The 72,089-nt window shown below is 40.5% G+C and overlaps 4 protein-coding genes across 4 annotated transcripts in view; 2 read left to right on the forward strand and 2 right to left on the reverse strand.

The window, feature by feature from the left end:
* The first annotated feature begins 7,554 nt into the window (after positions 1–7,554).
* LOC143111902 (olfactory receptor 2AT4-like) lies at positions 7,555–14,181 on the forward strand. The gene is made up of 2 exons (XM_076274152.1): positions 7,555–8,466; positions 14,125–14,181. Exons 1-2 carry the CDS (start codon positions 7,555–7,557, stop codon positions 14,179–14,181), a joined length of 969 nt encoding a protein of 322 aa, XP_076130267.1.
* Positions 14,182–22,316: 8,135 nt separating this feature from the next.
* Positions 22,317–23,297, forward strand: LOC143111905 (olfactory receptor 2AT4-like). The gene has a single exon (XM_076274155.1). It carries the CDS (start codon positions 22,317–22,319, stop codon positions 23,295–23,297), a length of 981 nt encoding a protein of 326 aa, XP_076130270.1.
* Positions 23,298–33,152: 9,855 nt separating this feature from the next.
* ubl3a (ubiquitin-like 3a) lies at positions 33,153–56,654 on the reverse strand. The gene is made up of 5 exons (XM_076275276.1): positions 56,009–56,654; positions 39,651–39,759; positions 37,250–37,336; positions 35,323–35,400; positions 33,153–34,981 (listed from the first exon to the last, which is right to left on the reverse strand). Exons 1-5 carry the CDS (start codon positions 56,033–56,035, stop codon positions 34,929–34,931), a joined length of 354 nt encoding a protein of 117 aa, XP_076131391.1. The 5' UTR covers positions 56,036–56,654; the 3' UTR covers positions 33,153–34,928.
* Positions 56,655–70,097: 13,443 nt separating this feature from the next.
* Positions 70,098–72,089, reverse strand: part of katnal1 (katanin p60 subunit A-like 1) — a 9,585-nt gene continuing 7,593 nt past the window's right edge. The window contains exon 11 of the mRNA XM_076274254.1: positions 70,098–70,741. Within this exon, the coding sequence (XP_076130369.1) occupies positions 70,543–70,741 (199 nt within the window). The 3' untranslated portion in view covers positions 70,098–70,542. The remainder of the gene's footprint in view (positions 70,742–72,089) is intronic.

A 72,089-nucleotide genomic window follows, 5' to 3' on the forward strand; every position in this document is an offset into this window, starting at 1 on the left:
CACAAGTTAACTTTATTTGAGTTTCAATTCATCTGTTCTTTTGTTCTTTACTTGTATGTGTGCTGCATCAAAGAGGAAACAAACAGAAAATGGAGTAATCAGTGAAATGGGGTAAATCAGTACAGATCCCAACTCACAAACAAACCAATTGACATTTGAACAATAAACTGAAATCATAAGGCTATATAAGGTACAACTAAACAATACTTGACATCCCAAGTCAACCAACATCACCTAATCATCTCTCACATGGGACTCCAACACACCAAACCAACAAACAAAGACCTTAACTTTACACATGATGGCAGAGCTACTCTACAAACTGATAAACATCACAAAAGTCATAGTGAGGGTGATTAAAGTGATGACTTACGTTAACGCAAAGACGCACACAGAGCAGGACACACTGGAGTGCTGGGTTGAGATGAACAAAAGAGCGAACTGAGGGCGAGCAAACAATTTATCCTGGTCTGAGCCCCTGCTCCGGAGCTACAGGGTTTCCCAGCGGGTAAACTTTGGAAAGATTTGCAAAGATTTGGAAAAGATTTTTGAAAGACTACAGTCTCAGACCCTCTCACATCTAAAGACAAGTAGTAGAGTTTTAAGTCACAGACTATGATTTTGCAATGACTAGGGATCTTGCAGGGTCACTATTTACAAGACTGCAACATGATTCCTTTAAATTATTACCCATTGTGCAATAGATAAACAGGAACTGAAAATTATAGCCTACTAAACTCAAAGTCGTATTTTCATGTTTCTGCAGCATTGTTTCATGCGTGACATCCTTAAACGATATAGAGTTGTTCTGTCAAGTGGAAGAGCCGACTAAATATGTATAAGAAATGACAAATATTATAAGAATAACAAATAATTATAGGCTACAGCTTATAATTATACAGTAATACTTGCCTTGCACTACAAGTCCATATTGACAAGTAGCTGTAATGTTATAGTGTGTTATCCTCCACAACCCAACAGCATTCTATTGTAGTATGCTAACATCCACAACCCACTAATGCTTCAAGTGGGATTTGAACTCTCAACCTAAGGATCACCAGTACAAGGCATTATCCCACTGAGCCACTGTCAATCCTACATGTTGGCCAGTCACATTCACATGGTGAAAATGTGTATTGGTAAACACACAAGAAAAACTCCAATCATGGAGGGGCGATTAGACATTTGTAGAGATGAACACTAATAGATTAAATATAAATATGATAGACTTAATGATGAAGGAAAAATAGTAAACAAAGAAGTTCCCCTGAATGTCATAGAGTGTCTCGGCATTCTGATTCTTGGCAACTGATGAGTGTGAATGTTGATTGCCTGATGTCATTCAGGTGCTGTTCAATGGTGTGAATCTTCAATAACCAATAGTATTCGAGCTAGAGCCTAAAGCACTACCGGGGATTCGAACCCTCAACCTAACAAACACCAGCACTAGGCATTATCCCACTGAGCCACTGACAATCTTACATATTGGGTAGTCACATTCACATGGTGAAAATGTGTGTTGGTAAACACACAAGAAAAACTCCAAGTATATATTTGACAATAAAATGAAGGGCTTTCCTGAAAAAATACACCTGAAAACTTTTGGATATTCTGGGGCAATTAGACATTTATAGAGAAGAACAGTAATGGATGAAATATAAATATGATAGACTTAATGATGAAGGAAAAATAGTAAACAAAGAAGTTCCCCTATATGTCATAGAGTGTGTCGGCATTCTGATTCTTGGCAACTAATGAGTGTGAATGTTAATTGTCTGATGTCATTCAGGTGCTGTTCAATAGTGTGAATCTTCAATAACCAATAGCATGTGCATCTTGAGCCTAAAGCTCTAGCAGGATTCGAACTCTCAACCTAACCTAACAAACACCAGCACTAGGCATTATCCCACTCTGCCACTGACAATCATACACATTCAGCAGTCACATTCAAATGGTGAAAATGTGTGTTGGCAAACACACAACATCAAGAAAATTCCTAGCATACATTTGACAATAGAATTAAGGGCTTTATAAAAAAGAGTACATATCTGAAAATGTGCACTGTTAATGGTATCCACCTAATGATGGTTGTATGGTTGTTATCCAAGAAAAAAAAATTACTCATATAGGAATATAGGTGATATAGGAGAAATGGGCTGAGTGGTCGAACTTTATTGGCCTATATCTCTGAAATGGAACAACGTATCCAAATTCTTTTGATAACTTTTGTGAGGCTTTGTCTAAACATTGTCTGTGAGAATTTTGGTGAAGATTTGATAATTTTTGAAGCCTGTGAAACTTTTTATGATGTTTGGCTTTTCTCTGAAATTGTGGCAAAAGTAAACATTTTTAGAGCATAAGACCAGGGTGAAAAAGATGCATCTGAATGTAGAGATTAATATGATGAAAGAATTTTGAGTCTAGGTGAATCTGGTAAGGAGAAATAAGCGTTTTTGACAAGAGCGCCACCTTTGGGTGCAGTACCCCAAATTTGGGTTATGGGTAGTGGGGGGTACTGGTAACAATACTTGAAAATGTCAAGTTTCTAGGACTTACGGTTTATAGGAATATAGGTGATCTAGGAAAAAAGGCCTAAGTGGTCTAACTTTATTGGCCTATATCTCTGAAATGGAACAAAATATCAAAATTCTGAGCGATAACTTTTGTGAGGCTTGGTCTAAACATTGTCTGTGAGAATTTTGGTGAAGATTCGATTATTTTTGAAGAGTGTGAAACTTTTTATAATGTTTGGCTTTTCCATGAAATTGTGGAAAAAGTAAACATTTGTAGACCATAAGACCAGGGCCAAAAAGATGCATCTGAATTTAGAGATTAATATTCTGAAAGAATTTTGAGTCTAGGTGAATCTGGTAAGGAGAAATAAGCATAATTAACTTTTTTTATCAATAGCGCCACCTTTGGGTGCAGTACCCCAAATTTTGGGTTATGGGTAGAGGGGGGTACTGGTAACCATACCTGAAAATTTCAAGAGTTTTGGAGTTACGGTTTAGGCTGCAGTATGATTTTTACAGAATTTTGGCCAAAAAATGAACGGTACAGAAACAATAGGGTTCCTGCAGCTATGCTGCTCGGACCCCTAATAATAAGAAAACTTAAGAAGAACAATAAGTGTGCTGCTTTGCAAGCACACTTAATAATAAGAAGAAAACTTAAGAAGAACAATAAGTGTGCTGCTTTGCAAGCACACTTAATAATAAGAAAACTTAAGAAGAACAATAAGTGTGCTGCTTTGCAAGCACACTTAATAAGTGTGCTTGCAAGCACACTTAATGAATGTTCGAAGTTTAAAAGTTAAATGTAGATAGTTTAAAAGTTGTTGATAGACAAATAGTTTAAAGGCTCTATATAGGCTCCATAACAGAAGTTAACTCCGTATCCGTTAAGAAATGTTGGGTCGGAGCGGCATAACAACTCCCTTCCCTGTTTGAGGGCAAACATGGGTATGCATGTTTCCCGCAAACAAATATAGTCCCATTCATGCCCGTCTTGACATCCAACATCTGGTTGTGGTCCGGCAGTGGGAGGACGTCTGATATGAAAACCATCATTGTCAGGATCACGGTGGTCATCCACTCGGTGCATCTTGGGGTCACTCTCATGTCGCTATGGTGTCGTCGTCAAACGGCCGTTTGGGTGTTGTGGTCATGAACAATAGTTTCTGAAACAAAAAACAAAAAACAGCGGCAGTATACTAATACTCACAGAAAATTGGAAAAAAGCATGCAAATTAAGTTGAAAACAAGAATCTATCAAATTATAAAAGGGTCATATCATTTGATCAAATAGCCTAAGGTTCAACATCATGTAATTTCTAGGACAGGACTCAAGGTTTAGCCATGGTCGTCTGAGACTGCATCAGTTGCTAACAACGTGTGGAATGGCCCTTCCCAATTAGCTTCAAAGACTACTCTGAGTGGGTCGTTAATCATCGCCCAATGGCCAGGTAGGGAGTGTCCCCCGTCAAGATGCTTGTGACACTCCATTGTCAACTGATGGCCTGCTGTTTTGAATGTTTCAGCCAATTCAGAACAATATGCACTCAAAGCATCTGATCCCAAATGTACAATCGCAGTACACAAAACAACTGCAGACATAGGCTTTCCAGTCACGACTTCAAGCGGGCCAAGCCCTGTCTCTTTGTTGTTGGTAGGACTCACACTGCACACGACCGGTGGCAATGGCACAAACCAAGGAAAACCTTCCTGGTGGCCTTTATCATAACTTTCCTTCAAAAAATGATTCATTCTCTCAACTCCTGTAAAGGATTGTGGGTGATGAAAACCATGGGACGGCCATTGGGTGCCCAGCACCCTGCCAACCTCTGCACAAACAGCTGCAGTAAAACCCAGGCTATCCATTTTAGGCAGCGTCTGACATGCTTGCCCAATCCACATTTTAGCAGGCTCAACAGAAGTGGTCACATGTTGTATCTTGTTAAAGATCATTTCCTCGCCTTCAACATCACAAACAGATTGGATGTGGTTTGTAACCGGCAGAATTTGTTCATTTAAACAAGTTGGCATCGGCTCAGATCTCGCACATTGGGCACTCCTTATTTCATCCTGAGCCTTCTCCACCTTCAGCGACTTCTCCTTCTCTGCTAAAGCAGATATTTCAGCCTTAAGCTCAGACAATTCTCTCTTGAGCGCATCAACCCTTTCTGCCGCCTCCTTCTCGGCAGCCTCACGCCTAAGCATGGCTTGATTCAAGATGACTAAAGACAATGGCAGCTTATTTCTATCGGATAGACGTTGCATTTTCCCCCATGCTCGCTGCAAATCGGCCATAGGCCACAAATTATCATCATCATTCACAATGCCATATTTCATTTCAATCCTTTTCTTGGTCTCCTCCATCCTGAGATGACCGTTCAAAAAATCTCTCACCGTTGTAACTATTTCATCTTCACTAACTTGGGGCGGTGCCATCCCACCTTTCTCAGTTGTAGGGACGCGACAGCCACAGGCCCTGTTCCACTTACTGAACATTGTGTTCCGTTATGTTAGATTTTAATATGAAACTAAATATCTAAACAAGATGTTAGGCCTACTGGTAGGTCCTTAACAAATCACTACTCACACTTTAACAATTGACTCCAAACTATGTTTCCCAACTTGTGACGCGTATTTAAAATGAAGTTCCGCACTTCAAATTGAGCCGCACTTTCGGCCAGTCTAAAAACTGCACTTGATTCCCTCAGACAATTCAAAACGCCGCGCCCAGATCAATAATCTCCTGTCAGATTACTGTTATAGCGAATTCAGTCAATTCCAGTAATGGCCTCACACCCCACAACATAGAATAAACAAGGAAAAACGCAAGCAGGTCACAGCCCAGAGAGAAATATTATCCGGCGCATAAGACTTTGCCAAAACACTCAGTGGATAAAAACAGTAGCTACAAGAACTCTATCATAGAATGAACATTCCTAATGATAGCCTCTAACTTAGCATCAGCTATAGTTAGCCCGTGCACTATTAAATTTCCCCTGTCTTGCTGCGTACAATATGCCCGTCCAGCCTCGGCTGACGCCACACCAAATCCGTTCAGGATAAGACTTGTATTCAGTCTTACAGCCCAGCGCAAAATATTATCAAGCACATAAAAACCGTGCACTATCACATTTCTCCTGCCTCGCAGCGAAACAATATGCCTGCCTAGCCTCAACTATGCACCACACCAAACCCAGTCATTCTTTGTTGCAGCCTCACACCCTGCACCATAGAACTACAGAATAAGACTTGAAACGCTGTCTTACAGCGCAGCGGGAAATACTAACAAGCACATAAAACAGTAGCTACAAACTCTAATTTAGCCTTAAGCTACAGTTAGCCTCTAATTTAGTCAGTCACCACTACTAAATTAGCCAAGAGATAAAAATCTATCTCAAAACATCCACAAAATGAAAAATACAGAATGCAAAGCTCAAAATGCTTAAATAGGCCTACGACGTCAAAATAGTTGTATGTACACACAAAACATGCAACTGTTGGCTTCTAGACAGCTGCAGGCAAAACTTTTCTTGCTCAACACACTGGTACTCTAGTCAAACTGTAACCCAAAAACAGCAAATTTCTGTTCTTTTTTGTAGAATGAATAATTGAAAACGACTCACCGTTGAAACAGGCTGTTGTCCTCTTCAGGATGAATCTTGTTTTTTCCTTATTTCACGTACAACTGGGTGGACCACACCAACTGAAGAATGTTATTAAAAAATCGTCTCCTTAATTCCAAATGGAGACACGGTTGACCGAGTAGTTTCCAGTGTAGTTAAGAGCAGGTAAAACTTGAGGCTGGCTTGCGAAAGAATAGTTCTTTATTCTGGATGTAACAACAGAGTTCTGGTAACCCTGTTGTACGCACAGCACAGCACAGTGTTGCAAGATGAAGCCAAGGTAATGAACTGAAGCTAAGATCTGGGATACTCCTGGCTAATTATAATACCAGAATATACATTCACGTCTGGGGTCAAATTGGAGGGGGGGGGGGGGGGGACAGGCAGTGATATAGCCTTATTCAATTAAGATGTCTTGTGGGGGAGGTACACCATTTGCTATTGTAAGGTGACAACATTCTGTCTGCTTACAATATACATCCTGTCCCCGCAGTTTCTGCAGTATTAAACAAAGAACCAAAAGAATGACATACAGAAAACCACTAAAATCTAACAATCAATGTCCACATGTTAACTTTAAAGTCGACATGTCAAGTTTAATCTCGTCATAGCAAAAACAAATTTATTTCTTCATGTGTGGCCCTAATACTCTGCCGTACTTTCAATTAAGCTGGGAACAAACCTCCCGATTTTTTAGCACTTTTTGAAAGGATTTTTACGTCTGTGACAATCATGACAGATTGAATCCTTAGTGATTCTTTCCATTTTTGACGCAATCCAGACTCCATCAAAAATGCTTGATTTTATCTTGACCGGTCCATTCCATGGTCGTTGTGGCTGCAATTATGACATTAAACACCCAACAGCTTGATTGTTCGATTGTGCTCATGACTAACTCCCAATCGTACCAGACTCCATCTGTAGGTTTGGTCTACTCAATTGTGTTCTTATTGGGTGCAACTGAAAAAAATCGGGAAGTCTGTTCCCAGCTTTAGATAGGAGCCTGACCTTTACATGCCCAAAAAATAGCTGGATGGAGCTGCTGCCATGGTGACTGATTAGAGGCATGTGTTACTGTACCTTAGAAACATGGAAAGGCAAGACACAATAACTGCTCCACCTTCATGACACATCCACATTATATAAATTACACGAATCAACTTCTTGGAGTCATTCTCTGGTAGGCTACCACCTTGGCAGATTCCAAGGTATCAAATGTAAGGTAAGAAGGGGGTTCAAATGACTTAGGGTCACTGCAGGGAGATTATCACTGCATAATGTCTTTGAAAAGTTGTATTCCAAATGTATTAGCAAATATGCATTTTAGGTGCATTTATTCATTATAACATCATAACTTCAGACTAAGTTCTGTCTATAGAGCTTCACAATTAAATCCCAGTTGATTTCTTTTTTACAGAATGCTACATGAAAACCGAACAACAATCAAAGAGTTTATCCTTGTGGGCTTTCCAACGCTCCACCCTGACTATTATGGCCTGGTTGCATTTATATTTTGTATTGTGTATTTTATCACAGTTGTAGGGAACTCTTTTCTAGTTGTAACATTTGTGCTTGAGCCAAGCCTCCATAAACCGATGTACATTATCATGTTGAGTTTGGCTCTGTCTGATATAGGATTTGCCACTGTAGCTCTGCCTAAAATCATTTCAAGGTACTGGTTTGATGACAAATTTGTTTCCTTCAATGTGTGCTTCTTGCAAATGGGACTGATTCACAGCTTTGGGACTCTGAACTCTTACATTATGGGGATTATGGCTTTGGATCGTTACATGGCCATATGTCGTCCTCTCAGATATCATATGCTGATGAAAAATCGCACTATGACCATCCTAAACGGTTTTGCCTGGATTCTATCCATGGCTCCTGTAAGTATCTCATTAACCTACATCTACATGCTTCCATATTGTGGGCCCAATCGAATCTATCAATGTTATTGTGATGAACATTCCATAAGGACCCAGGCATGTGCTGACTACAGTTATGAGACAATGATTTCTTTCACATTAGCTATGCTGGTACTTCTGATACCCCTGGCTTTCATTGTCTACACTTATATCCAAATAATTTTTAGTGTATTGAAAATATCCAGTTCACAGAGCCGATGGAAAACTTTCTCCACCTGCAGCACACAAATATGCATTATTAGTCTTTACTATCTACCACGCTGCACTGTCTATATTTTCAGCATGGCAGGTATCTCCATGAACCAAGATACCCGCATTACACTTATCCTCTTCTACAGTCTGTTTCCTCCTCTTGTAAACCCCTTCATTTACTGCCTGAGAACAAAAGAGATCAAAGTGGCACTGGCTCGCTGGTTTAGAATGAGGAATATTATCAAGAAGTTCTCCATTGCTGCTATGCCTTCAATGATGTGAAATGGGTCGAAGTCATATTGAAAATATATTTGAAAAGATTAAATGTTTTTTTTCTTTTTAACATAAGAACTGATAGTTACATGAATAACTATGGAAGTGATTGTTACAAGAATCACCATAGTGATTTGATGAAATGTTATCCTATTTGTTATAGTCTGATTGTATGCATCTGTAAAATTCAATGTCTTAACCCTAGCCCTAGCTCCTACACGTGAAACTTTCAGGAAGCGCCTATCCTCGCCTCTTACCAAAAATGGGCTTCAGCACCATAGCCTCTTCGGCCTCTCTCCACGTAGGGGCCCTTGTTCATTGGTCTATCTCTGACTGGAAGAATGTCTGCTGGTAAAACCAGATCCGCATCTCTGTGTTGTCATTGCCATTCAAATATTCCTTTAAGACATCATTGGTGCAAATCCATTCCTTGATTTGAGTCCTCTAGCCATGAACTATTTAATGTGATTTGATGTAATGTCACTTTACAGTAATGATACATTTGGGGAGGAGTCATCTTTTAAAATATGAATAAATATACAAAAATCTAATATGTTCACAGTCAGTTTAGACCTTAAACTTTAATCAAAAGGAAATGTGTCTTTAAATGACTTTTGAAAAATGTCATGTTGAATATCCTTTAAATCAGGATCGTACAAAGTCTTCGCTCCTGGACATAATGTACACATTACATGCACGTTCTTGCCTTTAAATCAGGATCCTACAAAGTCTTCGCTCCTGGACATAATGTACACATTACATGCACGTTCTTGCCTGGCTCTGATTGGCTATCATGAAACATGACTCTGCCTTAGCCAATCATAATTGCTTACGTCGTTATTAACCCACCTCCTCACTAGCTGTGAGCCAGGGGTGCGTTTGGATTACACAGTTTATTCAATCAATGCATAGTAACGCACTGCATTTAACGTCCAGTAACGTAAACGGCGTTGTAACGATGGGAAAAGTAATTAATTAGATTATCCCGTTACTGAAAAAATAATGTTGTTACCTAACGCCGTACTTTTAAACGGCGTTATTCCAAACACTGGAAACTGATCACCACGTCACTGAACATCACTCAGAGCCATTCCCAGAAAATGTTGGTTATTTAATACAGACTACAGACAAAATGTTGTCACTATTTAATTTATGTAAAATCATGGGTATCCAACAGCACTGCCACCTGCATAGTTCTAGATGTACATAAGATTAGAAACTGACTGAGCCAGTGTCGGAGTCAGCTTTTGTAAAATTCAGCGAATTGCTATTCAAACTGGTGTTGCAGGGGTTAGGGGTCATAGACACCACAAGACCTCAAACAATAAAAGAGCAATGATCACCAGCCACTTATTGCTGGGGGTGGATGTCAAATGCAGCGAGACAATCAGTGTCAATGTTTATTAAAAGACAAGTGAAAAGTCATTTAACTAGCTTAACTTTAGATTGTTACGATTATTTAAGATATTAGGTATATATTTTTTGTTTATAGTTTTATAGACACACAGGGCCAGATGTACTAACGCTTTTGCGCCCATTTCAGGCGTATTTGTTTCGCAATGTGCGTGTAAAATCATTGCGAGGTATGTACAAACAGGCCGCAATGATGTAAAAGCGCAAACTGCCTGTCGCGGGAGCTGAAAGTGGCAGATTGCGATTGTCATGTCATGCATATGCATTCATGGGAGGATCCAGGGGAAAGTGGGAGTTTAGCGTAAAAAGATGGGAGGGGAAGAGTAAAGAGCGCCTAGTTATGTATTCCGCGGTATGTACAAAGACTGCTCCTAAAAGCGCAATTCTGCGCCTAAATACTTCCGCCTTGTAAAAGCAGGTGTTAATCCAAATTGCATTTCAATGCGTCAATAAGAGAACCTTTCAAAGACAACAGAATCGCTATTTAGAGCACCAGTTTTTGTGGTGAAAGTATTTGTACTACCAAAACTAAGCAACCCTAACTTTCGTTGGCTTTTCAAATGTCTTACTTTCACTTTCACGTCATTCACTTAAACTTTCCTACTTGCTAGATTTGACCAATCGTCCATAGCCTACGTGCACAAGTAGTTTGAGTAGAACTACTGATCTTCATTATCTCCCTGCTTGTTTACATCTTATCATGTATGGCAGGGATTCCCAAACTGTGGTACGCGTACCCCCGGTGGTACGCGAGCTGCTTCTAGGGGGTACGCGAGATGAAAAGGGCTATGGCGGAATTTTAAATGTTTTGTCCATTTTAAATCTTTTGTAATTCATGAATAAATACATAATTTCGAATCAGGTCATAATGATATGGAAACATGAAATTAAAGGATATCATTTATAAACTCTGTATGTGTTCATCAAAAAAAGGGCAGCTTATTACACATGACGCCTGGAATAGCTAATAGAATGCGTTACTTTTGAATGCGTTGGATGGTCCGTGGGGGGAAAGTTTCGCGGATATAACAGGTTTTTGAAAACAACAAAAACAGAAAGGAGGGAAGGAGCAAAGCTAGGAGTTATTTCAGATGGGCAAGAAAGGTAACATAAAGCTAGGCTTTACATTTAACAAACTAAAGGTAGCCTAAGTTTAGCCTTTCTAGGCTGTATAGCCTAATGTTGTCCAAACGAATACATCCTTGTCATGCGTTGTTGTAGGCCTATTATAAGATATTGTATGTGGATGTAGTTAGGCTACTATGCAGGCTAATTTTCATAACTTTTTAACTGACCAAATGCACGCACCTAAAACCGCAAAACGGAAAAATATTGTCAACACGTTACGTTTTTATGTGTTTATGTGTTGGATGGTGGGGGTACGCGAGCCGAGTCGGAATGTAGGCGGTGGTACGCGGGGGGGAAAGTTTGGGAACCGCTGATGTATGGTATTATTTCATGATCGCTAAACGTTTGATTCTTTTTAATGTTGTCATCAGTTAACTTCATTCAACTGCGCTTGTATGTAGGCGCTGCCATTCAGTTGTGGACGTTCGTAAATTGCGTTTATGGGCGGAGAAAGGCAGAGAAAGGCACAGTTTACACTAAGGATTGAACAATTGATAAATACGACGGAAACTTGGGTCTGACAGCGTTCGCAATCTGCGGTGTGTCCATGGCGCTGATAACGCTACGTTCGCAAATGTACATACATCTGGCCCACAGTCTTTAGTCTTTCTCCTATGTAGTGAACAGCTGCTAATGTACTATGGGTACCACTGCTTCATGTTCATAGTTCACTATTCACATTGAACTGTAGTGTTAGACTAATGTAAGCAGGTTGAGGATTTTGGCCCCTTACCATCATCATATAGCCTGGGTGCCAGTCCGAACTTAGTCCCGCCCACAACATTTGAGGTCGGGAAGTTCGGTCTGGCATTGCTCCATTGTGGAGCAAGTATGCTCACCCTAGATCGGGCGGACTAATCAAATCAGGCTTTACGATGATGGACAAGTGAGCAACAGCGCCTGGTTACTCAGACAGCCTATTTCCACTTGAGAAACACTGCCAAAGTGCGGCCCTTTTTAACTCAACAAGATGCAGAAATTCGAATTCACGCCTTTATCACTAGCAGGTTAGACTACGGCAATGCACTTTTCACTGGTCTTCCCAAAAAACATCTAAAGAAATTGGCACTCATACAGAACTCTGCGGCTAGACTTTTAACTAAGACTAAGAAGAGAGAACACAACACCCCTGTGTTGGCTGAACTGCACTGGCTCCCTATTTCCTATAGAATTGATTTTAAGGTTATGTTAATTACTTACAAAGCTCTGAATGGCATAGCACCTTCATATATCTCTGAGCTTTTAATATCTTATCAACCACAAAGGAAACTTAGATCATCCAATTCTAATCTGTTAATCGTACCCAAAGTGCTCCACAAACAAAGTGGAGAAGCTGCTTTTATCCATTATGCCCCCAAACTATGAAACACCCTGCCTCTGTACATCAAGCAGGCGAGTTCAGTAAATATTTTGAAAAAAGATCTGAAAACATACCTGTACAGGAAAGCTTTTAGTTAACTCATCTTATCCTGTAGACTACCTTTTCAGATTATTCTACATCTGCTGCTATTGGAGGGCGCAGCCAGCCAGAAGCAGATGGGCTCCCCCTATTAAGTCAGGTTCTGCTCAAGGTTTCTTCCTGGAATATGGGAGTTTTTCCTTGCCACAGTTGCCATATGGCGTGCTTGTGGGGGGTAAGAGGGTTAAGGCTGCCAGTCTTATGACATGTCATTTTCTATATTTTTGATATGTTGCTGAGTGGATCATAAACAGCCCCAGCAATGAAGAAAAGTGATTGATAATGACTGACTGACTATTATTGTGTTACATGCTTCAAATGTAAAGCACTTTGAGCTGCATTCTTTGTATGAAAGGTGCTATACAAATAAAGCTTATTATTATTATTATTATTATTATGGTCTATCACGTCATCTGAGCACGCTTAGACTAGGCTTATGTTTAAAACAAAAACGCTGTGGCTAGAAGGAGACATGGCTTTTAAGACCCCATATAAAAAAAAATGCATATTATTATGACTGCCTCCATATTATTATGACTGCCGCACAGCAAAGCGGCGGTCATATAGGTTTAGTCCAGGGTTCGGCAACCTTTTTTGCCTGGAGAGCCACTTTTACCAAATGTATTATTTTTTTAATCTCAGAAGAGCCACATAAAGACGGTTACAAGAAAAAGTTTGGATATTTAACGTACAGTTATTTTCATTCAACAGAGGATTTTAAATAGCCTACATTTTCTACTACTAGTTTTAATGTGCAAGTAACTTGAAATGTAAAGTGGAATGAAAGAAGTATAATAGGCCTTAGGCTTCCCATGTAGGCTAAACACCACCCCCTATTTTTCCAGTGTCCTTTGGTATGCAAAGTAACATCATAGTTAACAACACAACACTCAATTTTCGACATGACATGTCATTGGCGAAATTGAACATTAGGCCTACCAGAGATTAGATTTGGTGATGGCCTTGGAGTCTGGCTGGCTCATATTCAGTGAGGTGAAGGTTCATGCAAGAATTAAGGCTGTCACCATTTAAGGGCAACTCCACGCAAAACATCAGTCATATCCATGGCATTGTGTTGGCGTTATGGATGTGACAGTTTGCGCGGAATTGCCCTTAAAGGGACACCAGGCAACGTTTTCGTGTTAATTACTCATCTTCGTAAGTTCGGTATATGGTTAAATGACCCATTACAGGGCGAATGAAGACTCTCTCGCCCGCCCCTACTGCCTGTAGGAAGAATATCCCGCTTGCAAGTTCAGTGTATCGTACCCGCCGACCGAAGCAGGATCAGTTTACATCCTGCATCTACAGCACAGAGGCAGGCTAACGAAACGCTAGCGATTGTTGCAAATGTGTGTATAATGGCAGAGCCGGTGAAGAAGCAGCGAAAACATAGTTCGAATTACAGGGGGTACTGGGGGGTACCCAAAGAGACAGAAATATCAGTTTTGGGGGGGTCAGATAATTTTTCTGATATTGTGAAAAAATATCATTACAGTTAAGTCAACTCCTATTTTCACCATAGGAACATTTTAATGTAAAACGATTTCTGACACCCCTATTGTGGCCCGTACCATTTTTAACCACCGTGGCGCTAGAAGCAACTGAGACAGAGAACGACTTCAACTTCACAAGCAAATGTCAACATTGAATGACAAAACGCTGGGTAAATTCCTCCAGTAGGCTAAATTCGGTTTGCTGCTGACGTGCATGGGTAAATGTAAGTTGCTAGCTGACGTCTAGCTTGTTGAAAATGTGTTATTTTACAACCTTAATTTATAAACGTGTTTTGTTCTTTCATAGCTCATGTCACGTCTTGATACATTGAATTACTGACTACTTACCCACTGAGGCTAGTAAAGTGGACCTTGGTTAGTTACCAAGGTTAGTTAGGAAGATAGACTAGTTCTCTATTTAAATCAAGCTTTACATTGTAAAATCGATTGTCATTTCCAAGGAGATGAACTCCATAGCCTATGATTATTCTCATTTTATCTTGAATAAATTATTGTGCCCTTTTAAAATTAGTTTGGCACAGATCCTGTGTTTTTATATTACCGGTAGGCCTATGCATAAGAGGGTCTGGTGTAGCTAAGCCTAGGCTACATAACATCAGTGAAACAGGTGGAAACATAAAAAGACCCAAGTAGCCTAGGCGAAATAGTATGTGCTAGTATTTGAGTTTGTTTTTAATTGGTTGGTATTGTTTTTACATTCTATTATTTCATATTTTTAGCTCAATAAATGTAGTTTAATCTGAGAACCCTGATACTATCTTGATGAAATTTTATTCAAAGAGACACTATGAGGAGAAGGAAAGGGCACACAGACATCTGGCACTTGTTGGTTCTAAAAGAGTAAGCAGGAAATATTTACACTAACATCTACAAACAATTACATTACAAGTGTAGGTGCAGTTAGGTTTTATACACTGTTCATATGTTAAGGAAAGGGGTGCTCAGCAGACAGGAGAGGCACAGGATGAAAGCCATGAGCAGGCCGCAGGGAGACGACAGGATATATAAGAACGATGAGATATTCTGTAGCCTAGTACTGATTATAGGTTTCTCGCATGTTTAGACCTTGTGTGTGTTGCATAACACATGTTGCACTTGGTGATCACGGTGGGGATTGATATGGTAGTGGACCATGATGGTCATAGAAGAAGTGAAGGAGCAGTACCCCCCAATTATGGTGGGGTAATTCGCACTCTGTTTTAAACGACAGTTTGATTCAGGTAGCTACTAGTGCTACATTCACAAAAACACCCTAGGATGCATTTTGGCTAGAGTTACACCTGAAGTTCTGCTTTAGTTTAAATTGAACGCAAATGCCAAATATGTAACCTCTGGTCCATCAGATTCAAAACAACGGCCAAACTTCACCTCTGCTATGACTCTCCCTGCAATGGCCAGCGAAGTGGCAAGCTAGCAGCTAATTATGCTAACGTTAACGTTAGCTACCTACCTAACGTTTGCTGAAAACACATCCTGTTAAAGGACTTTCTAACCACAACAGACGTCATAGAATACAATATCTGATTAAAAACACTTCTACAATGAGTTTACTTATGTGGTATCCTCTAAGTTAGCCATAGATATATACACTATGTAAGTTAGCAGCTAACGTAGTGCTAACCAGATAGCTTGAGAAACATCTTGTGTAACGTTAGCTAACCGTTAATGTTAACCTTAACATTACTATCTCCAAAAAGTTAGCCTACACCGGATTAGTCTATGCATTCTACCACATATATCATATATCATATCATATATCATCTTATCAATTGTGGCATACGGATTTTACACAAGCTCAACATACCTTCGCGCTTACCCCGCCGGCTTGTCGCTTGATGTGGACCAACGGTTGCGTATCTAGGCAGCCAGCAGCACTTTTGGGAAAAAAAAAAAAAAAGCGGGATCGGCAAATTGGTTCCTCACCGCTCCTCCGCCGATCTACGGAGTGCGCATGCATGTTGGAGCGCTGTAGACTCATCCCGCTGATGGTTTACCCACCTAAACTGACAAGTTCTATTTGGCGTGCAGGGGGAAAAAACCCTTCCGACACTTTGCCGCTGGTGCCCTCCAATTGCCGACGTCGGTAAGACCGAACGTGCTGTCTGGGTAATTACTAGGTATAGGTTTGCTGCATGCATGTTACAAGGACACTGGGCCATGTCATGTAAGGGACATGGTACTGCAAAAAACGGAAACATAGTCTACATTGCAGAACCACTCAACTTTATTAATTTATGGTGAATAAATGTTACACTACTGTGCACAGCCTGACGTGACGATGCTAGCTCGTTAGCAGCGGTTAGCTAACTATGCTAACGTTAGTTATCTACAAGTCTCCTCCAAGTGACAATCATATTATACACAATGCTGGCAATGCTGAGAACAATTAGAAATGTTATTTGGATATTATTCATCAAATAATGATTCATTATATTTGAATAACCAACAGTGTTAACTTATTCACATTGCCAACATGTTTTTACAGCATGTGTCATAACAATGCAATGACAGTCCTTCAAACGAATTTGGGTCTCCCTTTTATTTCTCTGCATTGTGTAGGCTACACTCAGAAATACATAACATAAACAGAATAGAAACGAAATAGAAAAATGTCCAGATCCAATGTTTATTGTGACTTCCAAGATTCTAACTTAAGGTAGGCTAATTAACATTCAGTGACTTGGTAATAGCATCTATCAGTGTTGTAGTCAAGTCACTATGCCTCGAGTCCGAGTCCAGGTTCGAGACCTCAGTGTTCAAGTCCGAGTCAAGTCCAAGTCATTAAAAAAAAATTCCAAGTCCGAGTCGAGTCAACTACTCATCCGAGTCAAGTCCGAGTCGAGTCACTATTGATCCATGTCGAGTCCGAGTCGAGTCCCTATTGATTGAGTCGAGTCCAAGTCCAGCACTAAAGTAAGCATAGCCTACATGTCGTTCCATTTTTTTCCATTGCAGATGAAATCCTTAAAAGCAAAACGGACAATCTTCTGTCTCCAAGGGGTGCCATCACTTGTGTGAAAGTAGTATTGCCAAATTTTTTGCCAAACCCAATGTGTTGTATTTATTATATCGGAGAGAATACCATACCATAGCTATACCATAGCCTATATATAGGCCTACTCATAATAAATGAGCAATCCACATCCCAATCACACAGGCCATTAAGTCACATTATGCTGTTACTGACTGCTGACAATTGTATCAGGCAGTGTTGTAGAAGTTCATACTTCACAAGAGCTAGATGAACGTTGGAGTAGCCTAGGCCTATTTTGTAAGAGGTAGAGTGGATCATAAAAGGGCATTTTTTAAAATTCTGTCTGTTAAAAGACAACAATTTTAGCGCAGTTTGGGAGGGACAGGAGCAGGGCCCGTCTTGGTAGCTTCTTTCTGACTCCCGTGACGTGAACACCGGCAACTGCATAATTATGTTATCACTTCACTGACACTATGGAGACATATTTCACGTCAACAATAGAGATGAAAACTAGCTTTAGGTTAACGAAGATGTAGATCATCTGCCTAATTTATTTATTTGTGCAACAGCCACGTTCATTTCAGCGAGATGAGAGAAATAAATGTTTTTTTAAGCTGCCATCGCCATACTATTTGCTACAATATTCACCTGTTAGAAATAGAACACGTTGCTATTTCCTTTTTTTGTGCAGTGGATAAGGCTATCAAATCGCTCGTTTGAACAGTAACAGTAATCCAGTTCATTCGTGGTTTTAAATATAGTTGTTTCTGGCCTACCCACGAGAGGTTCTGTTTGTCAGTTTCACTTGCGCAGACACGTACTGTAGGCCTACATTGACACTACATGGACACTCTATAGGCAATTTAATGTTATGCTTCTATATTTTATGACACCAAAATTAAGAAGTATGCTATATCTTGATCGGGAAAACGTTTAGTTTATTTTTCTTTCATCCGATAATAGCCTGCTGCAAATTAACAGACAGAAGCACGGCAGGGCACGCCCCGAATGAAAATGAATGAATGGAACCTCGCGCTTCTCGCGTCAGTCAGGGAAAACACTGTTCACCAAGTCACGATGATCAGCTATCCAGCAGCAGTGTGCAGCTATCCAGCAGTGTAATCTTAGGTAATGTTATGTCATGTATGAGAACTAATATTGCCTGGCAATAGCCTACTACATTGAAATAGCAGCGACCATATATCCAGGCATTTTGTTAAAGTTAACGTTAGTTTGCTTTGCATGTGAACATGATGTGACTTGCGATGTAGCCTACGACACGAAGCAGTAGCCTAACATTCCCTTGAACTAAAATTAGTATTACGAATAATTTAGATATTAAAATCATATAGCAAATTATAGCCTAATGACATACTACAATTATAGCCTTATGATATATTACAAAAAAAAGTCGAGTCCTCGGACTCGAGTACTACAACACTGGCATCTATTATGATAGCGCGCCATATGCGACCGTGCTGCACAGGGGCGCCTGCAGGAATTAATGCTATGGTACGAACACCCATCACCCACATATAGATTTGAAACATTTAACATTAAAATTTTTATAAAATCAAAGAGTAGGTTTTAGGGAAAAAGGTGCTTTGTGTACTAGAAAGGGCAGTAAGCCGAGTTCAGGAGATGTGTTTTAGTATGTGTAAGTCAAAAGGTGAAGCCACATAATAGATTGAAATCTTTTATCAGCATAAAAAATTCATAAAATCAAAACATGGGTTTTTGGACAAAAGAAGCTTTGTGTAATATATGCAGGCCTTGTTCAAACACATCAAAGTTGGTTTGACACAAACTCGACCCTCATAGTCAGTGCTAAATAGATTTTTCGAATGTGTCGAATATCCAACGTCCAATATAAAACCAACTTTACCACGGTCACCAATTGCTTAGCCAACCTTGTTCTTGCCCATCTTGAATAGCTCCTCTAGCTTTGCTGCCTCCATCCTTTCTGTTTTCGTTGTTTAAACTTGTGATATCCATGATGAGTATTGAGTTAGTGAATTAGCTCAACATTGTGTGCTGATAACCATATAGAAAACAAGTAGCCTATGCGTGCCTGCGTGCGTAGGCCTATTCTCTCCTGCTCAAACATGTGTGCGCGTTAATTTTGATAAGTGTTCACTAACTTTACTTAATAGAAAATTGTAAATAGCCTGATGGCATGCAACTAATGGGATACTGTGCATAGTTGGAAAGGTATGGTAGGCCAATATGGTGTGAATATATACATACACAAGGTAAATTTTCTCTCGTTGTTGAGTGATGGTACGCACAGTGCGTACGGACGTACACCTGCAGGCGCGCCTGGTGCTCACACCCCTAATCAATACTCCTGACCTTGGTTGAAAGATTACAGAAGCTAGGTTTATCTTTAACAATATCCTGGGTAACATATGCCACCAGTTAATACTATTTTTCCACATAATATCCTAGAATCTGCATAATTTGAAAGCCTGGTGGTCACTACCACTGTGTGGCTAGTTATTTTGCTTACTTACACTCTGCTTTATGAAAAAGCTTCGTATGTCCCCTTTCTTCTTCTTGGGTGGCATAGCTGATCTACAAACCACAAAAAGGGGTTTGTATGTATGCTGAAGGGAAAAGGGAATATCAAAATGTTTAACTCTGGCCTTTTATGGGGTAGGCCTATGTATTGACAGACAGCCCTGGTAACTTACCGTTGTCGTTGACACACCCGCTCGCTTGACTACCAGTGCAAGAATAAAGCAAAGTGTGTGCAGCATGCGTGTCAGATAACCCTTCCCCCTCCCCCTCGATTTTTCAGCCAATCAAATGACGACGTTTCTTGTACTGTCGTGCTGGCTGTCGGAATGATCAGCAGCACAAATGAGTTCGCTAAAATATTGGTGGGGACATTCTATGCCCATGTCAACAGAACAGCTATAGTGTCATAAAAGTGGTGTGGCTCCTTTAAGACCCAATCCACTGGTGTGAGTTCTGGAGCCATCCAACTTTATCTAACTCTATACTATCCTACATCATCTGATTTTAATATTATGTCTAGGCTATATTTAACATTTATTTTCTATTTGGCCTGTTATGAAATTATGCATTGACCAATATAAGCACACTTTTTTAAGACACTTAAATACATGCATGCTTAGCATTTTGTGAAAACAAATCATTATGGCTACATCGACAAACTCTTAGCCATGAGCTGTATATCCTCTGATTTTAATATTTACACATATGTAGGTATTTAAGCACAGCTCAGTTAACTTAAAGCCCAAATTTGGAGACCATATAGAAATTTGCTACCATTTCAAAAGTGGATTACTCACGGCTTATTGTACAGGGGATTGCATTATACCTTTGTGTTCGGTAAGGTCTCCTGTTATTCTGGTTTACGGTTTGTCTGGAACGAAAAGTTTGTGAGATATTCCTCCTATATGAATTGAAATGAGCGCAGGGCCCACTTCCCCGAAAGCATCTTAAGCCTAAGAGCGTCGTAAAGTCCCTCTTACGAACGTCTTAAGATTTGCCGACTGTTCCCCGAAACCATCGTAGCTTAAGAGCATCGTGAAAACACTCGTAGATCTACGAGTGCTCCAGAGTACTCGTTACCGGCTAAGAGCGTCTTAACAGTACTTCTCACTGAGGTCACCAACAGGACATACAGAGGAATTACAACTTAGAATACATAATCCAATTTACGTTCCCATTCTTTATTGTGTTTACCTGTGATGAATCAGATTTTAGCGTGCAAAATAGCCTACATTTAATGGTCATAATAATGTGATGAAAAACGGACAAAAATGCAATCAAGTTATGAAACGAGACGTTGCCAGAATAGTTTAACATTATCTTTTCTTAAGTGAATATTTTATTAGGCCTATAAGGTAAAAAGCAGAGAAAGCAACATGTGGTTTAGTCTGTAGCCTACTGCATCAAAATCTAAGCCTACACATTTCCTCTCTTTCTTACTCGACTTCTTTCTTATCTTCAAACGTGTTCTTAAGTGGCACCGCGAAAAATTATTGCATGGTGCAACAATCTAATCTTAAAATAATTACAATTATTTATGTCTCTGTGTGGTATATAACCTACTTGGGATGCTTACATGCAGATGTCAAAGTGTTTCTATTTTCGTATTGATGTGAATTTATGTGTAGAGTTTAAATGGTAGGCCTATAGCTGTGACGTGCAGTCACCTGACATCACCGTCAAATCAGAGGATATTTCAGAACTATTAACGTGGACAGCTCCCCTTAAGAGCATCTTAAGAGAAGTGCACGCGCGTTCACGCTACGAGCATGTTCGGGAAACAGTCGGAAAAAACAAACGAACGATCGTAAGATGAATCGTAGAAAACCCTCTTAAGAGCGTGTCTCTGTCGTTATCGGGGAAGTGGGCCCAGAGCTATAGTAGCCTAATATGATTATTTCTTGAAAGTTAATTTTCTTGCGGACCTTTTATCGCAGCAAATAGCGGCTATAGCACCTTATAAAAGATGAGAAAAAGTTATTTCATGTGATGTCTGTGAGTAATGTTGTGTACTTCATTACAATCAGTTCATCAATTGTACTGCGAGACAATGGTAGTTGAGGTGTTCAATAGCACCTGGAATCGTAATGTGCGTTTGGGTGACAGATTGAATCCTTGGTGATTCTTTTGTTGACGCAATCCGGACTCCATCAAACATGTTAGATTTTATCTTGACCGGTCCATTCCATGGTCGTTGTGGGTGCAATTCTGACATTAAACACCCAACAGCTTGATTGTTTTGTTTGTTCTCATGACTAACTCCCAATCGTACCAGACTCCATCTGTAGGTTTGGTCTACTCAATCGTGTTTTTATTGGGTGCAACTGAAAAAGATCGGGAGTTCTGTTCCCAGCTTTAGATAGGAGCCTGACCTTTACATGCCCAAAAAATAGCTGGATGGAGCTGCTGCCATGGTGACTGATTAGAGGCATGTGTTACCTTAGAAACATGGAAAGGCAAGACACAATAACTGCTCCTCCTTCATGACACATCCACGTTATATAAATTACACAAATCAACTTCTTGGGAGTCATTCTCTGGTAGGCCACCACCTTGGCAGATTCCAAGGTATCATATGTAAGGTAAGAACGGGGTTCAAATGACTTAGGGTCACTACAGGGAGATGATCACTGCATAGTGTCTTTGAAAAGTTGTATTCCAATGTATTAGCAAATATGCATTTTAGGTGCATTTATTCATTATAACATCGTAACTTCAGACTAAGTTCTAAGTCTATAGAGCTTCACAATTAATTCCCAGTTGATTTCTTTTTTACAGAATGCTACATGAAAACCGAACAACAATCAAAGAGTTTATCCTTGTGGGCTTTCCAACACTCCACCCTGACTATTATGGCCTGGTCGCATTTATATTTTGTATTGTGTATTTTATCACAGTTGTAGGGAACTCTTTTCTAGTTGTAACATTTGTGCTTGAGCCAAGCCTCCATAAACCGATGTACATTATCATGTTGAGTTTGGCTCTGTCTGATATAGGATTTGCCACTGTAGCTCTGCCTAAAATCATTTCAAGGTACTGGTTTGATGACAAATTTGTTTCCTTCAATGTGTGCTTCTTGCAAATGGGACTGATTCACAGCTTTGGGACTCTGAACTCTTACATTATGGGGATTATGGCTTTGGATCGTTACATGGCCATATGTCTTCCTCTCAGATATCCTATGCTGATGAAAAATCACACTATGACCATCCTAAACGGTTTTGCCTGGATTCTATCCATGGCTCCTGTAAGTATCTCATCAGCCTACATCTACATGCTTCCATATTGTGGGCCCAATCGAATCTATCAATGTTATTGTGATCAACATTCCATAATGACCCAAGCATGTGCTGACTACAGTTATGAGATAATGATTTCTTTCACATTAGCTATGCTGGTGCTTTTGATACCCCTGGCTTTCATTGTCTACACTTATGTCCATATAATTATCACTGTATCGAAAATATCCAGTTCACAGAGTCGATGGAAAACTTTCTCCACCTGCAGCACACAAATATGCATTATCAGTCTTTACTATCTACCACGCTGCACTGTCTATATTTTCAACATGGCAGGTATCTCCATGAACCAAGATACCCGCATTACACTTATCCTTTTCTACAGTCTGTTTCCTCCTCTTATAAACCCCTTCATTTACTGCCTGAGAACAAAAGAGATCAAACTGGCACTGGCTCGCTGGTTTAGAATGAGGAATATTAGCAAGAAGTTCTCCATTGCTGCTATGCCTTCAATGATGTGAAATGGGTCAAAGCCATATTGAAAATATATTTGAAAAGATTAAATGTTTAAAATGTACGTAAGAACTGATAGTTACATGAATAACTATGGAAGTGATTGTTACAAGAATCACCATAGTGATTTGATGAAATGTTATCCTATTTGTTATAGTCTGATTGTATGCATCTGTAAAATTCAATGTCTTAACCCTAGCCCTAGCTCCTACACGTGAAACTTTCAGGAAGCGCCAATCCTCACCAAAAATGGGCTTCAGCACCATGGCCTCTTCGGCCTCTCTCCACGCAGGGGCCCTTGTCCATTGGTCCATCTCTGACTGGAGGAATGTCTGCTGGTAAAACCAGATCCGCATCTCTGTGTTGTCATTGCCATTCAAATATTCCTTTAAGACATCATTGGTGCAAATCCATTCCTTGATTTGAGTCCTCTAGCCATGAAGTATTTAATGTGATTTGATGTAATGTCACTTTACAGTAATGATACATTTGGGGAGGATTCATCTTTTAAAATATGAATAAATATAATAAATAAATGTTCTAATAAATGTTCTGAAAGTAATGTTCACAGTCAGTTTAGACCTTAAATTTTAATCAAAAGGAAATGTGTCTTTAAATGACTTTTGAAAAATGGTATGTTGAATATCCATCAGGATTTCATGAGAATTACCCAAATAACAAGACAACCACTTCTAGATTGAGAACAGTCTGAAACTGATCACCACGTCACTGAACATCACTCAGAGCCATTCCCAGAAAATGTTGGTTATTTAATACAGACTACAGACAAAATGTTGTCACTATTTAATTTATGTAAAATCATGGGTATCCAACAGCACTGCCACCTGCATAGTTATAGATGTACATAAGATTAGAAACTGACTGAGCCAGTGTCGGAGTCAGCTTTTGTAAAATTCAGCGAATTGCTCTTCAAACTGGTGTTGCAGGGGTTAGGGGTCATAGATACCACAAGACCTCAAACAATAAAAGAGCAATGATCACCAGCCACTTATTGCTGGGGGTGGATGTCAAATGCAGCGAGACAATCAGTGTCATTGCAAGTGAAAAGTCATTTAACTACTATTGATAATAGATTGTTACGACTTTTTAATATATTAGTTATATATTTTTTGTTTATAGTTGTATAGACACACGGTCTTTAGTCTTTCTCCTATGTAGTGAGCAGCTGCTAATGTACTATGGGTACCACTGCTTCATGTTCATAATTCACTATTCACATCGAACTGTAGTGTTAAACTAATGTAAGCAGGTTGAGGATTTTGGCCCCTTACCATCATCATAGGGAGGAAAAGTGAAAACCAGCGCCCCAAGTGGTTGCTATTGAAGAGCAGCTCCAATGTTAAGTCCTATAAACCTATTCTTAAAAAAATTTGTGAAGTCAAATCACCGAAGTTATCCACCAAAAATATTTTTCAGTTTGTATACAGTAATAATCTACTAAAAAAAAAAAATCTAAACTCTGAAATTGTCAGGCCCTATTTTGTCTAATTAAAAAAAAACTAAATTGCTTCTTTCGTTTCATAAACGGACAACAAAAGATGTCACGTGACTTTAGCCTTCGTTACTCCCTGTGGTTTGTTTATAAGCCTGGTTAGCATTGACACAACACTTACTGCCAGCTCTTCATGTAAATAGGAGCACAACACAAGTTACCCTAACATAAGGTAATCACCATGCGGTTTACATCACGCTCCGTCATTACAAAAATATGTTAAGCCAGTCAAGCAAATTGCCGTTTTGATCCGTTAGAGATGAAGCGCCTAAACTGGTGACGTCACATACAACTGTACTTTGTTATCACCAAAGATTCTAGAGCGGAACTCTGTTCTAGAATCTGTGGTTATCACCATGTTACAAAAAAAACAATTTAACTGATCCTAAAAATTAAAAGTATGACCACTAGAAGCAATAGAGGTGACCCCAATGCATAGCATATGGAAGGCATTCAACTAATTTCCCAATGTGGACCCAGATATATTTTATCTAAAAAAAAATCCCATCCACTCCGCTAAACTCAAGGAACGCAACCAGTAGGTGGCGATGAAGTTACTTTCCCTTCCTAAAGACTGATCGATTGATTGATTGATTGATTAATTTAATGACCACACAGCCAGGTTGGTAGAATTTGTTCTTAGTACAGCTCTTTGGTACAGGTTCCAACATTACATTAGACATTAAACATATAGTATACATACATACAGACACATTGAACATGATACATAAGGGTCATACTTAATCCACAGACCTCAGCGTTCAGAGTATAGACCATTTTACAGTTTATAAACAGTGATGGATTGTGATGTGTGCAACATGGATCCAAACATTAGTTAGTTTGTCAAGCTACGCAAAGGGATTAACCACCAAAGATCGCAAAAACAACCTGAACACGCAACAATCATCGTTTAAAACAGTGAGGTTTTCCTCGTCTGAATCGATCTGAGCAGAGCCTGTTTACGGAGAGCCTGTTCAATAAAGCTTGACAATCCCGCCCCTCCTCTGACTGCCATCACCGCTAGGGTTGCCACGCGTTCCGGTTTTACCGGGATTGTCCTTCTTTTTAATAGCCTGTCCCGGGAAATGTACCAACTGTCCCGGGACACTGGTTTTCAAAAGGCTACGTGAATACGTATGTTCTTTAGTATATATTCAATGGATAGCCCTGTGTCTCTTCTTTCATCTGATATGCTTGCAATATATATCGCGAGAACCACACGCAGTCAGCAAATTATGTTTTCATAAAGTAGCCTAGGCTAGGCCCTATTAGCCTACTTTTATTGGAGCCGTCCGGAGATATGTGCATAATATGCTTACATTTCACCCGAATATTATCGAAATATTTTTGTAACCCAGTTACTGCGGGCATCCGCTTATTTTTGATCAGCCCCACGCATCAATGAGACTAGCCTATTTATCCTACCCAACAAGGACAGCCCAACGCAGCTCACTTTGCTATGATTTGTGACACATTCTAACATCCTGTTATAGTGGATGGAATCCACTATCTTGAAATCTCCTGCCTTCTTCTTCTTATTATAGTGGATGGAATCCATTATCTTGAAATCTCCTGGCTTCTTCTTATTACAGTGCATGACAATGCACTGTACTGTTCTTCCTAGGCTTCTTATTCTTATTCTTCCGCTAACGCGTTTAATGCAGCTTCAACCGTTTAACGTAGAAACTTCATTCAAACTTTGTTACGTAGGTCTTACTTGGGATAAGAGTGCTATGTATTTTTCATCTTTGTAACTTTTATACTTTTTAAACTATTAATTAAAAACTAACAAAATTTCCCCATTGACTTAACATTGCCCTTTATGACATCACAGCAATTAGAATCCTATGGCAGGTGTTCGGGCCACCTGGATCAACTGCCACTTTCAGGCTTTAAGCATACAAACTGGCCCTATTAAGACTACACATCCTGTTCAACTGCTTCCTCTGCCAAAAACTGTTTCAAAATAAAAGTCCTCACTACAATATTTCACTGTTAAACAATTTAACCCTTTAAACTACTGAACTTTTTAACTGTTCAGCCATTGTAACTGTTACTTGTCATCAACTATGACTCCTACCCACTGTAGCTAGTTAGCATGGTTAGCATGCTAGCATGTTAGCATGCTAACATGTTAGCATGCTAGCATGTTAACATACTAGTTAGCATTTTTAGCAAAACTGTTAAAAATGATTAGCTAAGTTAGCTAAGTAACATGGTTAGCATAGTTAGCATGTTAGCATGCTAGTTAGCATTTTTAGCAAAACTGCTAAAAATGATTAGCTAAGTTAGCTAAGTAACGTGGTTAAGTAACTTGGTTAACATTATTATCTTTGATAACATAGTTAGCATAACTGCTAGCAAACATTAGAGCCATTCCAACTGTCAGTTATCGTCAATTATCTACCTAAATAATTTAACTATTTAAATTATCCACCTATTTAACCGTTCAATCATTCCAACTATATTAAACCTTATCTACCAAGCAAATCATTTAACTATATAAACTATCCACCTATTTAACTGTTCAGTCATTCCAACTATATTAAACCTCATCTACCTAGTTCAGTCATTCCAACTATATTAAACCTCATCTACCTAGCAAATCATTTAACTATATAAACTATCCACCTATTTAACTGTTCAGTCATTCCAACTATATTAAACCTCATCTACCTAGTTCAGTCATTTGAACTATATTAAACCTCATCATGTTGGTTGCCAATTAGCACATCATCTGTTTTAACAATATATTTCACACCATATGTTTTGCATTTTTATGCACTGGTAATTCCCTGGAATTGCGTTTTCTAGTTATTATTATAGACTTTCCTTTTTACCTTTTCAAGAATGAATGCGACTCTAACCGCTTAACGTACAGACATGTTGAAATAACCGTTGTGTAGGTCTGGAGTTGGATAAGAGAGTTATTATTTCAGATTGTTTTAAAAGTTTATACTGTACTGTACGCTGGCGACCCGGGTTCGATTCCCGCCCCGTGGTCCTTTCGGGATCCCACCCCGACTCTCTCTCCCACTCACTTCCTGTCAATCTCCACTATCCTATCTAATTAAAGGCATAAAAAGGCAAAAAAATATACTTTAACTCATTGAGTGCCCTTCCCATGCGTTGAGTGCCAAAAACGTAATATTACGTTTTTAGCTTTTTTTTAAATTACGAAACTAGACACTCTTAACACACCTTATATGTGATTTTGGGAACTCTGTGATTAATGGAAATGAAATATATGACGATCGAAAACTCATGAAAACGCACAATCTGGACATTTTATCTGGGCATTTTATCATAACTCGGTTGCCGCTTTGGGTCGAATCAGTGACGCATGCACGTCAGGTCAAAACCAGGCCATTTTCGTGGGTCTATCACTAGGTGGCAGTCTCGCCAGGTCTCGCTGATCACTTCCCGGAAAGTTTACACAAGTAAGTAACAGGCAACACTTATACGTTATATCTCCATTTCTAGAAAAAAACAGCAATTTTGATGAAAACTAGCCACTGTTTAGCTTGGGATTTCTCAGGAACAGAGGCGTGTAGAAATACACGGTTTGCACCCACCGAGAGCTTAAAGTCTCACCTTTTCAACGAGCCATTGTATGTGTTCATAGCTATAACATAGAATATGCTGTGGCTGTACAAAAATCATCAACAATGGTCTAGATTGCTGGCACTCTAGGACAAAGCTCCCGAAAACAGCTTGGCATTCAATGAGTTAAAAAAAAAAAAGTTTATACTTTTTGAGAAATAGGGGATTAAAAATGTTAAAAAGCTAATTTCCCCCCCATAGACTTGAATGAGGCTGTGATGTCATAATGGCCTAAAGCCACCTACGCTCATTAAGCTCCCAGAGTAGTTCCCGGGATAATCAGAACACTGGCACAGGTGTCACCTGTGAATCCAACTGTCTCAGCTTCTTAGCATACAATCTGGCTCTCCAGTGATAAAAGTCACAGCCATATCTCATGCTTTGCGCATTATATCTCCAGAACGGCTTGACGCATACAGTATGCTTCAAATTTGGTACAAGTGTTTGTATGACTCAAAGATGAAGTGAGTTGATGTTGGAGGTCAAAGGTCAAGTCCATGAATACGCGCGATATCTCAAGAATGCCTTGACATACATGGTTTTTTGGTACGAGGGTTTGTATGAACCCAAAGATTAAGTGATTGAATGATTTCTTTTCAGGAATCTCCCACCAACATTAAGCCAGCAGCTTTTCATCCACTACTGTAATTCCTCTGGAATTACATTTCTAGTTAACATTAATGTTCCAACTCATCATCAACTCACCTGTTGTTACTGAGGTTAACTCATTGAGTGCCAAAAACGTAATATTAAGTTTTTCCTTCCCATGCGTTGAGTGCCAAAAACTTAATATTACGTTTTTAGCTTTTTTTTATTAATTACGAAACTAGACACTCTAACACACCTTATATGTGATTTTGGGAACTCTGTGATGAATGGAAATGAAATATAAGACGATCGAAAACTCATGAAAACGCAAGATCCGCCCCTGGCCTGGTGTAGCTACAGCGCTGAAAATCTTGTGGCATGTATGCCATGAAATAGGGCTGCATTACCCAGAGAAAGACAAAACCTTTTTGAGATTTCAGATGTGTAATAGGCTAACTGTAAAAGGCGTCATCATAAGTTAGGGTGGTACTGGTTGAATTGCTGTCGAAATGTTAAAACTGTCCCCTGAAATCAGCACTTAAACAGCCTCTGAATTCTTAACGGTGGGTAATGCTAAAAATGTACCTAAATTATTAACTGCACAAAAAGATTGCATTTTTTTGTTGCATTTTGTGTTTAAAAATATATATTAGATTCCCCAATCAAACTTTGAAATGAACAAACTGAACAAAAATGTTGGTAGTGTTGCATATTGATATTGAAGTATTGAAGAATCAGATGAAAATACAGTTGCTTAAAGGCTTATATGCCTACATAATAGGCTATTGATCATTTAAATGTAAAATTCACATATTATGCAGGAGGATTACCCACGCAAAGAGGGGCGAGGGTCTGTTTGTTTCAAATGAGTAGCCCTATTATTTCGGGTCCTTCACGTAGCCCTCATTCCGAAAAAGGTTGGAGACTCCTGTGTTAAAGCGGGCTGTGAATCTTGTACAGGATTTTCAAAGACTGAACTGTTGCACCCTGGTGGTTCAAGAAGGTATGGCAGGTGGCCCCTTTAACATCATTCAATAATGACGTTTCATTAGCTGCTTTCAGACATGTCCTCTGCAGTATTCTATGCGGAGCTTTGACAAACGAAGCGACCCTTCGGTATGATGCTAACATGTTGACATTATTCAGCTTTTTGGCCGTTTTATTTTTATGTGAGTCCTGCATATTTGGCACTATTGATTTAGGTAAACCATTTTTTTAAAAGAGTCCTAAGAAAATAGGAGTAGCCACCTACTGAGTGAATAGGCAAAAAAGAGTCCTAAGGTACCTTGTAATGCCACAAAGAAAGGCCTTTTTGGCTGAAAAAACATGTCTGTTACAGTTTCACTCTATTTTGTACTTGGAACACATCATTATGTTTTTATTATTGAAATTACCATATAATTCAATACCCATGGAGAAGGGAGGACCAACTGTTTTTGCCGACAGAATGGTTTGCAGGAATTGTACCTTAAGGGTTCACATTACACTTACAATGTAATTTTTGCATCAAATAACATACATAAACCCAAGTCCCTAAAACACAGTGCTCAGTCTTCTGTCTCTGAAAGAAGCAACTTGTGGAGTTCAAAACTAAGAGAAACTAATCCAAGAATACCTTTTAGAAAATCTGATTTCAGCGCAGTAAGCAAGTGGAGGAGGTCCCAACATCTTCGTACACTGAAAAAGGGAGAAAGAAAACATGTCACATTGTGAGGTGCTTGGTGACTGCTTGTGGGCACTAATCTCTTCCTAGTGTCAAGAAGATAAAAGTTAGCTCTGCAGTGAGAATGAGACAAATTCATCCCTATCCTAGATATGTCAATCGTATAAACCAGGGGTGCACAAATTCTTCCACGTCAAGGGCCAAAAATGAATCGGGGTGGAGGGTCGCGGGCCAAAACTAAATGTTCAAGTCGTGGACCATTAAATTGAAATGTATTGCATATTTGTGCAAAATTAACATTCTATAAAAAGTAGATTAATTTTAGGAAATAAAAACACTACTCTTTACTGTGCTTAAATTTGCACTGTGTTTACAGTACTTGCATTAATATCATGAAATGCATCCATATGGCTGTTTTAAGGGGTATAAATATACAGTGTATCTGAAGCAATCAAAATCTTTTTGCCATATGGAGCTTTTATGTATTTAGATTCTATGTCTTGGAAGAAAGTTATTTGCATCAGTATGAATTAATAATTTATAATATAAATACTATGAACAATATAAAGGTTTCAGGGACAACACTGGAATTTGGTATGATCTATTTTGTAATGTTATTTTTCTGTCAGCATTTGTTAAAATTAGCATTCAACCACAATTAATATTATTTTACAAGTTTCACAAAAGGTTCTCTGGCAGGGTCTTTAGCCAGGGTCATGAGGTGTGTTGTAGGGATCATGCAGGAGTCTAATGCACAGGCAGGAATCACACTGTTCCTTTCAAATGAAACCCTGTACAGCTGTTTCATTGTAAGTTGGTATTGACACAAGATGTGAGTGTATAACGTTGATTTTATGGAATGTGAAATCTGCAACATTTTGCACCTGTAGTTGATCACGAGCACTATGGTGGCTAGTTCATGTTCCTGAGTTAACAGATGTCATTCGTTACAAGGTTCTTTATACAATACTTGTCCTCGTCTTTTTTTCTTTCTTTTGTCTTCTGTGATCTGAGATTGTGCTTATTTTTGCTTTTCTGATGATAATCAAGTAAAAAATCATAGGCCTAGGATACTACAAAATTTCTATCAAAACTTGTGTGAACAATATGTGACCACAAGATGGAACCAAACACTCAAATAGAATCAGACCTTCAATGTCATTCAGAGTAAGAGGTCATGGTCAGATTTACACAGAAGCACCTCTCTTTCCATAGATTTTCCCCACAACCTAGCATCTCATATAGCTTAAACCGATCAGTTTGTCATTCTGTAGTAGTCATCCATGTTGAATTTGGAGCCACACATAAAGTACATCAGATTAAACACTATGGGAAAAACACAAGGAATTTTTGTCAAGTAAATATTTATGGCAGGAAATCCAAGCTTTCCAGTCACTGAAGTGGTTTATGGGACAGGCTCTGTATAAACAGGGAGGAGGAACAAGGAACTTAAAGGCAGGGAAACAGTGCAACCCTCTGCAACTACACCTATGAGGTAAGTGATTTTATTGTGTCATATATTATTACTTAAAGGAACTTAAACAGCAATAACAGTAATAGAAAACACTTTTAGCTTTTAGCCAAACAGTGGGCACACAGGCTCAGGAAATGTACATCAATGCTGTTTTACAGGCAATTCAGAAGTTAGAGATCACTCTAATGTCACTATTTTCTAGAGATCTTCTTCTGTGATGATCCAGCCTGTATGACAGACAGGGACAGTGCCATGTAATGTGTTGCTTTCTGGGGCATGCCTCTGAGAGAGAGAGAGAGAGAGAGAGAGAGAGAGAGAGAGAGAGAGAGAGAGAGAGCACGCAGTCACCCCTCCTGGTCTCAAATCCAGGCCTCTGAAGTAATAAAGCTGCATCCAAAGGGCCAGGCTGGGTGAACGCTGACTCCACTACATATGTGAATATAATTTTCATTACCGTCATGTAGCTCTTCCTTATTCTTCTCTAGTGACAAAACAAACAATGTCCTTTTTCCTCGCCCTCACCTAGACAAAAATTATTTGTTTAAAAATGAAAACAGCATAGCGTACTATAGTGAACAATACTTTTTGGACCATATCAAGACCATATTTCATAGATAATTTGGTAAACATTTACAATATCTTACATGGCCACATACAAGCTGTAAGGTCATTCAACCTGTATGTGCTATGTGAGTTCACAGCGTTTCCACACCATAACAAAAAGCAGTATATTTATAATGCTTTCGTTCATGAACTATTTGAAAGCTAATATGTCCCTGAACATAACCTAACCCTTTCAGACGGCAATGTTATAGACACCCATTGTAGTCCATTCTCAGATGAAGGAAAATTGGAGAGTGTTGAAATATTTTTCCAGGACAATGCAAGATTTTCCAGGACATTGAACTTTCTCTCTCATTTTCCATGCTGGGAAATTGGTCAGGTAAATGAATGAATTGATCTCACTGAGGCATTTTCCCATCAACTGTGAAAAGAAAATACCAAAGAAAATATTGCACTGATCCACTTCAATAATTATTTTATTCTGTTTATAGAGATTCTCCATTTGTAGTTGGAAGGGGAAAGCATTAGTTCTATTTACAATCAGTTTGAAAACATTTTGCTCTGTACAGATTTGAATCCTGATCAATATGAACAATACTCTTTAAGACCTAGCAATGTGTTATAAAGCATTTCCTTAAAGCAAAAACCCACAAGATAACTGATCATATTATCAGCTGAAAACAAAAAAGTAAGGGATAACACAGTACAACTTGTAACTGATTAGGGGTATCCTGCTGTAAGTACGAGACACTGTCTGCAAGTGACACTTCCTAATGTACTAATTGTATTGACAATCATACACTAAACACCTATATATACCAATAAGATCTACAGTTATGTTCTATATAAGATTCATATTAAATATAATCTACACATATGTAACCTTGGAATACAATTCCCATTTGGAAAAATATCAAAATAAACAAAATTACAGGTTAAGATGAAAGAGCACATGCTTCACTGTTGTGCAAATGGATTTCATTACATGAAGACCAAAAAAATTCCAAAGTCACTCCATAATCATCTTCTGGCTTGGATTGCAAACCTCAATTTTCACTATGTTTAGACAAAAACAAAACAAACAAATAAACAAACATTTAAAAAGAAACATGAAAAAAAAAAAATTATAAATCGAGAAGTTGTTAAATTCCCCACACAACAAAGCCGTTTTAAACTGATGAAGGCAGACAACACTGATTGGTCAAAAATAACATGTGCACTGTTAAAATCCAGCCACAGATGTTGCTGAAGAACAGCAATTTCATGTTTTTGCTTGTTATGTACTGATTAGACCTTCATATGAGACTAAGGGGAAAACATCTACCTTGTCTGCATCAAGTATTGGAATTGCACTACAAGTATTAGGAGTTACATCCATATAATGTGCACTTAAAATGCATTCAGAAATGAAGGAGAAAAAATAAACAGATAAACAAAGCATCAGCCAGATTCACTACGCTTTCAATCAGGCACATCAACACTTGGTCTACTGCACTGAAACAAAAAAAAAAGATTACGCGTGTTGATTTAATCAGTGGTTAGAGCACTACTTGTGTCCTGGCCGGAGAGGCGCGGCGCAGCGCGCACATTGGGAGAAAGCGTCTTCTGCCACATTTGGGCAGCACAGCTGTCTGGGAGCATCCCTGCACTTCAGGAAACTGGGGAAGTTTGACGTGGACGACCAATTAGAAGAATAAGTAGCTAATTGTGTCTGCCTCTTTATTTTGTAATATGTGGGGGGTGGGGGGGGGCACTACAGCCCATCTGACCCTGTTAATTTCCTTCTCACACACCGACCGACAGTCTCAAAGCCCCAGATGTAGTGAGAGCAGGCGAACTCAATGAACAAGAAGATGGCCTCCTCCACGTGCAAACCCTGTGTGTATGTGTGTGTGTGTGTGTGTGTGTGGAGGTGTGTATATAAAAATGGAGGGAGTTAGAGGGGGAGAGTTCATAAAAGGCCGGAAACAGAAGTTAAGATTCTAGGGCAGGATGCATGGACAGCACAGTGCTGAAACTAATGGAAAGACTACGAGCCCAGAGTCCTTCCTCAATCTCTAACCTAGGCCTAATGCTGCTTCCTTTTGTTTCCATATTGCAATGTCTCCACCATTCTTATTCATTCATTTTCTCCTGGATGTGTATCTGTGTATGTGTGTAGGTGTGTATTTCAGCAGCATGGGAGGCAAACTACGAATGCATCCTGTTCAGCTTGGGGGATGGAGGCAATGTGTTTACAGAATCACACAACAGTTGCTCTCTCCGGTCTTCTCGCGGTTTCTCTGCCCTGAGAGTGAAAGAGAAGACGGCACACAGTAAACAATTCTGCTCTTTAGATATAGAGAGCTTAAAAAGACTGCAATTATGTATTCATGTTTATGTGAAATTAATGTTTATGTGTCTTTAAGAGTATCTTTGCATGGTTTTGTGGCACACAAATATATAATAATTTCAGACTTCAGTCATTGAGGTTGGTGGTCCAGAGAGAGAGAGAGAAAGAGAGAGAGAGAGAAATGGAGATGGAGCAAAAAAGATATGTGGAGCACAGATTGCAAAGCATACACGGCTTGCTTTCAGCTTGGAAGCATGTGAAACTCTTGAGAAGACACAAAATTAAAAAATGGTTACCTTGGGAGTTTGGCTCGGGCAATGTCTCTCTGGCAACTAAATGCATCACTGTAGTCTTTCCATGGGGCAGTTTTAATGCTGCAAGACATACACACACACAAGAAATTACTGTGGCTGTACCGAGTATTATTGGGCAATGCATCAGGGAAGACATCAATCAAATCCTTTTCAGGTCACTCTTTTCAGAGTGATAAACGTTTATGGGCAGTATCTGAGGAAGGCAATGAAACAGCACATTAACCCTCTATTAAACCCCTATTAGGGCTTTTGAGGGAACGTCGACATAGGGCAGAGAGCCACAGTTTGTAGTTGCCCTCCTTGTGGCAAGCTTGTCTACCATCAGTCTGGTTTTCGTGGGCTAGTATTCTGCGCCCCAGATGGTGCCGGTGCAGATTGTGGAGCCTGACATTTTTTGGCCGAAGACCTGTCTGTGCCTTGGCGCAGAATACTGACACCGACGATGATGCAAGGCTTTAATCCAGCTCTATCCCTGGTGCATATGTTCTCTAATTCGAGAGGGAAAGGAGACAGCCCAAACACCATGATGCTACTGTGTCAGAACTAGATATACTATATGTGACACGATCTGACAAAATGAGTCAAAAATCGTATATTCTAATTTTGAGATACAGGCCGATTACTTCAAAAACTATTGAAAATATTGATTTTTCTTTTTTGGTGTTATATGAAAGAAAAGACTTTCAAAAGAAATTTCCCTAAGTTTCATAGTCAAGACAAGAACGTAAACTTACAAAAAATTTAATTAAAATGGGCAAATCCTAAATGTACCTGCCTGTAACCTGTAACTTCAAACACGTTTTTCTCAGTTTTTCAATTGGAAAAAGATGGTGGGAGGCCATAATTCAAAATGCTGTATTTTGAAAACGATTTGCGATATGACTTAGACCAGGATATCATTTTAAAGCTTACTGTATCCTCTGTCCATTGATAGCAAAATCTCAATTTTGAATTTTGGGTCACTGTGACCCATTTTGCCAGATCGGATCACATATATTATTGTTTGAACATTAACTCATAATATTAAACCATAAAATTACTGTGTGGAAACTACCATGTACTGTATTACATGTCTTGGCTTAAGAACAGGTACATAATATATATTTACATGAGGTTTATTCTCAGTGAATTGCTATGGTGGTGGCTTTGTCATGCTTTTTGACTAGAATTGCATAAGGAGCTGCTATGGGCACAACAAAAATGTCATCCGTTGTCTGATAATAAAGTATCATCATCATAGAATTGTCCAGGGAGCACCCATAAAAGCAAATGGAGTGTCTAAGCAACTGACTGGCCTATATGGAATCTTCCCCCTCTTTTTAGCCTCTTTTTCTCTCCGTTTGGAACGGGGAGGAGTGCCTGCTTCTGTCTTTCATTCTGTCTGCCTTCTCTTTCCATGCCTTCTCATTCTGTAAGCTCCTTCAGCACCCATTCCTCCTCCCCACCTAGGTTAACCTCTGTCTGAAGGACAGCCAAACAAAAACACGCCGGCTGCCCACCACTGGCCCAACTATTTCCTTTCCGCCCTGCTCTTCTGAAAGCAGGTCTGTCCTACAGACTAGGACCTAACTGTTCACACAGACATCATCACCACACAAACATCCCCACTGCTGTTCAATGTATCTATTTATATACAAAACCTCTCCTACCAACCCCACCAAAACACTTTTCAGTGTAATAGTTTTGGTATGTTTCCGTTGCATGAAACATTTGGTGTAAGGTCTGTCGGAAACACTCTATTCTCTCTCTTCTCTTTCTCGTACAGAGCTGGTCCTTCTTTTCACCCATCACCCAGACTTTGTCATGGCAGCAGTAGCTAGAACCAGTGGTGTTGAAAGACTCCTCTCTCCGACCCTGGCTGCCATAGCAAAGGGGCAGTGAGAGAGGAGGACGATAAAGCGGGCCTCACCTCCTAGTGTCACGTTGCCATGCAGGAAGCGTCCCTGGTAGATGAGCCTCAGGATGTTAGGACTGCTCACCTGTTCCTCTTCCCAGTCTGTGGAATGAGAAAAAGGGGGAACAAAGAGGAGGAAAGAAAGTGAGGGAGACAGAGAGAAACGGGGTGGAAGGGCAGAGAGAAAGATTAGGAGTCAGATAGGGGATGGAGAGATAAGAATTTTAATAGGGACAAGAAGAATAATTATATTTTCTCAAAATAGAACCTAATTTAACATATTTAAGCATTTAACTTCTTTGAATACGCTCTTGTTACATAGTTTCAGCTTCAGAGTTAACAAATGTACCAGGCCTACACTTTGTTAGAGGAATTCACATCCATTTTGGCTATCATAATCTACATGTTCACACTCTTATTAGTGATAAAAATATAGCTTAGGTGTTTCTTATGGTTACACCTCAAGTTGGAGTTTATGAGAGGCGAGGCTTAGAATAAGATGACAGGTATGTGCTCCTTTCTAAATTATTTAATTACAGTGCACACAATGCCTAAAGCCATGTGGTGTTAACTGACATTACAACCATCATTATGCTTAGAATGCCTGACTCTGCATCGCTCTTTGTGTCTCCTTCTCTCCCTCTCTCTTTCTCTCTCTTCTTCTTCCTCTTCCCTCTATCACTCTTTTCATCTCTACTCAACCCTCTCATTCCCTAACGACTCCTCTGTGACCTTCCAGAGAGGCTACACTGAGGACAGTGGAGCAAGCGCGCAGTCATGAGTTTCATATTAAATCCACTTTGCTTTGGTGACGTGAAACACTCTTCCTCTCTCCAATTACCCAAAGGGCTGATTCAATGCATCCCCTTTAGAATTATGACAGGCTACATATTTTTGCCCTCCCCAAAAAAGAATCTGCTCTCTGTACTTTCTTTCAAATGTCATTACCCCATGTGATCGTTTTAGGAAAATCCACAATTTCCAGTGTCCTCTAATGTCATACAGACATTGCTTCTGTGAAGAACAGGAAGCACAGTTGTTGTTTTTTACTTAAAACTAAAAGCAATCAACAAACAACGAGAATTAAGTTCAAACCCTTATTATTTGTGATAGAGCTCAAGTTTAATGAGTCTCACAGGGCAAGAAGAAACGAGACTCCCATGAAAAAAGACAATCACAGATAACAGAAAAAGAGAGGAGGCTACTGAAAGAGAACTAGAGAGAGAGAGTGAAAGGGAGAGGAAGGAAAAGATGAAAGGGATATCTGGACACCATCTGTACTAACTCCCTGCAGAAAGAAGTGGTGAGCTTAGACGCCGATCCTTTTGTTTGTGGGCATGTGTTTTCTTGATAATAGGCTCCAGACAGGTGCCTTCGCAAAGGTGTTTTGTCTCGTGCCAAAGACTTTGCACTAGTCATCCTCCCAGATTGGCTGTTCGTGCTTTGCTCTCAAAGTACTCTATCAAACTATACACCCATCTATCCATCCACCCATCTTTCTTTCTTTCCCTCTCACTTTCTCTTTTCATCCAGTCATATTGTTTGACTATCTTTCACTTCACTGTAATTTCTCATGGGGCATGCATTTATGGCATCCATGCCAGTAACTGAAGGTACATGTCTCTGAAGGGGATTACCTATCTGGAACTGGGCTCAGATGAGATGAGCTCCGTCGCACAGTAAAGATTAACCAAGGATAATAAAGCATTACGCAAACAAATGAAACCAGCAACCTTCAACATGGAAGGACAACAACAACAACCTTGGGGGACTGAGACTCTGTCCCGGCTTTTCTGTACCACACAGAACTCATGGGATTATGGTGGGTTATGTATGGGCCATGTGTGGTGGGTGCATAGGTCATATGGGTGTAGGGAGAGTGTATGAAAATCCACAGATTTGTTCCAGTTCATCTAAGGACAGCGACCACACATTCAATAATTGACTAGGCACTGCGTTGTAGCACAGACATGGGGTACTTTTTACTTGGATAGTCCGCCCAGGCGCCCACAGATTATCTACGGATGCTCAGATTCTCAACAAACTGTCTCTGTTGATTCTCTGTTAATCACCATTTATGGTCAAGGTTAGGGGTTGGATTTGGTTGTGGTAATGTTCAGTAATTGTTCAACAAAAAATGTACATACTGAAATTGAATCTTGAAATTGAAGATGATATTTTAAATCTCTGTAGACTCTCCCTAGACTATCCATCTATAGACTCTCCTTAGACTATCCATGTAAAGTATTACACAATCATGCTGAGAGCTATTGAGCTTTGAATGTGTCTTCAATAGTTTTATCTAGCTACTCTTGTGGGTACTTCCACAAGATTGATCATTTATTACAGTATAAAATGTTCCTTGCGCTGTAACATGCAGTTGTGGGGTGCAGGGTAGTGCTGTGAGGTCTCTTACCCATAGGCCAGTTATCGTACACATGTTTGGCGATGTCTGCAGCTGAGTCGTTGGGCGAGAACAGGAACTCCTTTGTTTTTCCACTCACCAAAATGAGCCTCAAGTTGATCTGGAACACACACAAAAGGTCGGGTTGTTAGGACCTCAAAAGCGAGAGAAAAGAGAGCACTGGGTCTTTTTCCTTTTTAATTCTCTGGCGGCGAGCTGCCAAGCTCCTCTCGCCACACAAACACAGGGGTTCTCACCGGGCATTAGTATGATGACTGTTACACCAGTGCAATCTGAGTTCTGGCAGGAAGTCTATGACTGTCTGTTTCTCTGTGTGTGTGTCTATGTGCGTGCAGAGACTACATGACTCCAACAGCTTTGTGATTTCAATACATTTCTTTCTCTATCTGCATAACAAAAGATTTGTGTTCGATAATGGGCAAGTGGGTGGCAATAGCTGCGAGGACAAAAATCCCCCCTGAACAGGAAGAAACTTCCACTCCTAACATGAGAAGGTGAAGAGTGACAGCGGAAACAGGAAGGAAGAGGAGCAGGTAATGGAGCAAGTAACAAAAGAAGCAAGTACGAAACGATACCTCCTTGACCTACACAGCAGTAAAGATGCTGCTGTATGCTGGTCAACGGGAATGTTTGTTTGGATTGTTCCGGTGTACATGAAGCAGTGACCCAGTAGGAGCGCAATCCAACCCAGTGGTTTTAGACAATGACATTAGATTAGTTTCAGACACCATTTTATATTGCATGTAGTACAAAAGCAATATGCTCCCCATTATCTGACAGTTAAATAACCATATGAAAATCTTACTGAACGGTTCATTCATGCTCCATGCCCAGCAAACTGCAATAGCTAGCTATGGAGCTTGTGAAATGCATAACAATGTAGATATCTGTGCCATTTTGTTAAGAAACAGTGAAAGCAGGCTCTCACCAATGTGGACATTGTCTCTTTCTTTATCATGTACTTATTTTGCATCCCTCTCTCTCTCTCTCTTTTTCCCCTCCCCTGTTCTCTCCCTCCAGCTGTTGGCTGGGCATGTCTGATGCACGTGAGCGTCATTACGCGGCTGTGCTTCCATGTGCCTCGTGTATGTGAGTCCACTACATCATCCCCCCCAACCCCCAGCCAAGTACACACACACACACACACTCACACACAGCCGGGTGGGTGATGTAACAGAACTAACACCAGCGGATTGAAACAGAGATCCTCCTAAGCACTTTATCAAATCAGATTAGTGTAGCGCGCAGGAGAGAACACTCAAACACTCAAACAGCAAAATCAAAACACGGTCATATCTCACTGGTGCAATCAAATCACATAGCCACACAGTCAAAAGTAATAATTTCTATGCAATTTGGTAATATGTCCATTACTTCTACTTCTACATTAAATCTCTTGCAAGGTAGAAGAAAGCAAGACAAAAATACTCCAAAAATTATGAGAAATATGGGTAACCAGAGTAATAGTATAAGTTGCTCTGAATTAATAGTATAAATAGGGGAAAGCTTTTTGATAGGTTTAGGAAAATATGTGTATAGTGATGTTTTTTATTCCCTCTACAAATCTTATATTAGCAGACTCCAAAACACACACACAGAGAGAGAGACACGCACACACAATAATAAAACTAGAGACTGCCATCACATTCCTCTCTTTGAGGTCGTGCTTAGATTGGGGCAGCCCACGTGCACACTAACCCGAGGAAGGGAGGACAAGAGTGCCTCTGACACATCCACCAGCGGCCATCTGACGGACTGACGGGTTGGTCAGTCCATGCCCTGCATAGATCGTGTGTGTATGTGTGTGTGGATGTGTATATGTATGAGTGTGTGTGTGTGTTTGTTGGTGTTGGCGCCGCTCGCTCGCTCGCTCTCCGCTGACATCACAGTATGCTTGAGCCTCGCGCTCGGCACCAGAAGTCCATTTCACACCGCTCCTCGTGGCTGGCCCAGAGCCACGGAGCTGCGGTCAGAAGTCCGACTCTAAAGGACACCGCTGGCCTGGCTTAGGTCATCCTGTTACTGTAAGGTGAACCCTGCGTTTTGGGGACTATGTGGGCCTGGTCAAGCAGCCTCTTCACAGTGCACTTAAAAGTGTAAATGTATGAGACAGATTCAGTATCAAGACAGAGGCCTTTGTTCAGTAATCATTTAACACAGGGGGTGTTGACATGAGTACAAGATTAAGTAGTACCCAGTTTCCATGAAATAACACCCTACATAAATCAACAGCTGATTATGTTTTCCTCCCAATATAACAAGCAATGTCATGGGTGTTTTCAGGTATCTACGTGATTTGCATAAAAATATCTATTGAATTCCAAACGATGCAAATGGAACTTAAACACTCTAGGGCATTTTCTCCTTCCCACAAACACTGTGACGTCATGCCCTACAAGTTTTTTTTTCCATTTGAAAAGAGCGCAGGGTGGCACAACAATGAAAAAAGGATAACAGACACCTTGTTCTTGTTTCCATAGCGACGTGCCAGGTTGGGAGCCACTGCTTACTGAGGAAACACCTCCAGGCAAGCGTTCTTCCTGTTCCACTGCTTTCTCTCTCCAATTTGATCCACTTGTCTCACACTGTTTATCATCTCTCTCCTTCTCTTTTATTCTCACTCTGTTTATCTTTACTTGTTGTGGAGGTAGCTCCCCAAATGCATGCCAATAAGGCTTCAGTGAGAAGTGAGGGAAATCCGCTCAGTGGGATGTAAACAAAGCAGTCCTGCTGTGATCCACCAACACACCATAAGGGGGGGGGGGGGGTGGCGGCTGGGGGAAACCCACACCTTTAGCGGCTCCTTCCCCACCTCAGGTGCTCATCACTGAGCTAAGCTGTGCGTCACTGCACAGAGAGGATGAGGTCATGGCATTGTGCTTCTGGCGCACATGGGACAGGACGCAGGAGGGTTGGAGGAAGAGACACGTCCTCAGAGGTGTACCTGACAGGAAACGCAGCTAGCTGCCTGGGCTCTGAGGAGGGGTTCAGGAGATGTGCCCTTCCCTGTGGGCCGCTGCCCTCAGGATAGAGAGTATCCTCTGATTAATTAACACACTGTGCTCCCATATGCACATACAAAAACACACACACACACACACACACCAGGGTTGTGCACAATTCGAATTGCAATTCTGCTTCCTGTTTGCTACCTCAATTGAAATGCAAGTGAAATTCAAGAATTGAATTCGAATTTAAGAGCCAGTTTCAATTCAATTCTGGAATTTTGCACAAGCCTGACACACACACACACCACATCAGGATGGCTGGGCCTTATCCTTAGGGTCTGCCTCATAGCTCTTGTGGTGGCTAGGCATTGCATGGTGATGGCCACCCATGAGACAGGAGGGCTCGGAAAAGGAGGAGGGAAAGCAACGATGACTGCCTACCAGGGGAGGCTTAGGAGACAAACAACAACAGCTGACTGCATAACAAGGGAGAAGCTGGTGTGCCTGCATCTCTTGTCTCGACAAAAACAAGAAAAGGTAACATTAGGTCTATGCAACTCGGCTACCAAGTCTACCAAGTCGAGCTTTACACTGTGCAAGGACCAACATGTGCGCAATCGCTCCTCTGCTCTCTTCCCATTACACACACACACACACACACACGGCAACTGAGCCATCTTATCATAAGATTCTTATGCAATCACACATCAGTGAGAATAACATTGGAAACAATGCCGCTGGCAAGGATTTCTCCAAATAAGTCCAGCGAATCTAGTGGTAAGCTCCCTGCTGCTCCCCAAATGTTTGCCAGGACTAAGTGTAAAGGCGAGGAGGTGCAGTCCACCTGTTTTGGAGTAAAGTCCCTTTTGAAGATAAATAAACATTTCTATCATTGCAGCCAGTTAGTTGGCAGACTTTTAATGAATTCCAAAACATCGAAATACATTATGGAATTTGTAATATACTGGTATGTAAATATTACTCAATATATTAGTTAAAAAATATATTAATTTCAGTCAAGTACGATTTAGATAAAAAAGCATGATATATCATCACCACCAATTTTAACAGTTGGTACATTATGCATGTTTGTTCTGGTCTGCTGAACAGCAGTGACTCAGTAATTTCAAATTGGACAGATGAAAGCAGTGGATCTAAGGGTGACTAATGATTAACAGGCAATCACACACACACACACACACACACACATGAATAGCACAGCACATTCTCTACTTAAGTGCAGGCTGTGGTCTCCATAGGATAATTCTCATTCTAACATTACACAGAGAGGGATTGAAAGCCATTGCAAGTGAATAGTACAGAAAAGGGAGAGGGGATCAAAAAGAGAAAAGAGAAGGGAAAATGGAAGAGAAGAGGAGAAAAGGCAGAGTGCCTTAGGACCCTGTATTTTATGAATAATGAATAACAAGGTAATGACATCAGGCTAGTTTTCAAGAGGAACAGTCCTGGTAATTTATGGAGAGATACTGCACATCATCATGCAATTGATGTAGCTAAAACATTACTCTTTTCAGTTCAGACTAACACATACAACCATAAAACAGTTGAAGAAATATATGCATGAAGTTACCTATGCCATCAGGATAAAAATAACATTTAATCTATCCAATGACTTCAAATAAATTCACTTGTTGAGCCAATCATGGCACTGAGAGTTTAAAGCTTAGTTTATTTTTATGGTCCATGGTAATTTATTAGATATCCATCAAAAACATTGGAATTCGGAAAGCTGGACAGAGCATATGGGAGAATGTCATCATATGAAACACCAGTACGATTGCTACTTTTTTGCTACTCTTTTGTTACATTATTTGCATCTAACTATGTACTGGAAACACACACACACTCACACACCCTTCCCTTCTGCTTCTTTCCTGCAGCGTCCATTTTCATTAGCTTGATCAATCCAGGCCAGGCCTCACTTCCTCTCCAACAGCTGCAACCCAGTAGCGAATAAAGCAGAAGTGACAGGTGACCTACTGCACACACACACACACTTCCTCTTTTTTATCTTCCCTTCCTTATCACAGTCTTCCCATCATTCACCCAGGTATCACTCTCTAAACACCTGACAGCACTCATGTGACAAAATGGCAGTCATCAGCCACACTTTGATCACACTCCACCAATCCCCCCTTCTTTCTTTCTTTCTTTCTATCTTTCTCTCTCTTTCTTCTTTTTCAGGGAGCCGGTGTCACCTTGACTGCACATCATTTCCAGCACAGTGATTATTGACAGGAGGTTGTAAAGGAGGCTAAGGGCCAGAGGGCACCACACCCTGTGGACTGCTAATCTCAGCCTACAAGTGAGGTCAGGACAAAAGCTGTATCATAAGACGCACTGGCACCATATAATACAGCCATGCAAATACTTTGGACCTAAGGTTAGGTTTAAAATGTTAAATAATATAAGTGGACCGCATAACTCAACCTAAATGAAAAACGTTTGGCTCTGTGAAGTAGTGTTCTTTTTCACTAGGTGCTGTAAATATAAGTAGTCATTAGAGACCATAACCAGGCCTTTGTGTACAACTCCCTGAAATATAGAGCTCCTGAAACAGACCCAAGGGAGAAAGAGCAAAGACACAAGACAGAAGAGTGGATAACTGATTTGGTAGAGGAGGGTTATATGATAACTAAAAATATTACTCTGGTCTTCAGGCTTGACAGCATTTATTAGGCCCTGGGTTGCAGAAGCCTAGCCACCAGTGCTTATTTAATAAAGTGTTGGAAATCCTGAAAGCTCTGGGTGCTTGTGTTCTTTTTCCTGCCCTCCTCCCCTTGTCAGAGGACGAGGTCTCCGGGGAACAGGATTAGTGAAAGCCACCACCCAAAGACCTCACTTTAGACTCAGTAATCCTTGGAAAACAACACCAACAGCCCAACCCAATCCTGGACAAAGGCCTTAAACTAGACTGACCTTCCCAAAGCTACATGCGCTAGGTGTGATAGTTTTCCCTCCTGCCATTATTATTACCACTGGGGCTCACACTACTGCTAGTAGTTGCAGGAGCACCCTCTCTAAGACACTGATAACAGCAATGCATTTTGATCCCTCAAATAACCCCCCCCCCAACAGCTCATCGCAGCAGCAGCACAAAGGCTCCTTTTCACCAAACAGGACACCAGTCAGTGCTCGACCCCGCGTCAGAACATCACAGGAAGCCATTCATCAGCATGTGATGACTGTTTTGCGTCAGGCCCCGTTTACGGAAAAAAAAAAAAAAATGTTAACACAGGCAGGCCAAAAAACAAAACAGATAATTTCATTACAGCGTGGGCTAAGACATGAATAGCCCACACTATAGACATATTTAGAAGTCTGCCAAGAGGCAAAGTGGTGGGTGGGACAGGGGTAAGGCCTTAGGAGTGGGGGAGGGAGGGAGTGCTGTGCTCTCATGAGAAGTTAATTTAGTCTCTGACGGGTGGCCCCGGCAGAGTTCAGAGCTAAAGGTGGGTTGGAGGAGACTCGTAGGCTCCAGGCCTGTGAGTGACAGACATGTCTGTGTCACACCGCAAGACGAGACCCATTCTTTGTGTGTGTACAGTGTGGTTGTTTTATGAGGGATCAGTGCCACCATTACCTTAATCTGTCTCTTTTCAGAATATAGGCCTGGCACAATTACATCACCTGTTTTGACTGCTTGGAAGGACAGTTTATTGAGCTGCAAAACTGTGTTATTTTTCAAAGCCAGACAGAAAAAAAGTAATATCATATCAAAGCACAGAACATTTAGTATGTACTTACAACATTAGTATATAGTTATAAGCATAAAAAATTGTAGCCAAACATTGATTAAATAGCCTTCAACTGCTTGAAAATGTTAAGTAGGACTGTGGTGGTCATGTGTTCAGGAAATTGGCTTTACAGTAAGTGGTATACTGATACTCAAATCATAACATAGTGCACAGTCCAGATCATGTTAGTAGGTAAGGATAAGTAGTAAAGCACTGGATTAGCTGTGACAGGACCACTATGTCTTATGGCTTAGCATGGGCAGCTACCAGCATTCTACTCTGTGACCAACACACACACACATAGGCTACAGAGAGAGAGAGAGAGAGAGAGAGAGAGAGAGAGAGAGAGAGAGAGAAAGAGAGACACATACACACACACACATGAGCAAACTAAATCTGAAAAAGAGCCAACAGCTTTTGCTTGTTCTAGGAATATAGCACTGTGAGATTTCATTCAGTCTTTCATTTGTTGATCCTATCCTGTTGTCATCGTTCCTCTGCTGACATCGTGTGCGCTTTCTCCACGGGCCAATTACAGACAGATGGAGAGGCGGGTGAAGGGAGATATACAGCTAAGACCTCTGAAATCTCTCTCTGCTGCGCCTGAGAACTAATGCAGAGTGACACGTCGATCTCTGAAGACTACGGTGATCCCTCACTTCCCATGCTGTGTGTGTGTGTGTGTGTGAGAGAGAGAGAGAGAGAGATGGAAGATGAGAGAGAAGGAAAGAATGAAACAGAGAGTATGAGAGAGGGGGTGAACGAGAGAGAGAAATGGGGGGAGGGGGAGACACCTCACAAAACTATAATTAGAGTGTGAATGGGGAGGATACTTGAATATGAAATAGTAGGTAGTATAGTACTATGTTATGGTGTTGGTTATCTTTGAGTAGTACACATATGCTATGCATATGTCTGCACTCACTGAGTGTGCATTAATAAGTATATGAATGCTGAAAGATAAGTGGTTTCCTCAGTGTGGTAGAGTGAGGCTATGTTGCCTCTTTAAGTGCTAATACAACAGCTCTCAGAGCACTCAAGCACTCTGATTCAAAAACAGAAGGTGTACGCAAGCCCACTCCATTCCATGCATGAAATACTGAGGCTGAAAAGGACTTTAGACTACGCGAAGGAGTGAAAACACTTCCCATAAAACAATAATGAAAAGTACTGAACTAGTATTTCAACAGTATTAGCACGGATGAAAAGCTAAACTTAATTGACTTGGCTGATAGGGACACAGGCTCAGCAGGGCTATTTAATTCACAGTCGAGTCCCTGCGCAGCGTGGTCCATCTTTAATTTCTGTTTTAGGCCCCAGCTTTCTCTACATTACCAACTGCCAATTGTTCATAATCGCCAAGGACTTCACCAGGGCATGACCTTTCTGTGACAGGCTGTGAGAACTGTCATGTTCCTTCCTCGCCTTCATCATTTGCATATCTCAGAGAATTATTAAGAGCCTCTAGACGAGAAACATTCACCTAGATTTAAATGTGAGATTGCAGGCCCTCATCTTGTCACGAACACAAATGGGTTTTTTTTTGTCATAATTCTTAAAGTGAGACAGTGCCTCTTCTCACCTATGGGCTTCATACGCCAGTCAAGTGGAACAGTCGTATATCTAAGGGAGGGACTTCTTTTCTCAGTGGCTTACCAAACAACCCAACATGGCTAGAGGGATGTGGCACTGACAGCATACCACTGTCTCTAAAGATCTACAACCTGATATTCTTGAGGAAAAAGGCCAAAGGTGTTCTCTGGTCACCTTTATAAATGATTTACCAAATGCTGAACAGCATATCCCTGGGTATTCCAAGAATGATTCATACTCTGTCTTTCATTAAATCCACAGTCAAGGTCTTCACAACAGACCGTCTTCTTAACAAAATTCTGAACAGAGGCCTAGTTATTTGCATTCCTTTACTCAACTAAATATCTATGGCCATTCATCTGCATTTCTTACGGAAACATGGCCGACGCAACACAAAGGCTGACATCACTGTAAACACACTGACCCACCTCCAGCACTCATTCAGTGTTTTTCATTCAGCTCACACACTCACACACACACACACACACACACACTCACTCACATGGTTGAAGAAGACGTTCCTCTGAGGCAGAAACATTGCGGTCTGAAAGCAGCCTTGGGATGATGAATTAGTAATGGTATGTTTTACTCCACTCGGCTGTACCTACTGTATGCCGCTCCATCTTTGAGATATCAACACAGCAGCAGGCACTGTGTGTAGTTAACAACGATGATAAGGGACGACGCCGAGAGGAAGGAATAAAGACATAAGTCTGATGAAGACATTGTGTTTAGCCAAGTCAGAGGTCTGTCTCACCACAGACAGGGCCTGGCTTCCTCGGAACCATTAGCCTCGTTGTAAACCACGAGCACAGCACAATAGCAGCTGCAGGTTTGGGCATGTGCAAACGCTCGTTCAGCACTCCTGAAGGACATCCTGTCCAGACACCAAGAGGCTGGATATGGAAGAGACAGACATTGAGAACGAGAGAGAAAGAGAGAGAGAGAGAGAGCGAAAGGTGGTGCTCCATGTATAGACCAACAAAGCAAACCTAGACACTTCAAGAGACTCAAAGTGTTATTACTGGAGAATCAATAACACCATCTGGATGAGGGAGAATGCTTATGAACTGAGCTCAGAGTTTGACCATCCCTTATCCCTTCTCATACACAGACACACTACTGCAGCCAACCAGCCAGGGCAAATCCAGAGAAATTAGCACAGATTGAGGCTGCTAGCATTCAGATGGAAGATTGCTCCATGAGCGGTGTCCCTGTGTCCCTAAGGCAAGAGCTAGGAGAGGGGGGCTGTGCTGCTGAATTATTAAACCTGTATGTCATCATCCACATACTACCATACAGAATGTTTAGAGTTCAAGAATGTTTAATGTTCTTGAATTTCCCCTGGGGATCAATAAAGTAATTGCGTTTGTGCCAGGCAAGGAGGCAAGGATAGGATAATTAAAATAAGGTGAATCTTCAAAGGAAGGGAAGATGCTTGATGCTTAGATGGAGTCCAGGGGGAACCAGCAAACGGATGCAATAGACAGGATGTCAATAAGGATAGCAAAAAAAACAGCTGCAGCACACAAGCTAACACACAGCCATCAAAGACAAAACCTCAACACATGAGGCAATGCATGAGATGTCATGTAACAAGTCCATTAAAACAGGTTAGTCCAAGAGGTGTACAGAGAAGGAGAGTTGATGCCTGTGTAGAGGGAGAGATTGAAGGAGAAATGAACAGCAAAGGAATGAGGCAGGGAATGAGAGAGGGATAAATAAACGGTGAACTAGACAATTGGATGGGAGAGGGAGAGGAAGAGAGAGAGAGAGAGAGAGAGAGAGAGAGAGAGAGAGAGAGAGAGAGAGAGAGAAAGACTCACATCTCCCTGCCAAATGAAGGCAGGCAGCCCCTTGCCCTGGGGCCACTGGTCACGTGCTTTGTAGCAGTAAAGGGCAGACATCTGCAGAGACACTGTGGAGGAGAGGGCAGCCGGGAGAGACGGGGGTGGGGGGCAGGGGGGGCGGAACTGCTGGGCAAATTGAAATGTCCTTATCCTGGAATTGCCAGATGGCACAGAAAACTTCCAGGAGCACATTCTCTTTCATCTTGCTGGCCCCTGTGCTTCATTTATACAATATGCCCCTGTGTCTCGTTAGCATCGCTCCATGGCATGCTCTCGTCAGACAAGGTCCTCATTGAGCAGCGCTTTAAAAGATACATGCATGGGGGTTTTATGGACACTTTTTCTTTTCAACTCTTTTTTTGGGGGGTGACCAGTACCCCAAGCGATCCTACAACCCGATGAAGCCATCTTTTCATCAAGGCCTGAAGTTGTTCCCCAAATGCCCCCAAGACCCCGATTTCAACTTCATTAAACAGCATTCATCAATAGCATCAGAGATTAAAAAAAAAATAAACTGACATTCTCACAATGAAATTGAATTTCAACACATAAACATATTGACTGAACTGGTTATAATTTAGCCACAAGTGACAGATAAGGCTTTGATGACTTTCCTTAATAAGCAACATATTGTTTTCCAAATGGCAGAGCTTTACTTTTTCTACCTTGTTATTCTGGCCGCGATGGAACAAGCATATGAATATGTCATCAAATTAGCAAGCATTCCAATCAATAATGCTGCACCCTTAATTACTTAAATGGGTCCCTCGATGTGCAATCAGAACATAATCTGAGTGTCCTACAGTGAGTTGAGTCACCATTTTGGTTCTCATTCTATGTTGTGCTATACGTTATATCATCAAAGCTTAATAGTGTGAGTGCATTCTTTGAGGTCACTGTTCAGCTGTTTGCCAGGCAAACCAAGAGCCACAAAACACGATAGCAGTCCTCTGATGGAGTCTCACCAGTAATGGTTCCTGGAAATGCTACTGAATGTAACATAACATAGGCTAACAGTCAGAAAACGAAACATTCAGTAACACTGACTCCTCTGGACCGTAAACCCGACAGTGCGCTCTGCCTCACTTGGACATTAACTCCCTAAGCTTAATTGGCTGCAGTAACAGTTTTATGGTTTCTTATGCTTCATGCACGCGATGTCAAAACATAAGCTACTATTTGAGCTCCCGTGCATCTTGACGTGAAGCCAGCACAGCAGCATAATGCAAAGGACATGCCATTGACAGACCTGTGCTATGCATAAAGACTTCTCTTTTGTTCTTCTATTGATAACAGATTTTCAGTAATGCTCTACCAGTGGGGTTTTTCAACATACATAAATAGGGTGTACATGTAGTGTTAACCTCTTCATACGCCAAGTCCAAGTCATTATCCACTGCAGCGTTAGATTAGACAGGCCAAGGCTTTCTACAACCACCTGGTTCAATGAAATGATGCTCCAGACCCCCCCCCCCCCTCTTTATGTGCATACTGCTCTGTACTGTGGGGTGTCAATGTACTAGAGCATTCTGACTACTTTGTGAGTGCTGAAATTGGAACATGCACCATGATGTTCCCTTTCTCTTTGTCATTTTGCTATCTGTTGATGTTCGTAATTGAACACTTCCTGGTTTAAGGTCAGAATAAGCGAGAGAAGGAGATGGACCACAACAGCTTTTCCATCCAGAGACCTTCAGTGCAACATCCTGTTAAGGCTTTCACAAAATTAAAAAGATCAGGTGATGGAGCATCAATGCTCAAGTTATAGTTGGTATTTAAGAACAGTACAGAGAGGCCTTGAGCTCTCTCTCCCTTGGTAACATGGCCACTGTGCAACAATGTTTTCCAGGAAATGCAACCCAGGTCACTTCTCTGCATAAGGTCCCATGCTGAATATTCCAAAGCAAATATTTAAATATACACAGGCTATCTGAATCAGGCTACATGGCAGGCAGAGAAAGGAGGGACAATGCCACATTCCTACTTAGGTAGAAGAGAATGTACCACCTGCTAGGAACAAATATACCAGTATATACAATACCAACATTTTATAAATCCTTCATGACCACAGGGAAAGGGGAATGTCTCACTTTGTGGTGTTTGGTAGACTACCTGAACCAGATTGTTATTGGAAAAGTATGTTTCATAAACACTAAGGAGCTTGGTATTTTCTTCACAGACCTGCTTAAAAGTTCCTAACTGTTTTATTCTCAGCTCATCTGACAACTAGAAACACCACTGAATGTTTTACCTTCTGCCAAACACATTCTACAAATGCATTCTACAAATGTGACTCTTGTTACCATTCTATATTTAAAATCGTCCAGGAAATTGTTTCTGCGAGCAAATATTCTAAACATGAATTCTGATTCGCTAAACATTTGACCAAAAGGAGGAACTGCAACAAAATGACTTCTCATTTCCCGATTCATTCTGAAACAAACTACTAACTTTTAGATGATTTATAAAATAAAGTTACAGAACTATGATTCTAGTGGTATAGGTAATCTGATATTCAGATGAAGATTTGCCTCTCATAAAGGCCTATATTTTACCTGGGCCCTGACTCACCTTCAACACCACATTTGAAGACACCCACATACCAAGTACCTATGTAACTGTGAGGCAATGCACATGAGAAACACAACCATCCAAAAGAAGAAAGACAGAGTCCACCATTTTAGAAAGGCTGAGACTATATCATAAGATATTGACAGGATGTAGGGCACGCTAAAGGAGCAGCTTGAACAGGAGCAGGCTGAGCATTTATAAATGTGTGCACCTCTCTCAGACTCTGCTGTAAATTGTCCTCAGTCGAGTTGAAAGGGTCCTTTATTGAGTGAGTCTGTGCCACTTCCTCTCTCCCTCCCCTCTGTCTCTCTCTCTCTCTCCCTCCCCTCTCTCCCTCTCTCTCTCTCTCTCTCCTTCTCCCCCTCAAGTCTTTAACCCCCTCATGGTCACTCTGCCGCAGGGCTTTTTTTTCAGGCTAATCTCCTCTGCTCCCAACATTTGATGAACCTTTTTTGTCCACCCCCTGCCTATGTTTACCCTGAGGCGTTGACTAAAACTCTAAGCCTCTCCCTCCTCTTCTTCTTCTCCTTCCTCTAACTTCCATCCATCCATATTGACAGCGAGGGGATGCATTCAGAGGCAGTCAACTGTGACATCCAATGCAGGTCAGGGGTCGGTGGGGCTCTCTTCCATCAAGCGCTCTCCCTCTCCTGCTCTATAAATGACCTCATCAGCACCCATTGTGCCCAGCCAGAACAACACTTCCTGCTTTTCTTCTTATCTGGAATATGATTTGTGATTGTGTAAAGGTCTAAAATGACACAGCAATCATGTCAGGAAAAACAGGTTTAGTTTTACTGCAGATTTCCTCAAGTCACTCATAGCCTCAGACAGCTGACCTGCACCAGGCCTTATTCAACGGTTGCTGATATAACACATGTGTAATGCAGCACTAGGACGAGAGAGTAAGATTATGATTATGTAATAAATGTAATCTTTTTCAGCTGTACATTCAACCCGACTAACAGCAGCCCATTTCCATGCTTACAACAGAATAGGAAGCTTTTTCATCCCAATCAATAAAACAACCACCAAAAGAGTCCATTGGTCAATGGATTCATGACACCAACCCTCAGCTATTGAGCTGTGTTAATGCACCCACATGAAGTCCTCTAACCATTGATGACTCAGACGGTCAAACTAGACACAATAAAGCATCCATTCACAAATCCATTCACAGATTACTTCCCATCATACAAACACGGACAGGAAACTGGATTATATCTGTGGAACTCAACACAATCCCACTGTAAAATTGCATTATTGCACGTCCCGTTGATGTCAGATAAAAATAGAAGAATAAATCTGACTTAAAATAGAATCTTATGTTGACTTATAGTGTCCTGTGAGAAGCGCATGAAACTTCACCTGTCCACGGTTCGATGCGAACGCCTGAATCCGAACAGAGGCTAATGAACAACCTTCTGATGACAGAATGCCAGCATTCTGCCTGCTCACCGCCCATAATGCTACGATCTGTTAAGCAATTCAGGGATAGACAGTGAGGACATTGCTGAAAACTCAACTACTGCGGTCTACTACTTCTGCTTTCACAGCAATCCTATGATTAGAGTGTTTTAGTTACGGAAGGTGCGGCGGGTTCATCAAGAAAGAACCAACAGGATAGCTGTAGTGAAAAGTACAGCGCATTCATGTCGAGTGCTTGCATTCTCCTCGACTATTTCACCTACTTGGCTACTGATTTACTAAATTGATATCAAACATGTGTATCTACAGCTGTCAATGTTTTTCGAGTATGGGCCAATGAATGTTTCCTACCGATGTGAAAGTTTCAACATTGTGGACTGTTTGAGACAGTGGTTTTGGACTATTTATGTGCTGGCAGAGACTAATATGAGGACAAACGACAGAACCAAAGTGCCTGGACTTGCCAATAACTAAGAGCATACAGATTAATGAGGTACTGTTCATCTGGAGATGAGGCACAAACACCAGTGTTTCCCATACATTCACTTATTTGTGGCGGCCCACCACAATATCAACATTGACCACCACACAATGATTTTCTATGTTGTGCTATTTAAATTAGATGAAATCCTTTCATTGTATGTGCACCCCGCAACAAACTAGGCTTGAGGACATCTTACACATGTTGTGGATTCTACATCACTCATAAGAGCCATGGTTTTATATCAGCTAATCTGAAGACAATGTTCTATGCATGATTTTATATCAATGACATCAGTACACGCTTACCAACAAAACTTCTGCTTAGCCCTGAGCTTTCTTTGTCACTGGCCAATACTAAGTTGAGGCTGTAATCTACACAAACTGCCACATAAATGCCCAACTAAGGTAGACATGGTACCAATATCATCTCACACGTGCCACCTGTCCAAGCAGTCTCTTGATAAAAGTGTTCTGCAATTAACAACAAAAGAGCTAATTTAGAGTCTGTGGCCTATCTGATGTGCCACTTCCTTTGCAGTGTTTTGAGAGTTACTGAGAAACTGTGAGAAAAGGAGAAGGGTGTAGATAGAGAGATCTTCTAAGAGGATAATGACACATACCCTTTAACACACACACATACACCACACACACACACAGTCATTGTTTGACACCCTGCCCCCACACACCTACCCCACGCCCACCCACCCACCCTGGGTGTGGACCACACACCGATATGCCAAAAGTGTCCTGGTTAGTGTTACAAGAACCTTGCAACAATCTACAAACTACAACAAAGAAATCTGATCTCTGGTGCTAACACATAAGAGGTGCAAAAGAAATCAGTGTGTTTTATCCTAATATGACATTCCTGAATAGAAGCATAATAACAAGACATTTAACATAGTATCCCACACAAACTACTAGTAAGAAATGTTTGAAGCATTGTGTGCAGAGCGTTCTACATGGAGATAAGACAATCTGAGATCTACCAGTTCCTCACAACCACTAACATGATGGCTATCATTAAAGAGGAACCCAAACAACATTTCCATGGACAGGTGAATAAGACATTTCCCATTTTTTGTTATGCTGATGAAGGGACAACTCATTTTATTATACTTTCTACATAACCAAGTATTCAACCTAAACTTATGATAAGCTAGCACTGGAAGTTGGTTGAGGAACAACAAACTAGTCCACAGGCACGAGCATAAAATCACGTGTAGACTCAGTTTCAGCTGAGTTCGGTAAAGAGCAATGGGCTCAAACATAACCTCTACGACTGTGTGGTTTGTTTGGGATACAGTAGCGTATGCTTCAGAACAATACCCAATATTCAAGGTTTGCAAATTACACTCCACAGAATCACCAATGATTAGCCAAAACAGTAAGCTGAAAAATCAGTCGACAGTAGGCTATAGGTGTGCAGTTGCTTAAATCTGCAACTGCGCGAAGTAGCTTACTTCAACCATGGTTGGATATGAAAATGCATGCAAATAGTTTCTTATAAAAACAGAGGGGGGACCCGTGAGCGTCATCAGCAAACTCCTTTAAGCTATTTACAGACGTTGTCATTCTCTGGACTAGGCTATATGACGCCCTAAAAGCGCAACTGCCTATTTGAATTTTTAATACTTTAATTAAACACAGCTAAGAAACTTTACGAGGGCAAGAGACTTGCTTGGTATTCGAAAGAGTGTCTAATAAAGCGTTCTCACCATATCCGCTGGGATAGTGCTCGTCATCTTAGAACAGTGTCCTTTCGCAATTTCACAGTAGAAAGTATTTCCTTGTATTCACTTCGTTCTTTTCTGTCTTTGTTTCAGCAACTGATTAACCATAGGCTATGCTGAGGTCAATGAAATACCCTTCAAAAATGTTTATTCGTTACTCCTGTCCCCACGAATGCGCAGAGGTAGTTGGGCAAATGCAGGAATGTGTTCTTGTATTATTCATTTGCTTAGGATTTCTTCAGATTCACTTTATTAAAAAAAATGCCAATATCTATTGCGTGGGAGGTCCCACTCCCATACCCCAGAAAAGAAAAAAAATATCAATATTGGAAAGAGGTTCCTACGCCATAGGAAAACGGAATTATGATGAAATATCCAAGGGTCGACCTCGACGTAATTTCGTGCGCTTTAGCAAAATATATCTTCAAAAGACCATAGCTTCCCTATTCCGCTGATGTCGACGACAAAAACAATAGCCGTACGTCCGGTATTTCGTTAAATTGCCGTTTTTTACTAACTGTGTTCCTCTGCGCCGCTGTCTGCTGTCATCCTGTCTCACAAAAACATGGCGGCACTTCTCATGAGAAAAAAACTGAACAAGGAACTGTGGCTGGTTAGCTAAAAAGCGCACGATGTCGTTTGGTAGGCCTATGTAAATGCATAGCCTACGCCTCCGTACGACTTTTGTGAAGGGGCGGAGAATTCTTTTTTTCTCCCCAAGGCTAAGCACGCCTCCCTCCTCAAAGGTCGATGCTCATATCGCACAGTAGGCTAATTGCATAGGTGTTCTTCATGAAATTCAGAGGACAGGCTAGCTAAGCTACCTTAACACCCCAGATAGGGTGTTTTTATTCCATAGGCTACTCTATACAAGGAAAGAAGGGTAGCCTATAGACTTTTCTGATTTATAGTTTCTGATTTGTAGCCTGGCCAGAAGTCTTTAATTTGTTCAGAGACAGCTCCTAAGCCTATTTTTCCTGTGCACAACAATAACTTAACTTTTAAGCTCACATTTGTATAAATGGCCTATTGGTGATCCTAACAATGTTCTTTAGGGCCAAATGTCTGTATGAGCTACATCATATAGCCTACATAGTTGGTTCTTGATATGGGAGTTGTGTTCAGAGCTCTAAGAACAGACTAAGCTTTTAATCAGCCACAGAAGCTGATTACTAATTGTGAAACTACTATTAACTATTGTGGGAAATAAAAAAAAGATTACAAATTAAAAAACTATTGTGGGAAATTGTTCTGTAGCAAATTGCTGTGGTTAATCTCAGAGTGGATTGTTTAGTGTGTGTGTGTGTGTGTGTGTAAATGCAAATTGTCACTTCTATTGGAAATTGTTGTGACATTCTTGTTTAGAGATCCTTTAGGATCAATTGTGGTTGAGACTGTGGTCTTAAAGGTTGTATCAGCGATTTTAGGCCCAAAAAAGGCCAAAACATAAATGATCACATTCATCTAATCTTCCTAACAATCCGCTAGCTGTCTGCCCCATAAGCAGGCCGTCAAAAAATCGTGTCTCTGTAGGCAGACTAGGCTCCGAGATCTGTACACAAAAACAATTGCTATCAACAAGGTTTGGCAACCCACTTAAAGGCAAAATAAAGTGTTTCAACCAATAACCGACGAGATGCGCATTTAGGAGAGTTTTAATTGCACGGGAGGGAGGGGGAGGGAGTAGTGAGGTAGCTCTCTGTTTTGTTTGAACATCAACAGAAGTGACGTATCCCCGCTATCGCTGATACAACTTTTAACTATATGAAATTGCAAATTATACAACCCAACTCTGAAGTACACATTTAATGTGGGTTTTTTTTACTCTTAGACTATTTGAAGTATTGCTTCATTATGATCTATTCTTGGACCTCATTGACAGCGTTGACCTTTTTTTAAACCTTACCTTCCTGAATCACATTTCCAGTACAATGTTGTATTCAAGTAATTATTAACATTCTCTTTGACAGCCAGTATTGTTCTTTATAGTCTCAGTAGCTTAGCCCAAGTGCAGAGAACACAAGTTATTTTTTTCTGTAGATCACTAAGTTACATTTCATTTTTAAGGCAGTTGACAAGTTTTTCAGTCATTTATTTTAAATGTTTACCACCAATACTTTCTCAAGTGTTTAAGAACAACTTGACTCGACAGAAGTTATAGGCATGAATGTCAGTAAAATGGGTGACCATTGCTTGGCAAGATGGACAAAACCCAGAAACCTCTTATTCTGGCTGACAATGCTCCTCATGTTTAGTCTTCTTCTTGCTGCTCAGCATTTCTCCCCTCAGGGAGTGAACAGCAGTGTGGCTGCCTCACCAAAGGAGACCTCTGGTTATACATTTAGCCCTGGGCTCTATTATGGTGTATGAGTAACTGAGTTCATGTCGGTGTGTTTGCTGCTATTTTTAATCCTGTTTTTCCTGGATCCAAAGGGCAAGTGGTAGGGTTGCATGTGACTGTACAGATTGTGTTTTGTACATGTTTCGGTTTCTGAATTTATGACATGCGTATATGGCTTTTTTTTTTTTGACATCTTCCCTTCAGAATGGATAATAAGGTGTATTGAAATATTTTTATCCAGTTGGGTACACTGCTGCAAAGCCTATTCAAATGGATTCACATCTTAAATTTGTATGACTTTTCAATATGGCTTGCACACCTGCGGAAAGAAGTCGGTGACTTTTGTGAATTTTCCCATATCAACATTTAAATTATTCATATTCAAGAGTTTATCTGTCACACTGTTTGTTTGTTCAATCACTGAACTATGGAAATTGTGCAAGTCTGTTGATCTTGCTGACTTGTGGTTAGTGCTTTGGTCAGACAGCCTGTCTTACCAGAAACAGCGTAATGCCGATCACTTCCCTTTTAGGGATTTTTTTCTCTACTTTCTCTTTGCGATTTTTTGCTTCTGTTTTTCTTTCCAGACAAATGCCATGCCCGTGCCCATAAACTTTCCGTCTTTTTGCTTTCTATGTATGTCTTCATCATCATCACATTATTACTTTTGACTAGATTATTGATGCCAGTTGATTTGGAAAAAGCATTCATGATTTGGGATTCAATTATTTTTGAGTGTGTAATCATACCGCCCCAGCACTGCATCTGTTTGTCCAAAGCATATGGAATAGTTTGTCCAAAGCACATACTGAAGCACACACAGAAAATCCCCTCCACCCATGAATCTGGGAAAGGACATGTGTTTCATCTTAGATTAATATTAGTGAAAGGCATGCAGTTACAAGGGGCAGATGGAATGGGAGCTGGGTGTGTTTCAGATGGGGAAATGAATGGTTATGTACCTCCGACAATGGCACAGCTGTCCTTTGACCATGTGCGTTTATACTGAAGTAATCGACTTAAAATCAATCACATGTGGACACTCTGTTCTTCAAACAGTGACACAGCTCTCTCTCTCTCTCTCTCTCTCTCTCTCTCTCTGTTTGTGTAAAAGCTGATGAAATGTTGCCTCACATTCGAGATACAGGAATTGTCATCAAGTGTTGTTTAATGCAAGGCCATAAGATGTTTAAGAGACTAATGAATCCATTTTGAGAAAACCTGTGATGTCTCCTTGTTGATTTTTGTCAGGGTCTAACACGTTATGGATAATATCTGTTATCTCTGTAAAGGTTCTCTGAATGTCAGACTCTACACACTATAGAGATTTCACACATATGTATTTTTTTACCACTAAGCAGCATATCTGTGGGATCCTCTGTTCATACATTATGAAGGAAAATAGAAAGAAGGAATCTGCCTAGCTGTCTCCCCAGAAAACCAATATAAATGTGTGTGTGCATGTGTGTGGCTTTTCTGAACTAGGAGAGACATTCCAACACTGTATGAACTACCTGACTCACCCTCTCTCCTCAGAAACATCCATCATCCATCTCCCAAGTGCCACCTAACAACACCCCTGTTTAGTCTCCTCACCTTTTAAAAAAAAGCTTGTCGCCAATGTTTCACAAGGACCTCAGTGACTGAAGTAAGAACTGTGTTTATGTGTTTGCTATGTCTGTGTGTGTGTGTGTGTTGGTCAGTGTACAACCCCACCCCTAGAGTCTAAGTACTGATTTTTCCATTGTTATGCTGATGTCATGCCAACTAAGCCACACCCTGCTGAGCAGATATTCTACGAGGGTGTATCTCAGGCTAGTATTATGGAATGTCAGCTTTGTTATTTTAGCAGACGTTGGAGTCTGCTTAGCTACACTGCAATCAATATCCACTGCAAAGAGTCAATGACACAGCCAAACAGAGATATCTCTCTGGTAGGTGACATGCTGCTGAGAGGTGACAATGGCATCTGATACAATTTCAACCATTGTCCAGATAAAAACTGAGCTCCTTGTGTGTGTGTGTGTGTGTGTGTGTGTGTGTGTGTGTGTGTGTATGTGTACAGGAGTGTGTTGACATCAAGATGGCAGGTTAGTTTGGAGGACTCAGGCTGTCATCAATGTGACAACTATGTGGGTGTGAGTGTGTGTCTGTGCAATTGTATCATCACATGAGGTCTATTTAGATGCCATTATTAAAACTGTCAAGTGACGCCAAGACTAGGCCTGTCATTATCACGTGTATTCACCAACGTGAGGTGAGCACAGACCTTGTGAGCAGGAAAGGAGTGAATGGGGAGAAATGAACGTTCTAAAGAATATCTGGGTTCATTGAATTCAACATAGAATTTTAGAATCTTCAATTGTTGCAGAACTTAGAATGTTCAAAAACCTACACCTTTAAGGGTTCATTTGTGGTGGTTTGGGACAGCTACTTCGGTTGGATGCTGGCTTTCGCAAAAATGGCCATTACGTATCCCCTGTAATTACATACCAAGGTCAACCACCATTGTCAACACAGATACAGAAAAGGTCATTCAGCTCATTATAAAGTAAAGAGGCTATATCATTATCAGTGCAATAATATATGCTCCATGATTTTTAATACCTCCTGAAAATGTCACTGAAGGCAAAGAATTTCATCACAATGTTGCATTTGGGGCTAAGTCCTCATAATATATCATGATTTATTTTTTGTAATTCTTTAGCAAGAATAATGTTTTGGTTAAAAACAATTTGTTTCAGAGATACAGACATCTGCTGGTATAGAAGGAATGTCAGCAGAAGTGATTGGTGGGATTGGTATAGAAAGGATGTCAACGTAATGAAGCTCACTTCCTCAGAATTCTTTATAAAAAAACATGTCTGTTATCCAGACAACTCAGCAGTGCACATTAATGACTTAGGGAAAGGGAATTGGCATATAGCCAACAGGGACCAGTCTTAATGGAGACGGGCATATCTACTACGAAAACAACTATATGTGTATGTGTGTGTGTGGAGAGAAAAAGAGAGCAGTGTTATGTCACCAGTGCTGGGAAGCCCTGAAGCCTTCGGTGGCTGTTTGTTAATCAACACGGATAACAACCACCTCCCCACCCCCTAAGGGATATCCTGTATCTGCGCTCTGCCATTGTCATAGCAGAGGGCTGGGCTGGGCTGTCTGCACCTCGTCTCCATACTAAGTGGGGAGCCCATGTGTTCTCCGCGACCTGGCCACGCTCCAGCCACAGCGTGCGAGAGAGCAGGGGAGTGGAGGGGTCGACAGGAAGGCAGACGCCAGCGAGCCAGCCAGTGTGTGGACAGAGGACAGATAGAGGGCTGAGCGAAAGAAATCACAGGAGCCTGTTAATGGCCTGCTGAAAGTTTGTCAGTGAGGTCGCTCATAGAGCGATAACTGATTTTGCTTAAGAAAAAAAAAAAAAAAAATTCTGCTCTTGTGTCTCAGTTGTAGAGGAAATATTTTTGTTTTTATCTGGTTAATGTGTGGAATGCAGCAAACAACAGCAATGCCCTGTCAAAAGACAGACTTCTACACTTATCTACACAAATAATCAAATAGAACAAGCATACTGATACATAAATTCAATAAAGTCAATTACAACCAAACACATCAATATTTATATAAAGGCACTGACAAGCTTAGTCTCACACACATTAATTTGGTGTCATTGTTTTGCAGGGTTTCAGAAATTATTTTAACTATCTAAGCTGATGTTAACTATAACCTCAGATATGCCTCAGTCTCAAGTCTCAAGTGTGATGATAACGTTCACAACAAAATTAGCAAATGATTCCAAATATCTCCTGCTCCAGTGACATAACATGTGCAATCATTTACAAGGCCATGTCTGTTCTGTGGACTTTCAGGTGTAATATTAAGTTATTCTGTGTTCCATGATCAGCAATTTGGAGTTCTCAAAGACCAAGGGTGGAATTTGTTGTTACAACTTAATACTGTAGGCTACTATCAATGTTTCACATTCACTTAACAAATAAAGGCGTGTACATATCCCTTTCAGCGTGTTGTACATGGAAAACATCTCAGTGTTTTATTATTCGTTTCATATTATTGCCATCATTTCATGAAATCATGATGTCCTAAAGCCATTAATTATCCATTAATATATAAGGTATTTAGTCAATCCACCATCGACCATTTTAATCAGTAATTAATTAATATATTGTTTCACCAATGTTTAAACCTTCATCCTATAGCTGAACTCTGCCTCAGAATGTGGAATATGAATTTCAGGAGGTGACATGCTGTCTGGGGTGCATGCATGTGTGAATATACATCAGGACCCAAAGCCCTTTCATGTGTGAAGGTTCTTTAGGGGTAATAGCCAACCATCGCGGAACGGAATGTCAGATTGCATCAACGGCGCCGGCCCAGGGGAGACAGAGCAGGGCCCAGAAGAGCAGCAGCCCACGTCCGGTAGAGGCCCCACCTAGAACCGAGGGTTAGCAGCAGAGAGCTGTGCTCAGAGATAAAAATCAACACACATGCTTTGGCAACCAACCCTCTTCCCCCCCAATCTCCACTTGGCCATGTCCAGACAGTGCAAAGTATTCAGACCTTTCACTCTTTTTGTTGTAAACTTGATTACAGATTTGAAAGGCATGGTATCTGTGTTTTTTGTTGTAAAATGACTTTTATTTTATCTCGCATTACTTCATATGCAGTAAAAAATAAATAAATAAAGATACACTTGATGAATAGTGGAGAACTCTTAGTCATGACCAGAATGACATCATCATTGTAGATCCGAAAGCATTTTTACTTTAAACCTTTATAGGGTTTCTAATGAACTGTGACGCAATGTGTTTTCTGTAATTTTACAGATCACGTACAGCAAAGACAAACATTATAATGAATTAACGGATGAGTATGCTGGTGTCCATCTTAATTTAATGAGTGTTAGAATACCTCTAGTCATTGGCTCTGAGCCTAATTTAATCATAAATGACCTTGCTCACAGAAATATGACTTGACAAGAGTAGCGAAATGGATCTTTCTATTTCATTTCAGATCCTTCAGTTTCAGATCCATCAGAAAGAGCGACAGAATAGTTGTCACCTGCTGTCTTCGTTATAAGCCTCTCTCGTCAATTTTTCTTGGAAAAACAAAAGAAAAAAAAAAACATGGACAGGGTCACTCAAGGGGCAAACCCTCTTCCACTGTACTAAGGGGAGTAAGGGGTGGAAGTGTTTTCCCATGATGTATTTTCAAATTGTTGGTCCTTCCTAGATGGCTAAAATAGATGCATTAGAGGCTCCTGCAAGCAATCCCTTTCTCTGTATACTATTCCTGCTAGATTGACCACACCATTGGAGCAGGGAGGGAAAAAGGCAGCCATTACTTCTTCCATTTTCTCCACTCTTCGATCTTTCTCCCTCTTTCATACACACTCTCGCACATCAGTTCAGACACACCTCAGTTCACACATTCTTTTATAGCGCCCACGGACAGAGTTAATTTAAGGAAGTGATGTCGATACTGATGAGGGCCCACAGTCTCTCCTCTCACCCATCATCTATGAGAGGAACTCCTGTCAAGGGACTCAGAGATGTTCATTCAGAAAATGTCCGCCGGTCCCATGCATGCACCCAACCCAAACTCAGGTTTGCACATCTTTAAACAAAAGTACAACCATCTCAGTACCTGTCTATATGTAGCATAATGTGGATACAAATAGAGATCTAAAAGTTCAATTGGCATACACTGTAATTAACAGATGTCCACACAGCATGATTTTTTTCCTGTCCAATAGCATGAACAGTTTTATGGTCATTCCATGCATGTTCACAGTGTTACTCCATCATGTTCTGTCCAGCTGCTCCATTTCTATTTATTTATTTATTGTTAGTTTTCGATTTGTCATGTACTCATGATCCACCTATTTTCTCTCTGTGACACACATGACATACCACCATACCATACCATGACATACTCACTAATAAAAGCTCACACACCTCCATTATTTTTGCCCATAATGCTGTTATTCCTCTCTATATGTCAGCACGGCTGAGTAAGACAGACAGAGACAAATGGCAGCTCATGGAGAGGTGTATGTGTATGCGCGCGTGTGTGTGCATGTGTGTGTGTAGGCTCACGCAGCGATGACAGCACTAGTGTGACACCGACAGACGGCTGTCCTTCAGAGTGAAGCATCGCCGCAGGCCACTGAGGCGCGGGCAGACTCCCACACTCACAGCCCTTCCCAGCCCCAGTGGACCGGGCCAGCATCGGGCTTCTGCTGCTCTCAGCAAGCTCTGCCGGCTGAGTCACGCCGGCCGGTTGGCAGTCAGTCATGAGCAGGCTCTACGGATTGCTGCGTGCTCACAGTAGCAAATGTTCGAAATATACAACCCCAAATCAGAAAAAGTTGGGACGTTGTGTAAAATGTGGGACAGGAAAGTTGGGACAGGGGTAACAAAATGCTTGAAAGGTAGTCTAACGATAAAGAAAACAAAAGGAAACATGTTTCACAACTAATTAGGGTAACTGGCAACATTATTGGGTGTAAAAAAGAGCATCCCAGAGAGGCAGAGTCTTTTAGAAGTAAAGATGTAAGGGTAATCACTAAACCTGTGTGGACAAATCATGAAAGAATGTAATTGTAATGTTCTTAACATGAAATTGTGAAGTATTTGGGGAGTTCATCATCTACAGTACATAATATCATTAAAATATTCAGAAAATCCAGAGAAATCTTTGCAAACTAGGGATAGAACATTGGATGGCCATGGTCTTTTGGACCTCAGATGGCATTGCATTAAAACCAGACCTATTTCTATACAGAAAGTCATTGTATGGGCTCAGGAATACCTCTGATAACCATTGTCTATGAGCACAGTTTGATACCCAATTCAGAAATGCTAGTGTAAACTTTACCATGCAATAGTCAAAATTGTAGACATGATACATAAATACCAGCGTCTTATCTGGGCCTGAGCTTGTTTAAAAGGATCTGAGGTAATGTGGAAAAAGGTCCTGTGGTTAGACCAATCAAAATTTGCAATTACTTTTGGAAATCATTGACTCATCTGGGCTAAAGAGGAGAGGGCCTATCCAAGTATCCAACTTATCCAACTTGTTTTAGGACTCGGAACCCAACATCTATGACGATGTAGAGGTGCATTAGTGCCTACAGCATAGGCATCTTGCACATATGGCAAGGCACAATCAATTCTGAATGATGTATACAGGTTTTAAGCAACATATACTGCCACCCAGGCAATGTTTTTTTTCCAGGGAAGACCTTTAATATTTCAGGAAAACAATGGCAAAATTAATTCTGCACATATTTAAACAGTATTTCTCCATAGAGGAAGAGTCCAGGTGCTAACATGGCCTGTCTTCAGTCCAGACCAGTCAAATTAGTGCAGCATGGAATGAAAAACATGATTAGGAATACCTCATACTGTTGAGCAACAGAAATCTTATATTGGGCAGGTATGGGACAACATTTCATTCTCAAAACTCTAGCAACTGGTCTTCTCAGTTCCTAAACATCTACAGAATTTTGTTGCTAAATATGGGTTTACAAGACTTTTATATTATCACATTCTGTTTTTATTTGCATTTTACACAATGTCCCAACTTTTTCTGATTTGGGGTTGTACATTGTTTTACATTACATTGTTACACAGAGTGATGAATACCCCTACATCTTTTAAATTGGAACTCATACAGAACTCTGCTGCTAGACTTTTAACTAAGACCCAGAAGAGAGAACACATCACCCGTGTTAGCTGAATTGCACTGGCTCCCTGTTTCCTATAGAACTGATTTTAAGGTTATGTTAATTACTTACAAAGCTCTGAATGGCATAGCACCTTCATATATCTCTGAGCTTTTAAGGGTTAAGGCTGCCGGTCATTGTGTTTCTTAAACATCTGTATGTAAAGTCATACAATCACAACACATACTAAGATCATACTAAGGCTAACTGCTTAAAGTCCGCATCAACGGGCCTAAGCATTTGTTAGCAAAGCCTATATAATTGTATATAAATATATAAAAGTATTTCTGATATGTTGCTGATTGGATCATAAACGGCCACAGCAACGAAGAGGAATGACTTATTCTTCTCTATTATCGTGTTACATGTTCTTATCCATATTTTTTATATGTTCCTGATTGGATCATAAACGGCCACAGTAACGAAGAGGAATGATTGATAATGACTGACTCTTCTCTATTATTGTGTTACACTCCAACTGTAAAGCACTTTGAGCTGCATTACTGTATGTGTATGAAAGGTGCTTTACAAATAAAGCTTATTATTATTATTATTTTTATATTACTTCTAAGAGACCCTGCCTCTCTGGGATGCTCTTTTTCATACTCAATCGTGTTAAAGGATAGAAGAAAAATCTGCAAACTCCAGTCTGTGCAAAAGAAGTTTTTACTCAAATCTGCATAGACTGGAGTGTAGATTCTTCTTCTATCCTTTATAAGTTGCCCATCAATCCTGCACCTTGATGGATGAGTGGTGATCTTTGACTTTTATACCCAATTGTGTTGCCAGTTACCCTAGTTGGGTCCCAGTTCTGATTCTTTCACATCGATTCTACTTTTTCTAAGTGAGAGAGAATCTGTCTTTGTAGTACTTTGCCTTTGAGGCCAAGGCATTTGCTTATGGGGGGGGTTCTGTGTTCCTAACAGACAAATATGCTCTTTTCACCCCGGGAAACTATGAGAGTATTTCTGTGTGCTTTAATCAGCTATTTTGAATCCTACTTCAGGCAACATTTATTCAAAGGACTGATTATTTAAACATGAAAAGAGATTTTCAAAGCCTCAAAATAGCTGTTAAATAGACTCATTGTTCATGTCATTGCGCCTGGTCATACTGTGATGAAAAATGCCTAATGTAATTTTAGGGTCAAGTTCAAGTCCGGTCACATTAAGAAGTACCCAGACATAAAAGGTTAAATCTTATGCTAAATGAAATTAAACCATCCACACAGACACGCATCACTTGACATACAGTGGTGTGAAAAAGTGTTTGCCCCCTTCCTGATTTCTTTATTATTGTTTTTTGCATGTTTGTCACCTAAATGTTTCAGATCATCAAACAAATCTAAATATACAACAAAGATAACACAAATAAACACAAAATGCAGTTATTGAATGAAGGTTTTTATTATTAAGGGGGAAAAAATCCAAACCTACATGGCCCTGTGTGTGTGAAAAAATGTTTGCCCCCCCCTCTAAACACATAACTGTGGTTTATCACACCTGAGTTCAATTTCTCTAGCCACACCCAGGCCTGATTACTGCCACACCTGTTCTCAATCAAGAAATCACTTAAATAGGACCTGCCTTACAAAGTGTAGCAGACAAAAAGATCCTCAAAAGCTAGACATCATGCTGTGAGCCAAAGAAATTCAGGAACAAATGAGAAAGAAAGTAATTGCGATCTATCAGTCTGGAAAAGGTTATAAAGCCATTTATAAAGCTTTGGGACTCCAGCGAACTACAGTGAGAGTCATTATCCACAAATGGCTAAAACATGAAACAGTGGTGAACCTTCCCAGGAGTGGCCGGCTGACCAAAATTACCCCAAGAGCGCAGCGACGACTCATCCAAGAGGTCCCAAAAGACAAATATCTAAAGAACTGCATGCCTCACTTGCCTCAGCTAAGTTCAGTGTTCATGACTTTACCATAAAAAAGAGACTGTGCAAAAATGGCCTGCATGGCAGAGTTTTAAGACGAAAACCACTGCTGAGTAAAAAGAACATTAAGGCTCGTCTCATTTTTGCCAGAAAACATCTTGATGATCCCCAAGACTTTTGGGAAAATACGGTGGACTGACGAGACAAAAGTTTAACTTTGTGGAAGATGTATGTCCGATTACATCTGGCGTAAAAGTAACACCGCATTTCAGAAAAAGTCATAGGCCTACCAACAGTAAAATATGGTGGTGGTAGTGTGATGGTCTGGAGCTGTTTTGCTGCTTCAGGACCTGAGGCCCGTTGCACAAAAGTAGGATCAAGAAATCCAGGATAAGTGACTGAGTTGAGGTCAATGAATCCAAAACAAGAGCGTCCAGGCTTAATTGGTTGCACAAAGACCAAGCCAGGATGAGCAGACACGGATTCATCAAGCCAGGTAAAACCGATCCTGGATAAGTGCGCGCTCACGGCTCCCTCAAATAGACCCCGCCACCACAGATTTACCATGGCAAGTTGGCAAGTAGAGCGGCTTCATTGCTGCTTCATTGCTGCTTCTACGGTGTAAAGTAGGTAGCGATAGCCTTTTCACAACAGCAATACCTCTGTTTAGGAGAATATTCCAACCAGTGTCGCGACCACCACGCGCGAGTATAAATGGTTACGGCGCTCCCGTGACGTCACATTGTCGCATGACAGGTCGGGAATGGCGAGTATGTAAAAGACATAATTAAAAAGAAAGGCAACACCGCCACAGTGATAAAGCAAAACAATCTTCCCTGATGATGACTGTGGTCGGCTGGTGAGGGACCAATATGTGTTAAATTAGTTAATATGTGTGCTTTAAATTTAAGTTAAATATGTCTTGCAGTGGCAGAGGAATTTGGATTTTTTTTCTCTGTGGCCCTAATATTCCTTCATTTTATATATAGCCTTATAGTCTATGGGAAACTGTAAATTATCTAATGATTGCATCATCTAAAAATCATAATTTATCCAAAATTATTGAAATTAATGATCACAAACGTTTAAATAATGGCAGTGGGTCTAGTTATATGTGATACTGTGTAGTGGGCAGTGGAATAACTATTGGTTTCCGTTTGTGGTGACTGCTGACTGAGATAAGGGATGAGATTAAATAGATCCTGGAACGTAGCCTGGTCTGGAGCAGGCTAGCTCCACTGAATAAATCTCCATGGTAACTTATACCATAACATATCCTACTGCCCCCATCCCGCTTTTGTGCAACCAGATCACGGATAAATGGAGCCAGGATGACCAAGATATCCCGGCTTAATCCCTTATCCTAGTTTTGTGCAACGGGCCCATGGAGGACTTGCTGTGATAAATGGAACCATGAATTCTGCTTTGGAGTGGCCTAGTCAAAGTCCTGACCTGAATCCTATTGAGATGCTGTGACATGACTTTAAAAAGGCAGTTTATGTTCAAAAACCCTCCAATGTGGCTGAATTACATTAATGTTTTGGCGCTCTATAAGTGAAATTGAATTGAATTGCAAATTGAAATTTGAAAGTTATCGCAAATGCTTGATTGCAGTTGTTGCTGCTAAGGGTGGCCCAACCAGTTATTAGGTTCAGGGGGCAATCACTTTCACACAGGGCCATGTAGGTTTGGATTTTGTTTTCCCTTAACAATAACAACCTTCATTTAAAAACTGCGTTTTGTGTTTACTTGTGTATCTTTGACTAATATTTAAATGTGTTTGATCTGAAACATTTAAGTGTGACAAAAAAAGTAAGAAATCAGGAAGGGGGCAAACACTTTTTCACCCCACTGCAGGTGTATACTTCTAGTTGCCCGGGTCAGCAATTTTAAGAAAGGAACTGAAAAAATCCAGCAATTACTCATTAGCATTACTAAGGCATGAGACCTCAACACTTAATGATAACCAGGTAAAAAAAGACAAAGAAATTTTAAAGTTTTAAAAGCACCCCACCTAGAAAAATGAGACAGAAACACTTTGATTATCAAGATGAACATTTTAATGACAGTTTTTGTAAAATTGTACTGTACCTTAACATTTCCATACCAGCACTTTTCCCCTGTACAACACACACACACACACACTTACCAAAGCAGATTCTTTAAGTGAAAATGACACGCTGCAAATTGGTAACCATGACAGACAGGGCACACACACATTCTCTTCAACATCACACATTCTCACAGCCTATCAGACTATTTCAAGTCAGTGCAATACCAGCACTAGTGCATTTTAAGTAAAAGGGTGCACACCAATATGAGTTTGCACCACTTTCAACATAAAAAAAACAAGACCTAAAACACAGGATCCGTTTCTCAAGTGTCCTTCTAAAACACCAGTCTACAGCATTTCTGAACACTAAACAGTTTCAAGTATTCGCCCTGGTAACGCTAGACGACAGGGCTCAGGAATGATTAGGTCATCCAGTGGTGTCCCACCCTCTGTTCTTCATACCCACTCCTCTTTCCTTTCTTCTTCCTCCTCCTCCACTACACAGATCCGAACTCTGACATCCAGGACTCGTACTTCTCCAAGTCGGCGGAGGAGACAGACTTGGAGATCTTCTTGAGCGTGAGCTCAAAGTCCTCCATGGTGACGGGCATCTGGAGTTCATCCTTGGGGAGCGCGCGAATCTCCTCGGGGCTCAAACCCTGGATCCGACGCCGCATGGCCATCATGGCCGCATCCCTGAGGAGTCGGACACACACAGCAGCTCCTGTTAGAGACTTATCATGGCTGACAAAAGATCTGTACTACTTTATATCAAAGGCATCCAAAATTTGATTTGATTTATTTAAACTCGAGGAATCATTGAGAGCTTAGCGCTCATTTAGAATTATGTTGAGTAGGTGGAATGTACATTAACAATGTTGGCTGTTGAGAAATGTGTGTATTGTCTTTGGCTATTGGGTTACTAAAGGACAGCTGCTTTATTGTTTTATCCTCTATAAAGCTTTCACAAGCACACTGTTGCATTGATTGCTTTTTCAGTAAAGCATGACAGAGTCCTGTGAACCCACCCAATACTCACACACACAGTTACGTAATAATCAAAGGCATGTTTGTGGAATCAGGAATGGCAATGGCAGGAAGCCATCTGACAAAATCACTGTGCAGAAAAACAATCACAAACTTAGGCGTTTCACTGGAAATACACCAGAATTGAAGGACAGGCAGTACATAAACACATCCTGTCCAGCTTCACAAAGCAGAGGAAGACAAAAGCACAACGGGGAAAAAAAAAGTAAAACGGGACCGGTCTATTCAATCCTTATATTTTTGTCTATATGTCTAATTATGTCTAATCAGGGATGGGCAATATTTATGATATGTATTTAAAATATGTATTTCAGATACAAAAGAGTATTTTGTCATTTGTATTTTATTGGGTTGAAGAAAATGGCTTCATATTTTGTATCAAAATACTTTACAGGTGAGTATTTTTTATAGTTTAAAAATACAGCCACATATTTTTGGTAAAACCAGTATTGGTGATGTGATGGCATCATAAAAATACAAAACAATGAATGTAGCCTCTGACTGGTGCTGAGTATTTTGCCCAGACTTCTTGTGATCAGAATATTGAGTTTCAGGAAGATGATCCAGTGCAAGATGGGTAACGTGTAAGTTGCTCACATATACACAATACATTCACTCTTACACCAACCAAGTTTCTTGACAACTTTAATCATCCAATCGGAACACATCGAACTGGTTATGTGGTTGGTTTCAATGCAGTGAAGCGGAACTTCCGGTTACCATAGTGGCAGATAATATATGTGAGCTGGCAGTTTTCATAACAATTATCCATGTTTCTCTAACAGATTTCTATTCTTCTTGCTCTATATTTCTTGTACAAAAATAGCGGTGAGCAAGGAATATTTTGCTGGATTGTGTGACATCGGTACTATGGTAGGGTAACCAGGCTCGCAGTAAAAGTCTAACTTTAGCTGCCATTTCTCCATCAACAAAGCATACAACGGAACTGGGTTTACACATCCATGACATTTTTCCGTTTTTTGATCAAAAGGTCTAT

The sequence above is a fragment of the Alosa pseudoharengus genome, unplaced genomic scaffold (assembly GCF_046254945.1).
Source record: "Alosa pseudoharengus isolate Yale_2024_CS ecotype anadromous, Long Island Sound unplaced genomic scaffold, YU_APseudo_1.1 YU_APseudo_1.1_scf_8, whole genome shotgun sequence".
Classification (NCBI taxonomy): domain Eukaryota; kingdom Metazoa; phylum Chordata; class Actinopteri; order Clupeiformes; family Clupeidae; genus Alosa; species Alosa pseudoharengus.

Bases quoted from the DNA above. Each gene is read 5' to 3' on its own strand.
- LOC143111902 (XM_076274152.1), top strand. From the start codon at position 7,555: ATGCTACATGAAAACCGAACAACAATCAAAGAGTTTATCCTTGTGGGC. The intron at 8,467-14,124 runs GCTCGCTGGTTT...CCGTGGCGCTAG, and splicing joins AAGAGATCAAAGTGGCACTG to AAGCAACTGAGACAGAGAAC.
- LOC143111905 (XM_076274155.1), top strand. From the start codon at position 22,317: ATGCTACATGAAAACCGAACAACAATCAAAGAGTTTATCCTTGTGGGC.
- ubl3a (XM_076275276.1), bottom strand. From the start codon at position 56,035: ATGACGAGCACTATCCCAGCGGATATG. The intron at 35,401-37,249 runs GTGAGGCCCGCT...TATGTCTTGCAG, and splicing joins TGGCAACGTGACACTAGGAG to CATTAAAACTGCCCCATGGA. The intron at 34,982-35,322 runs GTAACCATTTTT...TTTCACTCTCAG, and splicing joins GCCCGAGCCAAACTCCCAAG to GGCAGAGAAACCGCGAGAAG.